The 72,089-nt window shown below is 34.9% G+C and overlaps 2 protein-coding genes across 2 annotated transcripts; both read left to right on the forward strand.

Moving 5' to 3' along the window:
• Positions 1–46,949: 46,949 nt before the first annotated feature.
• LOC133200556 (uncharacterized) lies at positions 46,950–48,868 on the forward strand. The gene is made up of 2 exons (XM_061336338.1): positions 46,950–48,088; positions 48,343–48,868. Exons 1-2 carry the CDS (start codon positions 46,950–46,952, stop codon positions 48,866–48,868), a joined length of 1,665 nt encoding a protein of 554 aa, XP_061192322.1.
• An 8,322-nt stretch (positions 48,869–57,190) lies between these two features.
• On the forward strand, positions 57,191–58,603 carry LOC133200557 (uncharacterized protein F54H12.2-like). Its single transcript, XM_061336339.1, has one exon. It carries the CDS (start codon positions 57,191–57,193, stop codon positions 58,601–58,603), a length of 1,413 nt encoding a protein of 470 aa, XP_061192323.1.
• The last annotated feature ends 13,486 nt before the right edge of the window (positions 58,604–72,089 follow it).

Here is a 72,089-nt window from a genome sequence, read left to right on the forward strand (position 1 = left end):
AATACATTGTTGGAAAGGTCTCGTAAAGATCTATTTGATGGTGTATAAAGTTCTAAAATCGGTCAAGAAATAAAAGAGTAATCCTTTTTAAAAGAAATCAAAGGATATCTGCCAAAGATCAAAGAGTACGGTCATACGCAAGTGTCCTTGACAATGATTTTGACATGTCCTGTCAAAGCAAAAGGCTAACTTACCTGAGCTCATATTTTCTTTATTAGTGCACTTACAATAAAACCAAATATACTGTTGGAAAGGTCTCGTAAAGATCTATTTGACGGTGTAAAAAGTTTTAAAATCGGTCAAGAAATAAAAGAGTAATGATTTTTTAAAGAAAAGTTCTTAAAGTACACTTGCACTCAAGTGACCTAACACACCTGAGCTTATATATTGTTTATTAATGTACTCACATGCAAAACAAATACATTTTTGGAAAGTTCTCGCCAAGATCTATTTGACAATATAAAAAATTTCAAAATTCGATTAAAAAATTTTTTTTGAAAAATTTAACTTTAAAATTTGAAAAATTTAAACATCTTCTTAAAATTTCAAAAGTCAGGTGCACATGTCAAGGTCACAATTCTATCATTCCTGAAAATTTCAAATTTCTATTTTGCGCAGTTTCTTTGGAGTAGGACAGACCGGAATTGCAGAAAAACGTCAAAAATACGTCATATTTCGCGACCGGAAGTGAAATCATCAAAAATGAAAAAAAACGTCCCGAGGGAACATCGTTCCCTATCATCTCCGAAAGTTTCATAAAAATCCACCGAACCGTTACTGAGATACCGGTGTAGGAAAAAAAATAATAATAATAACTAGATGCGATCTCGTTGCGAGCAACGAGTGGGTCTCCCGTCCGATTTTCGATAAGATGAGATAAGAATTTAATGGAGATTTTCGCTTTAAAATACTGATATAAATAAATTGTTAAGACGAACAATTTTGCTTCAGTAATTTGTAACAGAATACTGATCATTAAAAAGTTAAAGATTAAAGACTTTCCGCCGGTCTTGGCCCCTTATATGAGTGGTCAGCCTCTTTTTTCATATCATCTTAAAGCTTTCATGATTTTCAACACTTTTTCTACAACAACTATTCAGAAATTGGTGTTTGTTTCCAAGATATATGCAAAAGATAAATTAAGGGCCGGTCCTTCAAGTCCTAAATGGGGATATCTAGGAAAAAATTGAAAGATTGATTATTATTAAGAATATTATTTTGAACGTCTTTTGTTCAATAAGGTTTATCAAAATATACTTCCTTTTCAAGATATATTGCGCCAAAGATAATGCAATCTGACCCTTTATGACCCCATACAGTATACAATATGATGTAAACATCATGTTATATTGTTAAAGAGTGTGAAGATGAACTATTTTGCTTCAGTAATATATTACAAAATATTGATCATTCAAGAGTTATTGATTAAATACTTTCGGCCCCTCTCAGCCACTTTTTAAGAGATCAGACCCTTTTCCTTGATATCACCTTAAAGCTCTCATGATTTTAAATATTTTTTGTTCAACAACTATTCAAAAATTCTTTTTCGTTTCGGAGGTATATGCGAAAGATATATTTAGGGGTTTGACCTTCAACTCCTTAATGAGGACGTTTAGCAAAAAGCGAAAAGTTGCATATTGTTTAGAACATTATTTTAAACATCTTTTGTTCAGTATTGCTTATCAAAATAATTCCCATTTTTGAGATATAAAGCGTCAAAGATTTTGCATTCTGGCCCCTTACAGCCCCTAATTATGTAACATGTAATGTGAATATCACAATATATAGTTGAAAATTGTTAAGATAAACATTTTTGCTTCAGTAATGAATTACAAAATATTGATCGTTAAAGAGTTATGGATTAAAGACTTTCGGCCCCTTTTGGTGCCTATTTTGAGGGGCCAGCCCCTTTTTCTTCATACCACTTTAAAGATGTCATGCTTTTGAACAATTTTTGTTCAACAACTATTCAGAATTTTTTTTTTTTGTTTCCAGGATATTTGCATAAGAAATATTTAGGGGCTGTCCCTTCAACTCCTTAATGGGGACATTTAGCAAAAAATAAAAGATTGCATATTGTTTAGAACATTATTTTGAATATCTTTTGTTCAATATTGTTTATCAAAATATTTCCCATTTTTGAGATATAAAGCGTCAATCATTTTACATTCTGGCCCCTTATTATGTAACATATAATGTGTATATCATAATGTATAGTTGAAAATTGTTAAGATAAACATTTTTGCTTTAGTAATGAATTACAAAATATTGATTGTTAAAGAGTAATGGATTAAAGACTTTCGGCCCCTTTTGGTGCTTATTTCGAGGGGCCATCCCCTTTTTCTTCATACCACTTTAAAGATGTCATGCTTTTGAACAATTTTTGTTCAACAACTATTCAGATATTCTTTTTCGTTTCCGAGATACTTGCGAAAGAAATATTTAGGGGCAAACCCTTCAACTCCTTAATGAGGATGTTAAGCAAAAATTGAAAGGTTGCGTATTGTTTAGAACATTATTTTGAACATCTTTTGTTCAATATTACTTATCAAAATATATCCCACTTTCGAGATATAAAGTGTCAAAGATTTAGCATTCTGGCCCCTTGTGGCCCTGATGTATGTAACATATGACGTAAAAATCATATCATATAGTTGTAGTTTGTTAAGATAAACATTTCTGCTTCAGTAATGTATACCAAAATATTGATTGTTTAAGAGTTATCGATTAAAGACTATAGAGTGACAAAGATTTGGCCTTTTTGCTCCTTATGGCCCCTAATTATGTAACATGTGATGTGAATATCATAATATAATATATAGTTGAAATAGTTGAGATAAACGTTTTTGCTTCAGTAATGAATTACAAAATATTGATCGTTAATGTGTTATTGATTAAAGAATTTTGGCCCCTCTCAGCCCCTATTTTGAGGGGTCAGCCCCTTTTTCTTCCTAACACATTAAAGTTCTTATGATTTTAAAGACTTTTTGTTCAACAACTATTCAGAAATTCTTTTTCGTTTCTGAGATATTTGCAAAAGATATATTTAGGGGCCGGCCCTTCAACTCCTTAATGGGGACATTTAGCAAAAACTGAAAGGTTACATATTGTTTAAAACATTATTCTGAACATATTTTATTCAATATTGCCTATCAAAATATTTAAAACTTTCGAGATATAGAGTGCCAAAGATTTGGCATTCTGGCCTCTTATTATGTAACATACGACATAAATATTATAATATACAGTTGTAAATTGTTAAGACAAACATTTTTGCTTCAATAATATATACCAAAATATTGATCGTTAAAAAGTTATTGATTTAATATTTTCGGCCCTTCTTGGCCCCTATATGGCCCTTTATATATATTAAAGATCTTGTCATTCTGCACAAATATTGTTCAGTATGTTTTAACAAAATAATTATACTTTAAAAGATATGATACAAAATGTCTCAAAAATTCACTCATGATTCGTGTCCTAAATTTTGACCCCTACCGAGCTTCCTTACGAAGCACTTCCGGAAAATATCCAAACCCAGGTGCAAAATGGCAGCATGTCCTCTATCATCACTGAAAATTTCAGTGCTATAGCTTAAGCCGTTTTTGAGTTCCATTGCAGACAAGGAGGTCCTCTGAATTTTGTTAGAAGGGAGATAACTCCCGACCAGAAGTGATTTTCAAAAAAGTGAGAAAAACGTATATAAGCTTCAGATAAAGATACATCGTCCCTGAAAATTTCAAGTAAATCGATCGAGCCATCCCCGAGAAATCGTCTGCACAAAAATTGTAAAGAAAAAAAGAATAATAACGAGATATGTAGATTTGAAATATTTAGGGGCCGTCCCTTTAAGTCTTTATAGGGTCTGTTTAGGAAAAATTCAAAGAATGCACATTGTTGAGAACATCATTCTAAATAACTTTTGTTCAATATTGCTTTTCAAAATATTCCCTTCTTTCGAGATATAAAGCGTCAAAGATTTAGCAATCTGGCCCCTTATAGCCCCTAATTACGTAATATTTGAAGAAAACTTTAAGATATATAGTTGCAGATTGTGAAGATGAACATTTTTGCTTTAATAATTAAAATCAAACTATTTAACGTTAAGGAGTTAAAGATGAAAGACATTTGGCCCCTCTGAGCCCCTAATTTGAGGGGTCAGCCCCTTTTTCTTGATATCACATGAAAGGTCTTGTAATTCTGAAGACTTTTTGTTCAACAACTATTCAGAAGTTTCGTTTCGTTTTCGAGATATGTAGACTTCAAATATTTAGGGGCCGTCCCTTTAAGTCCTTATAAGGGCTGTTTAGGAAAAATTAAAAGGATGCACATTGTTGAGAACATCATTCTAAACAACTTTTGTTCAATATTGCTTTTCAAAATATTTCCCCTTTTCGAGATATAAAGCGTCAAAGATTTAGCATTCTGGCCCCTTATGGCCCCTAATTACGTAATATTTGATGAAAACTTTAAGATATATAGTTGCAGATTGTGAAGATGAACATTTTTGCTTCAATAATTAATATCAAAATATTTAACGTTAAGGAGTTATAGATGAAACACTTTTGGCCCCTCTGAGCCCCTAATTTGAGGGGTCAGCCCCTTTTTCTTGATATCACATGAAAGGTCTTGTAATTCTGAAGACTTTTTGTTCAACAACTATTCAGAAGTTTCGTTTCGTTTTCGAGATATGTAGATTTGAAATATTTAGGGGCAGTCCCTTAAAGTCCTTATAGGGGCTGTTTAGGAAAAATTAAAAGGATGCACATTGTTGAGAACATCATTCTAAACAACTTTTGTTCAATATTGCTTTTCAAAATATTTCCCCTTTTCGAGATATAAAGCGTCAAAAATTAAGCATTCTGGCCCCTTATAGCCCCTAATTACGTAATATTTGATGAAAATTTCAAGATATATAGTTGCAGATTGTGAAGATGAACATTTTTGCTTCAATAATTAATATCAAAATATTTAACGTTAAGGAGATATAGATGAAACACTTTTGGCCCCTCTGAGCCCCTAATTTGAGGGGTCAGCCCCTTTTTCTTGATATCACATGAAAGGTCTTGTAATTCTGAAGACTTTTTGTTCAACAACTATTCAGAAGTTTGGTTTCGTTTTCGAGATATGTAGACTTGAAATATTTAGGGGTCGTCCCTTTAAGTCCTTATAGGGGCTGCTTTGGAAAAATTAAAAGGATGCGCATTGTTGAGAACATTATTCTAAACAACTTTTGTTCAATATTGCTTTTCAAAATGTTTCCCCTTTTCGAGATATAAAGCGTCAAAGATTAAGCATTCTGGCCCCTTATGGCCCCTTATTATGTAACATATGACATAAATATTATAATATGTAGTTGTAAATTGTTATGCTAAACATTTTTCCTTCAGTAAATTATACCAAAATATTGATCGTTAAAGAGTTATTGATTTAATACTTTCGGCCCCTCTCGGCCCCTTATACGATAAGACAGCCCTTTTTTCTTGATATCATATTAAAGATCTTGTCATTCTGCACAAATATTGTTCAGTATGTTTTAGCAAAATAATTATACTTTAGAAGATATAATACAAAATGTCTCAAAAATTCACTCATGATTCGTGTCCTAAATTTCGATCCCTACCGACCTTCCATACTAGGCACTTCCGGAAAATATCTAAACCCAGGTGCATAATGGCAACATGTCCTCTATCATCACTAAAAATTTCAGAGCTTTAGCTTCAGCCGTTTTTGAGTTCCATCACAGACAAGGAGGTCCTCTAAATTTTGATAAAAGGGCGATAACTTCCAACCGGAAGTAAATATCCCTAAACGGAATTGCCGGAATTAACTTCAGATATCAACGCATCTTTCACGAAAATTTGAATAAAATCGAACGAGCCATCTCCGAGAAATCGTCTGCACAAATTTTGTAAGAAGAAAAAAGAATAAAAATAATAATAATAATAATAATAAAGGTAAAAAAGAAACCGAAGAATAATAGAAGGGTCTTCCGCTGAAGACGGAAGACCCTAATAAGAAAAAGAAACAATACAATAATAGAAGGGTCTTCCGCTGAAGACGGAAGACCCTAATAATAATAACTAGATGAGATCTCGTTGCGAGCAACGAGTGGGTCTTCCGTCCGATTTTTGATAAGATGAGATAAGAATTTGACTGAGATTTTCGTTCAAATATAATGAAATAAATAAATTGTTAAGACGAACAATTTTGCTTTAATAATGTTTAACAAAATATTGATCATTAAAGGGTTAGAGATTAAAGACTTTCGGCCCTTCTTGGCCCCTAATGTGAGAGGTCAGCCCCTTTTCTTGATATCATCTTAAAGCTCTCATGAATTTGAACACTTTTTGTTCAAAATCTATTCAGACATTCTTTTTTGTTTTCGGGATATATGCAAAAGAAATATTAAGGGCCGGCCCTTCAACACCTTAATGGGGACGTTTAGCAAAAATTGAAAGAGTGCATATTGTTCAGAATATTATTTTGAACGTCTTTTGTTCAATACTGTTTATCAAAATATTCTTCCTTTTCGAGACATATTGCAGCAAAGATTATGCAATCTGGCCCCCTAAAGACCTTTTATTGCGTAACATATGATATCAACATCATGTTATTTAGATAAAGTGTGTGAAGAAGAACTATTTTGCTTCAGTAATATATTACAAAATATTGATCATTAAAGAGTTATTGATTGTATACTTTCGGCCCCTTATTTACAGTGCAGGGAACTAATTTTGTTACATAAACCAGCATCAGCATAAGCATTAGTAGCATCAGGATCGAGCTAGCATCAGCATCAGCATTTAAAAAACAGCATTACCAGGATCAGCATCAGCAAGCAACGCAAAGGATAAAACCAGCATTGAACTACATAAAATCAGCATTATCCTACTAGCATCAGAAAATCAATGAGTTTTAATTCAGTAAAAAATTAAAAAAGAAAGAAAGAATATTGGTTAAAGTATTCACATTATTGATACATAGTGAGATATTATGATCAAATAATTGTAAAAGGCACTTTTATTGCTTTAAACGGCAATGCTGAAATTCATTATCTACTTCCGGTAGCATGATGCTACTTCCGGTAGCATTGACCTAATTATAAAACAGCATCAGGATAAGGATTACTAGCATTAAATCAGCAAGCAAAGGAAGCATTCAAATCAGCAAGAAAAGGAAGCATTCAAATCAGCATCGATGCTGTAACAAAATTAGTTTCCTGCACTGTAAGGGGTCAGACCCTTTTCCTTGATATCACCTTAAAGCACTCATGATTTTTTTTTTACACTATTTGTTCAACAACTAGTCAGAAATTATTTTTCGTTTCTGAGATATTCGAAAAAGGAGTATTTAGGGGCCAGCCCTTCAACTCCTTAATGGGGAAGTTTAGCAAAAAATGAAAGGTTGCATCTTGTTTAGAACATTATTTTGGACATCTTTGGTTCAATATTGCTTATCAAAATATTTCCCCTTTTCGAGATATAATGTGTCAAAGATTTAGCATTCTGGCCCCTTATGGCCCCTAATTATGTAACATGTGATGTGACTATCATAATATATAGTCGTAAATTGTTGAGATAAACATTTTCCTTCAGTAATGCATTACAAAATATTGATCGTTAAAGAGTTATTGTTCAAAGACTTTCGGCCCCTCTCAGCCCCTATTTTGAGGGTCCAGCCCCTTTTTCTTCATACCACTTTAAAGCTTTCATGATTTTGAACACTTTTTGTTCAACAACTATTCAGAAATTTCCTTTTGTTCAAGAAATATATAGAATACCAATATTTAGGGGCCAGCCCTCCAAGTCCTTAATGGGGATGTCTTGCAAAAATTGAAAGTGTGTGTATTGTTTAGAAGATTATTCTGAACATCTTTTGTTCAATAATACTTGTCAAAATATTTCCCCTTTTTGAGATATAATGTGTCAAAGATTTAGCATTCTGGCCCCTTATGGCACCTTCTTACGTAACATATGATCAAAATTTTTTAATATGTAGTTGCAGAATGTTAAGATGAACATTTTTGCTTCAATAACTTGTAACAAAATATTGATCATTAAAGAGTTATAGATGAAAGACTTTTGGCCCTTCTGAGCCCCTAATTTGAGGGGTCAGCCCCTTTTTCTTGATATCAAATGAAAGGTCTTGTGATTTTGAAGACTTTTTGTTCAACAACTATTCAGAAATTTCCTTTCATTTAAGAGATATATAGAATAACAATATTTAGGGGCCAGTCCTCCAAGTCCTTAATGGGGATGTCTTGCAAAAATTATAAGGGTGTATATTGTTTAGAACATTATTCTGAACATCTTTTGTTCAATAATACTTGTCAAAATATTTTCCCTTTTCGAGATATAATGTGTCAAAGATTTAGCATTCTGGCCCCTTATTACGTGACATATGATCATAATTTTATAATATATAGTTGCAGAATGTTAAGATAAACATTTTTGCCTTAATAACTTATAACAAAATATTCATCATTAAAGAGTTATAGATGAAAGACTTTTGGCCCTTTTGAGCCCCTAATTTTAGGGATCAGCCCCTTTTTCTTGATATCAAATGAAAGGTCTTGTGATTTGGAAGACTTTTTGTTCAACAACTATTCAGAAATTTTCTTTCGTTTAAGAGATATATAGAATAACAATATTTAGGGGCCAGCCCTCCAACTCCTTAATGGGGATGTCTTGCAAAAATTAAAAGGGTGTATATTGTTTAGAACATTATTCTGAACATCTTTTGTTCAATATTGCTTATCAAAATATTTCCCCTTTTCGAGATATAATATGTCAAAGATTTAGCATTCTGGCCCCTTATGGCCCCTTATTACGTAACATATGATCAACATTTTATAATATATAGTTGCAGAATGTTAAGATAAACATTTTTGCTTCAGTAAATTATAACAAAATATTCATCGTTAAAGAGTTATAGATGAAAGACTTTTGGCCCTTCTGAGCCCCTAATTTTAGGGATCAGCCCCTTTTTCTTGATATCAAATGAAAGGTCTTGTAATTTTGAAGACTTTCTGTTCAACAACTATTCAGAAATTTCGTTTCATTTTCGAGATATGTAGACTTGAAATATTAAGGGGCCGTCCCTTTAAGTCCTTATAGGGGCTGTTTAGGAAAAATTAAAAGGATGCACATTGTTGAGAACATCATTTTAAACAACTTTTGTTCAATATTGCTTTTCAAAATGTTTCCCTTTTTCGAGATATAAATCGTCAAAAATTGAGCATTCTGGCCCCTTATGGCCCCTAATTATGTAAAATATGACATAGATATTATAATATATAGTTGTAAATTGTTAAGATAAACATTTTTGCTTCAGTAATGTATACCAAAATATTGATCGTTAAAGAGTTATTGATTTAATACTTTCGGCCCCTCTCGGCCCCTAATATGATAAGACAGTCCTTTTTTCTTGATATCGTATTAAAGATCTTGTCATTTTGCACAAATATTGTTCAGTATGTTTTAGCAAAATAATTATACTTTGGAAGATATGATACAAAATGTCTCAAAAATTCACTCATGATTCGTGGCCTAAATTTCGACCCCTACCGAGCTTCCATACTAGGCACTTCCGGAAAATATGTAAACCCAGGTGCATAATGGCAACATGTCCTCTATCATCACTAAAAATTTCAGCGCTCTAGCTTAAGCCGTTTTTGAGTTCCATCACAGACAAGGAGGTCCTCTAAATTTTAATAAAAGGGCGATAACTTCCAATCGGAAGTAAATATCCCTAAACGGAATTGCCGGAATTAACTTCAGATATCAATGCATCTTTCAGGAAAATTTGAATAAAATCGAACGAGCCATCTCCGAGAAATCCTCTGCACAAATTATAGAATAAAAATAATAATAAAAAAAGAATAAAAATAATAATAATAACTAGATGAGATCTCGTTGCGAGCAACGAGTGGGTCTTCCGTCCGATTTTTGATAAGATGAGATAAGAATTTGACTGAGATTTTCGTTCGAATATAATGATATAAATATATTGTTAAGACGAACAATTTTGCTTTAATAATGTTTAACAAAATATTGATCATTAAAGAGTTATAGATTAAAGACTTTCGGTTCTTCTTGGCCCCTATTGTGAGAGGTCAGCCCCATTTTCTTGATATAATCTTAAAGCTCTCATGATTTCTAACACTTTTTGTTCAACAACTATTCAGAAATTCTTTTTTGTTTTCGGGATATATGCAAAAGAAATATAAAGGGCCGGCCCTTCAAGTCCTAAATGGGGACGTCTAACAAAAATTCAAAGAGTGCATATTGTTCAGAATATTATTTTGAACGTCTTTTGTTTAATACTGTTTATCAAAGTATTATTCCTTTTCGAGACATATTTCGCCAAAGATTATACAATCTGGCCCCCTAAGGACCCCTTATTGCATAATATATGATATCAACATCATGTTATTTAGATAAAGTGTGTGAAGAAGAACTATTTCGCCTTAGTAATATATTACAAAATATTGATCATTAAAGAGTTATTGATTGTATACTTTCGGCCCCTCTCGGCCCCTTATTAAAGGGATCAGACCCTTATCCTTTATATCACCTTAAAGCTCTCATGATTTTTTTTACACTTTTTGTTCAACAACTAGTCAGAAATACTTTTTCGTTTCTGAGATATTCGTGGCCCTTCAACTCCTTAATGGGGACGTTTAGCAAAAAAATGAAAGGTTGCATCTTGTTTAGAACATTATTCTGGACATCTTTTGTTCAATATTGCTTATCAAAATATTTCCCACTTCTGAGATATAAGGCGTCAAAGATTTAGCATTCTGACCCCTCATGACCCCTAATTATGTAACATATGATGTGGATATCATAATATATACTTGTGAATTGTTGAGATAAGCATTTTTGCTTCAGTAATCCATTACAAAATATTGATTGTTAAAGAGTTATTTTTCAAAGACTTTCGGCCCCTCTCAGCCCCTATTTTGAGGGTGCAGCCCCTTTTTCTTCATATCACTTTAAAGATCTCATGATTTTGAACACTTTTTGTTCAATAACTAGTCGGAAATTCTTTTTCGTTTCTGAGATATTTACAAAAGAAGTATTTAGGGGCCAGCCCTTCAACTCCTTAATAAGGACATTTAGCAAAAAATGATAGGTTGCATCTTGTTAAAAACATTATTATGGACATCTTTTGTTCAATATTGCTTAACAAAATATTTCCCACTTTTGACATATAAAGCATCAAAGATTTAGCATTCTGGCCCCTTATGGCCCCTAATTATGTAACAAATGATGTGAATATCATAATATATACTTGTAAATAGTTGAGATAAACATTTTTGCTTCAGTAATGCATTACAAAATATTGATCGTTAAAGAGTCATTGATTAAAGAATTTCGGCCCCTCTCAGCCCCTATTGTGAGGGTGCAGACCCTTTTTCTTCATTTCACTTTAAAGCTCTCATGATTTTGAACACTTTTTGTTCAACAACTAGTCAGAATTTCTTTTTCGTTTCTGAGATATTTACAAAAGAAGTATTTAGGGGCCAGCCCTTCAACTCCTTAATTAGGACGTTTAGCAAAAAATGAAAGGTTGCATCTTGTTTAAAACATTATTTTGGACATCTTTTGTTCAATATTGCTGATCAAAATATTTCCCACTTTTAAGATATAAAGCATCAAAGATTTAGCATTCTGGCCCCTTATGATCCCTAATTATGTAACAAATGATGTGAATATCATAATATATACTTGTAAATAGTTGAGATAAATATTTTTGCTTCAGTAATGCATTACAAAATATTGATCGTTAAAGAGTCATTGATTAAAGAATTTCGGCCCCTCTCAGCCCCTATTGTGAGGGTGCAGACCCTTTTTCTTCATTTCACTTTAAAGCTCTCATGATTTTGAACACTTTTTGTTCAACAACTAGTCAGAATTTCTTTTTCGTTTCTGAGATATTTACAAAAGAAGTATTTAGGGGCCAGCCCTTCAACTCCTTAATTAGGACGTTTAGCAAAAAATGAAAGGTTGCATCTTGTTTAAAACATTATTTTGGACATCTTTTGTTCAATATTGCTGATCAAAATATTTCCCACTTTTAAGATATAAAGCATCAAAGATTTAGCATTCTGGCCCCTTATGATCCCTAATTATGTAACAAATGATGTGAATATCATAATATATACTTGTAAATAGTTGAGATAAATATTTTTGCTTCAGTAATGCATTACAAAATATTGATCGTTAAAGAGTTATTGATTAAAGACTTTCGGCCCTTCTCAGCCCCTAATGTGATGAGTCAGCTCTTTTTCTTTGATATCATATAAAAGATCTTGTAATTCTACGCAATTTCTTTTCAATATTTTTTAACAAAATACTCATAGTTAAAAAATTATCGTAAGAAATGTCTCTAAAATTCACTCATGATTTGCTTCCTAAATTTTGACCCCTACCGAGCTCCCATAATAGGCACTTCCGGAAAATATCCAAACCCAGGTGCATAATGGCAACATGTCCTCTATCATCACTGAAAATTTCAGCGCCTTAGCTTAAGCCGTTTTTGAGTTCCATCACAGACAAGGAGGTCCTCTAAATTTTGATAAAAGGGCGATAACTTCCAACCGGAAGTAAATATCCCTAAACGGAATTGCCGGAATTAACTTCAGATATCAATGCATCTATGATGAAATTTTGAATAAAATCGAACGAGCCATCTCCGAGAAATCCTCTGCACAAATTTTGTAAGAAGAAAAAAGAATAAAAATAATAATAACTAGATGAGATCTCGTTGCGAGCAACGAGTGGGTCTTCCGTACGATTTTTGATAAGATGAGATAAGAATTTGACTGAGATTTTCGTTCGAATATAATGATATAAATAAATTGTTAAGACGAACAATATTGCTATAATAATGTTTAACAAAATATTGATCATTAAAGGGTTATAGATTAAAGACTTTCGGCTCTTCTTGGCCCCTAATGTGAGAGGTCAGCCCCTTTTTCTTGATATCATCTTAAAGCTCTCATGATTATGAACACTTTTTGTTCAACAACTATTCAGAAATTATTTTTTTGTTTTCGGGATATATGCAAAAGAAATATTAAGGGCCGGCCCTTCAAGTCCTAAATGGGGACGTCTAGCAAAAATTGAAAGAGTGCATATTGTTCAGAATATTATTTTGAACGTCTATTGTTCAATACTGTCTATCAAAATATTCTTCCTTTTCGAGACATATTGCGCCAATGATTTTGCAATCTGGCCCCTTAAAGACCCCTTATTGCGTAATATATGATATCAACATCATGTTATTTAGATAAAGTGTGTGAAGAAGAACTATTTCGCCTTAGTAATATATTACAAAATATTGATCATTAAAGAGTTATTGATTGTATACTTTCGGCCCCTCTCGGCCCCTTATTTAAGGGGTCAGACCCTTTTCCTTGATATCACCTTAAAGCTCTCATGATTTTTTTTTTTACACTTTTTGTTCATCAACTAGTCAGAAATACTTTTTCGTTTCTGAGATGTTCGCGGCCCTTTAACTCCTTAATGGGGACGATTAGCAAAAAATGAAAGGTTGCGTCCTGTTTAGAACATTATTTTGGACATCTTTTGTTCAATATTGCTTATCAAAATATTTCCCACTTTTGAGATATAAAGCGTCAAAGATTTAGCACTCTGGCCCCTTATGGCCCCTAAATATGTAACATATGATGTAAATATCATAATATATAGTTGTAAATTGTTGAGATAAACATTTTTGCTTCAGTAATGCATTTCAAAATATTGATCGTTAAAGAGTTATTGTTCAAAGACTCTCGGCCCCTCTCAGCCCCTATTGTGAGGGTCCAGCCCCTTTTTCTTTATACCACTTTAAAGCTCTTATGATTTTGAACACTTTTTGTTCAACAACTAGTCAGAAATTCTTTTTCATTTCTGAGATATTTGCAAAAGAAATATTTAGGGGCCGGCCCTTCAACTCCTTAATGGGGACGCTTAGCAAATATTGAAAGGTTAAATATTGTTTAGCATATTATTTTGAACATCTTTTGTTCAATATTGCTTATCAAAATATTTCCCACTTTCGAGATATAAAGCGTCAAAGATTTAGCATTCTGGCCCCTTATGGCCCCTAATTATGTAACATATGAAATTTTTATCATAATATATAGTTGTAGATTGTTCAGATAAACATTTTTGCTTCAGTAATGTATATCAAAATATTGATCGTTTAAGAGTTATGGATTTAGGACTTTTGGCCCCTCTTGGCCCCTAATGTGATGAGTCATCCCTTTTTTCTTGATATCATAAAAAAGATCTTATTATTCTACACAATTTCTGTTCAATATGTTTTAAGAAAATATTTATTGTTTTGAAGATATGATAAAAAATGTCTCGAAAATTCACTCCTGATTCATGTCCTAAATTTTGACCCCTACCGAGCTTCCATACTAGGCACTTCCGGAAAATTTGAAAACTGAGGTGCACAACTAGAACATGTCCTCTATTATCACTGAAAATTTCAGCACTCTAGCTTTTGTCATTTTTGAGTTTTTGTGTAGACAAAATGGTCACTAAAAATTCGATTAAAGGGCGATAACTTCCGACCGGAAGTGAATTTCTAAAAATTAAAGAAAATGTATTAGGTTTACATCATGATACATCATCTCTGAAAATTTCAAGTGAATCCATCCAACCATCTCTGAGAAATCGTCTGCACAAAATTTGGACAGAAAAAAATAATAATAACTAGATGCGAGAGAGACTTTCGGTCCGTTCTGGCCCCTATTTTGAGGGGCCAGTCCTTTTTTTTCTTGGTATCTTCTTAAAGCTCTCATGATTTTGAACATTTTTGTTCAACAACTATTCTGAAATTCTTTTTCGCTTCCGAGATATATGCAAAAGAATTATTTAGGGGCTGGCCCTTCAACTCCTTAATGGGGGCGTTTAGCAAAAATGAAAAGGTTACATATTGTTTAAAACCTTATTTTGAACATCTTTTATTCAACACTGCTTATCAAAATATTTCCCAATTTCGGGATATAGAGTGCCATAGATTTGTCATTCTGGCCCCGTGTGGCCCCTAATTATGTAACATAAGATGTGAATATTATAATATATAGTTGTAAATCGTTGAGATAAACATGTTTGCTTCAGTAATGAATTACAAAATATTGAGCATTAAAGAGTTATTCATGAAGGACTATCGGCCCCTCTCAGCCCCTATTTTGAGGGGCCAATCCGTTTTTCTTCATATCACTTTAAAGCTCTTATGATTTTGAACATTTTTTGTTCAACAACTATTCAGAAATTCTTTTTCGTTTCCCAGATATTTGCAAAAGAAGCATTTAGGGGTCGGCCCTTTAACTCCTTATTGGGGACGTTAAGCAAAAAATAAAAGGTTGCATATTGTTCAGAACATTATTTTGAACATCTTTTGTTCAGTATTGCATATCAAAATATTTCACACTTTTGAGATATATAGCGTTAAAGATTTTGCATTTTGGCCCCTTATTACCCCTAATTATGTAACATATAATGTGAATATCATAATATTTAGTTGTAAATCGTTAATATTAACATTTTTGCTTCAGTGATGTATTACAAAATATTGATCGTTAACGAGTTATTGATTAAAGACTTTCGGTCCCTCTCGACCCCTATTTTGAGGGGCCAGCCCATTTTTTCTTCATATCACTTTAAAGCTCTTATGATTTTGAACACTTTTTGTTCAACAACACTTCAGAAATTCTTTTTCGTTTCCGAGATATTAGCAAATGAAGTATTTAGGGGCTGGCCCTTTAACTCCTTAATGGGGACGTTAAGAGAAAAATGAACCGTTGCATATTGTTTAGAACATTATTTTGAACATCTTTTGTTCAATATTGCTTATCAAAATATATCCCACTTTTGAAATATAAAGCGTCAAAGATTTTGCATTCTGGCCCCTTATGGCCCCTAATTATGTAACATATGATGTGAATATTATAATATATAGTTGTTAATTGTTTAGAAAAACATTTTTGCTTCAGTAATGCATTACAAAATTTTGATCGTTAAAGAGCTATTGACTAAAGACTTTCGGCCCCTCTCGGCCCCTAATGTGGTGAGTCAGCCCTTTTTCTTTGATATCATATAAAAGACCTTGTAATTCTACACAATTTCTATTCAATATGTTTTTAGAAAATCTCCATAGTTTTAGAGATATGATAAAAAATGTCTCGAAAATTTACTCCTGATTCATGTCCTAAATTTCAACCCCTACCGAGCTCCCATACTAGGCACTTCCGGAAAATTTGAAAACCCAGGTGCAAAACTTCAACATGTCGTCTATAATCGCTGAAAATTTCAGCGCTCTAGCTTTTGCCGTTTTTTAGTTTTTGTGTCGACAAAATGGTTATCTGAAAATCGATTAAAGGGCGATAACTTCCGACCGGAAGTGAATTTTATGGATTTGAACAAAAAAGGATCATCTTCAGATCAAAAGGCATTATCCCTAAAAATTTCATGAAAATCGATCGAACCGTTTGGGAGATATCTTCTGCACAAAAATTGTAAAGAAAAAGTGGAATAATAATAATAATAATAAAAGTGAAAAAGAAACAATACAATAATAGAAGGGTCTTCCGTTGGAGACGGAAGACCCTAATAACTAGATGAGATCTCGTTGCGAGCAACGAGTGGGTCTTCCGTCCGATTTTTGATAAGATGAGATAAAAATTTGACTGAGATTTTCGTTCAGATAGATTGATATAAATAAATTGTTAAGACGAACAATTTTGCTTTAATAATGTTTAACAAAATATTGATCATAATAGATTAAAGACTTTCGGCCCTTCTTGGCACCTAATGTGAGAGGTCAGCCCCTTTTTCTTGATATTATCTTAAAACTCTCATGATTTTAAACACTTTTTGTTCAACAACTATTCAGAAATTCTTTTTTGTTTTCGGGATATATGCAAAAGAAATATTAAGGGCCGGCCCTTCAAATTCTAAATGGAGACGTCTAGCAAAAATTGAAAGAGTGCATATTGTTCAGAATATTATTTTGATCGTCTTTTGTTCAATACTGTTTATCAAAATATTCTTCCTTTTCGAGATATATTGCGCCAAAGATTATGCAATCTGGCCCCCTAAAGACCCCTTACTGCGTAATATATGATATCAACATCATGTTATTTAGATAGTGTGAAGATGTACTATTTCGCTTCAGTAATATATTACAAAATATTGATCATTAAAGAGTTATTGATTGTATACTTTCGGCCCCTCTCAGCCCCTTATTTAATGGGTCAGACCCTTTTTCTTCATATCACCTTAAAGCTCTCATGATTTTGAACACTTTTTGTTCAACAACTACTCAGAAATTCTTTTTCGTTTCCGAGATATATCCAAAGGATATATTTAGGGGCCGGCCCTTCAACTCCTTAATGGGGACGTTAAGCAAAAATCAAAAGGTTGCATATTGTTTAGAACATTATTTGGAACATCTTTTATTCAATATTGCTTATCAAAATATTTCCCACTTTTGAGATACAAAGCGTCAAAGATTTAGCATTCTGGCCCCTTATGGCCCCTAATTATGTAACATATGATGTGAATATCATAATATATATTTGTAAATTGTTGAGATGAACATTTTTGCTTCAGTAATGCATTACAAAATATTGATCGTTAAAGAGTTATTGTTCAAAGACTTTCGGCCCCTCTCAGCCCCTATTTTGAGGGGCCAGCCCCTTTTTCTTCATATCACTTTAAAGCTCTCATAATTTTGAACACTTTTTGTTCAACAACTACTCAGAAATTCTTTTTCGTTTCTGAGATATTTGCAAAGGAAGTATTTAGGGGCCGGCCCTTCAACTCCTTAATGGGGACGTTTAACAAAAAATGAAAGGTTGCATATTGTTTAGAACATTATTTGGAACATCTTGTATTCAATATTGCTTATCAAAATATTTCTCATTTTTGAGATATAAAGCGTCAAAGATTTAGCATTCTGGCCCCTTATGGCCCCTAATTATGTAATATATGATGTGAATATCATAATATATAGTTGCAAATTGTTAAGATGAACATTTTTGCTTCAGTAATGCATTACAAAATATTGATTGTTAAAGAGTTATTGTTCAAAGACTTTCGGCCCCTCTCCGCCCCTATTTTGAGGGGCCAGCCCCTTTTTCTTCATATCACTTTAAAGCTCTCATGATTTTGAACACTTTTTGTTCAACAACTACTCAGAAATTCTTTTTCGTTTCTGAGATATTTGCAAAGGAAGTATTTAGGGGCCGGCCCTTCAATTCCTTAATGGGGACGTTTAGCAAAAAATAAAAGGTTGCATATTGTTTAGAAATTATTTTGAACATCTTTTGTTCAATATTGAGATATAAAGCGTCAAAGATTTAGCATTCTGGCCCCTAATGGCCCCTAATTATGTAACATATGATGTGAATATTACAATATATAGTTGTAAATTATTGAGATAAACATTTTTGCTTCAGTAATGCATTACAAAATTTTGATCGTTAAAGAGCTATTGACTAAACACTTTTGGCCCCTCTCGGCCCCTTATGTGATGAGTCAGCCCTTTTTCTTTGATATCATATAAAAGATCTTGTAATTCTACACAATTTCTATTCAATATGTTTTTAGAAAATCTCCATAGTTTTAGAGTTATGATAAAAAATGTCTTGAAAATTCACTCCCGATTCATGTCCTAGATTTCGACCCCTACCGAGCTTCCATACTAGGTACTTCCGGAAAATTTGAAAACCCAGGTGCAAAACTTCAACATGTCGTCTATAATCGCTGAAAATTTCAGCGCTCTAGCTTTTGCCGTTTCTTAGTTTTTGTGTCGACAAAATGGTTATCTGAAAATCGATTAAAGGGCGATAACTTCCGACCGGAAGTGAATTTTAAGGATTTGAACAAAAAAGGATCATCTTCAGATCAAAAGGCATTACCCCTGAAAATTTCATGAAAATCGATCGAACCGTTTGCGAGATATCTTCTGCACAAAAATTGTAAAGAAAAAGTGGAATAATAATAATAAAAGTGGAAAAGAAACAATACAATAATAGAAGGGTCTTCCGTTGGAGACGGAAGACCCTAATAAAAAGCTTGAAAAAGAAACATAAGAATAATAGAAGGGTCTTCCGCTGAAGACGGAAGACCCTAACTAGTCAGAAATTCTTTTTTGTTTTCGGGATATATGCAAAAGAAATATTAAAGCCGGCCCTTCAAGTCCTAAATGGGGACGTCTTGCAAAAATTGAGAGTGTATATTGTTCAGAATATTATTTTGATCGTCTTTTGTTCAATACTGTTTATCAAAATATTCTTCCTTTTCGAGACATATTGCGCCATCGATTACGCAATCTGGCCCCCTAAAGACCCCTTACTGCGTAATATATGATACCAACATCATGTTATTTAGATAAAGTGTGTGAAGATGTACTATTTCGCTTCAGTAATATATTACAAAATATTGATCATTAAAGAGTTATTGATTGTATACTTTCAGCCCCTCTCAGCCCCTTATTTAATGGGTCAGACCCTTTTCCTTGATATCACCTTAAAGCTCTTATGATTTTGAACACTTTTTGTTCAACAACTACTCAGAAATTCTTTTTCGTTTCTGAGATATATCCAAAGGATATATTTAGGGGCCGGCCCCTCAACTCCTTAATGGGGACGTTTAGCAAAAATCAAAAGGTTGCATATTGTTTAGAACATTATTTTGATTAACTTTTGTTCAATATTGCTTATCAAAATATTTCCCACTTTTGAGATATAAAGCGTCAGAGATTTAGCATTCTGGCCCCTTACCCCCCCCCCCCCCCCCCAATTATGTAAATATGATGTGAATATCATAATATATAGTTGTAAATTGTTGAGAGAAACATTTTTGCTTCAGTAATGCATTACAAAATTTTGATCATTAAAGAATTATTGTTCAAAGACTTTCGGCCCCTCTCAGCCCCTATTTTGAGGGGCCAGCCCATTTTTCTTCATACGACTTTAAAGCTCTCATGATTTTGAACACTTTTTGTTCAGCAACTACTCAGAAATTCTTTTTCGTTTCTGAGATATTTGCAAAGGAAGTATTTACGGGCCGCCCCTTCAACTCCTTAATGGGGACGTTTAGCAGAATATGAAAGGTTGCATATTGTTTAGAACATTATTTTGAACATCTTTTGTTCAATATTGCTTATCAAAATATTTCCCACTTTTGAGATATAAAGCATCAAAGATTTAGCATTCTGGCCCCTTATGGCCCCTAATTATGTAACATATGATGTGAATATCATAATATAAAGTTGTAAATTGTTGCGATGAACATTTTTGCTTCAGTAATGCATTACAAAATATTAATCGTTCAAGAGTTATTTTTCAAAGACTTTCGGCCCCTCTCCGCCCCTATTTTGAGGGGCCAGCCCCTTTTTCTTCATATCACTTTAAAGCTCTCATGATTTTGAACAATTTTTGTTCAACAACTAGTCAGAAATTCTTTTTCGTTTCCAAGATATTTGCAAAAGAAGTATTTAGGGGCCGGCCCTTCAACTCCTTAATGGGGACGTTTAGCAAAAAATGAAAGGTTGCATATTGTTTAGAACATTATTTTGAACATCTTTTGTTCAATATTGCTTATCAAAATATTTCCCACTTTTGAGATATAAAGCGTCAAAGATTTAGCATTCTGGCCCCTTATGGCCCCTAATTATGTAACATATGACATAAATATTATAATATGAAGTTGTAAATTGTTAAGATAAACATTTTTGCTTCAGTAATGTATACAAAAATATTGATCGTTAAAGAGTTATAGATTTAATACGTTTGGCCCCTCTGGGCCCCTAATATGACAAGTCAGCCCTTAATTCTTGATATCATATTAAAGATCTTGTCATTCTGCACAAATATTGTTCAGTATGTTTTTACAAAATAATTATACTTTAAAAGATATGATACAAAATGTCTCAAAAATTCACTCATGATTTGTGTCCTAAATTTCGACCCCTACCGAGCTTCCATACTAGGCACTTCCGGAAAATATCCAAACCCAGGTGCAAAATTGCAACATGTCCTCTATCATCACTGAAAATTTCAGCGCTCTAGCTTAAGCCGTTTTTGAGTTCCATCGCAGACAAGGAGGTCCTCTGAATTTTGATAAAAGGGCGATAACTCTCGACCGGAAGTAAACATCCCTTAACAGACTTGCCGGAATTAACTTCAGATGTCAACGCATCTACCTTGAAAATTTGAATAAAATCGAACGAGCCATCTCCGAGAAATCGTCTGCACAAATTTTGTAAGGAGAAAAAAGAATAATAATAATAATAACTAGACTCTTGTTGCCATGGCAACAAAAAAGTCTTCCGTTCTTCTAAATCTGTAAGAATTTGCTTTTTTCTGTGTAAAAAACATACATATAATATTTACTGTGAAAGAAAAAAATAACTGGAAAAAAGTCCTTTAAGTACTTAAGGTACTTTGATTTTCATTATCAATCTTGTATAATACATTTGGCACCTATAAGAGATATACGTATATCATTAGCAATTTAAAAAAAAAATGTTTGCAATCATTTCTAAGACAAACAAACAGACGAACGAACATCGTACTATCATAAACTTCACTGTGTGTATGTTTTGGCATAATTGTGATGGTGTTATAAAAAAATATAATGAATTAATTTAGTATCACATTAAACGTAAAGTCACTGAGTTTTGTAAAGTTATAATATCAAGATTTGACAACATACCTATAAGACAAATTATTCAATTACAGTAATTCTTCAGCAATCGATTGATTGATTGATTGATTATACGTATGTTGTTTAACGTCCCTCTCCAGAATTTTTCAGAATTTTTCACTCACATGGAGACGCCACCACTCGCCGGTGGAGACTGTAAATTTTTGTCCTATACTTTGGCATTTATCGCAATTGAGCAGTGGGGAATCTTTTTTATGCCAGCATCTTCTGCGACAAGGGACCTCGATTTATACGATCTCATCCAAAGGACCGGTCTCCACGTCCCACAGTCGAAGTTCATAATACCGAGATATTTTATTTTTTATTTTATTCTATTTTTTTTCACAAGTTTGTTGCAGCAGATTTACTTAAAGATCATACTTCAAGATCATTTCGAACTCAGGCTACTTAATTGCAGTGCATACAGCGTCAAGTGATTTTGATTGACAGGTCAACACACGTGCACTTCGTGTGATACTTTTTAAGCTGAAAAATATACAGGATGTGACCATGACTGACTATGAAATCAGAAAACATCTAATAAAGAATGGGTGTGACCGATAAAGAACTAATTTTTGGTCTGGATCGGGATTAAGAGGGAATCTCCTCTCTCTCTCTCTCTCTCTCTCTCTCTCTCTCTCTCTCTCTCTCTCTCTCTCTCTCTCTCAGACATGTAAATTGAACATTTCATAATTATAAAATATGAAATTCTGTATACATGTAAATGGTTATGTTATTCACATGTTCCAGATTTAAATCTAAAACGAATATATAATTCAAATTCAAGACGGGGGGGGGGGGGGCTTCAAAGGAATTAGATAATTTTATGAATTACAAGGAAAAGTACGGACGTCAGTTGCATGTACATGATTATATATCATTGCATAAAATTGTGTTCATTCAGATATACTTATCCCACATATCAACAGACTTGTACAATTTTTTTATCATGTTTTTTTTCCCAAAAGAAACATATAGCGTACCATTATTTCACACACTCTTTAACTCTTTGAGTATTTCACAAGAATCCAAGAATCGCCTTTTCACATCTTTTATAATTCCTTGGGTATATAGAGTATAGATCATGTGTCATAAATAATTTAACCTTTTATCAAATATATATGTAATAACCAAATCTAATCTATAGATTGATTTTCTTTCTTTTCAGTGGCAGATATCAATTTATTTATAAAGGCTTTAAAACAGTACTGTATTACAATTTTCTATCGCTTAATTCCTTTTTTGAGTGTATGTAATATTTTTTTAAAATCGAAAGTAAAACTCGGAAATCGGGATAATTTCGCATTCAGATCATAAAGAATAATAAATCGTCTGCATTATAGAAGGCTTATAACTATCGTATTCTGAACTTAATATACGAAATAGATAAAACTGCATGCCTGTCCATCACTATAAATGTATATTCAGTGCTTATAATATATTTACTTGAATTAGCTACCTAGCATATATATATATTAATTTTTTTTTAGATATATTCATGTGTAAATTAACTAACTGTCAATACAGACTTACACTACACTGGCAACTTCAAACTTTACATGCACTGGAAACGGTAACCAACGTCCTCTTAAATTTTGAAGAGTGAATATAGAACGTCTAAATATTTTGATATGGAGAGTGTATATGTCTCTAACGTCATCGATACTATTTCCGCCTTTATCTCGAAAGTTCTATTCTCACTTACAAGTCAGAGTTATCTTTCTTTGCCCATTGTCTACACACTAGGTAAATAGGGAAAATGAGGGTACCGAAAATCTGCAAAATGTGGAATCTGATTTCAAAACAAATTATATATTTAGTATTTGTAGAATAACCTCTGTTATACATAATAATATCTTGAAAAAATATTAAAAAACAAAAAAGTTGAAAATTGACCAAACACAAGTTCACTTCCGGTTCGGACAGGAAGTACCGGAAACACACGAAAACAACTTCGAAACAAAGAGAATGTCATGATCTAATACCCCTGTAAATTTCACATCTTTACCTCAAACCGTTTCCGAGAAAAATTCCGGACAAAAGTCCATTTAAAAATTGGAAATTCGGCCGTAACTTCGGTCCGGAAGTGAATTTTTCAAAAAACGGAATTTTATATAAACTTCATATATCAGCCTACTATCATGTGAAAAATTGTGAAAATCTATCCAACCATCTCTGAGTAATCGCGCTCACAAAATTTGGGAGGAATAATAATAATAATAATAATAATAATAAAAAGAAACAATACAATCACTATAAGTCTTCCGTTGTGAACGGAAGACTTAATAATAATAATAAAGGTAAAAAAGAAACCTAAGAATAATAGAAGGGTCTTCCGCTGAAGACGGAAGACCCTAATAAAGGTAAAAAAGAAACCGAAGAATAATAGAAGGGTCTTCCGCTGAAGACGGAAGACCCTAATAATAATAAAAGTGAAAAAGAAACATAAGAATAATAGAAGGGTCTTCCGCTGAAGACGGAAGACCCTAATAAAGGTAAAAAAAGAAACCTAAGAATAATAGAAGGGTCTTCCGCTGAAGACGGAAGACCCTAATAATAATAAGAAAAGTGAAAAATCAACAATCGAATAATAGAAGGGTCTTCCGCAGAAGACGGAAGACCCTAATTAGTCAAATAATAAATAAATAGTTTTGATATATTCACAAATTTGTATATTAAGGGTCACTGCATATTGTGAGTGTAAGTCGATTGGCGCATTTGCTACTGGAATTGGAGGGCTCGGTTGTAACACGTGGCAACATTTCGTATGTATCGAAAGTTGGTCACATTAAGCTGCCGAAGATCTTTTCCAGATAGTAAATGAACAGAATTACGTCCAAGAAGAAAAAGAAATATTTCGTCATCTGTCATTGCACAAATTTCTGCAGAGAGGTGGACATCAAATATATTGGAAATGTCATCCCACCAGCAATTACGTAAATCCATTGTCAGCGAGCAAGAACAGGTGATGTGCATAAATATATCTAGAAAGATTTTGCCACAGAATCTGCAGATGTCTGGAATCTGTTCAGGAGGACCTGCTATGAGTTCACAAATAAATTTACATAACAGGATTTCATACGAATTCGAAGGAATTGACCATACGAAACAGGGGTTCTGATTTTGGGTTATAGATAGGAAACGGTGAAAATCACTGTCGTTTAACATTCTATTGTTTCGCTGTGTTTTATGTTGCTTAGACACTGAAGATCTCACAATCTTTTTCCAGAACTGTTTTGTTGGAAATAACCCATTTATAAGCCACTTTTGCAGGTATTCAGTAAGATTATATGTAGATAAAATTTTGATAGCATCAGGTGTGAATCCATGTTGTTTACTGGGAATGTCCTCCAAGAATGCATATAAACGTGTCAGAAAAATCTTCTTTGGGAGAGAGCGATGATCCATGCGACAAAGTCGCCCGAGAAAAAGCAGTTTACGGACGTCTATTTCCGATTTATAAGTAGAACGTTGAAAAGACTTTCACAGATATCGGATCTTGTCTTTGGAGGAAGATTCTGAGCATTTTTACAAATAAAATGTTGAAAAACATTCAGGCGTTGGTAATCAGTTGTAGAAAGGTTATTCCATAGTTCACAACCATAGAGGACTGTGGGCAGTACAACTGACTTATAAAGATGTGATAAGGTGAGCGGATTAAGGTAGGTCGATCCAATATCGTTAAGTGCATAATATGATTTTTGCCCTTTGCGACATGCTGACAGTATTCTATCCGAAAGGTTGAGTTTGTTATTGATAATTATCCCTAGGTGATTATATGATTTGGAGCAGGGGATTATGGTGTCACCTAGTTTCCAAACGCAATCATAGTCTATTTTGGAACCTTTGGAACGGATTTGGAGTATAGACGATTTTTGAGCATTGAAAGAAAAGCGCCATTTTCTAGAATATTCATATGAAATATTAAGCATATTTTGTAGGGCTGCTGGGGTTATCTCAATGCATGCAATATCATCTGCTGGTATGGGACAATTACTAGTTGTGCCAAATATCCCGGTATTTATGCTAGATTTTTCGAGATTGACAACAAGTTCATTAATGTACACAAGATATAAGAAGGATGACAAAACTCCACCTTGTCGTACTCCTTGTAGAACTGGAAACCAATTAGATTGTTTTTGATTAACAACGATTGAACTAGATGTATCTGTATGACAATCATTCATAATCGACCAAAGTTTACCCGAAATACCTAATTCATACAATTTAACAAGGAGACCATGTCTCCATACCGTGTCGAAAGCTTTCGAACTGTCTAAAAAGCTAATGTAGACATTGCTGCCTTGTTCAATGTTATGAAAAATGGTCTCATGTGTGTTGAACGAAGCGGTTAAACAACCCAGTTGTTTTTGAAAACCTTGCTGTTGTTTGCAGGGAAAATAGTCAGGATTAATAATAAAATCAGAAATTCTTGAATGTATGACATTTTCAAAAATTTTCAAGAAGCTTGATAGCAAGGCCACGGGCCTATAGCTAGCACATGATGTTTTCGGTTTGTCTCCACCTTTAAACAGAGGCACGATGTATCCTTGTTTCCAGAATTCCGGTATTTTTCCAAGGTGTATAAAAAAGTTAAAGAGTTTAACGATACATAAAATGACGTAGTCGCCTCCGAAAATTAGATGTTCGTAGGTAATAAGGTCTGGTCCGAGAGCTTTACGGCGTTTAAGATTGTTTAAGACTACTGATATGTCAGCTGTAGAAATTGGGCCACCTAAAAGGTCATCGCGTGATTGGAGACACTGTTTTTTGATGTTAGAGTATCTTGATTCCATATGAGAGTAAAAGCTGTCATCAAATGACGAGTCTTTGGATGGAGTATATATGTTTTCAAAGTAAGTGGCAAATGTATGTGCCACGCCTGATGGATCTCGATAAGACACTCCGTTTGAAATAATTTCTGGATATGTACGAGAGGTTCTAACTTTCTGTCTTTTAACTAGCTTCCAAAACAAGCATATATATCGCATTCTGTCGCTTCATCTAAATCTTTATAGACATTCCGCATATAATTTTCTTATTGAAAAGTGAGAGGGTCCGTAAATTTTCTTTTAGCACGTTAGTAATTTCGGTATGAGTCATAGAGCATGCCTCTTGGTCTTCCCTCAGGTATCCAGATGCGTCGGAGGTTCCGTTCGATCGAATGTAGTTGCTTAACCTCCTTCGTCCACCCTGGTCGAGCATGCGGATTATAACCTGCTTGAGGAATGCATTTATTAGAAGTGTTGACAGTAATGTTACAAGGTTCTTGATAAAAGCAATTCATATCGGCAACTGAGAATATTTCATATTTCAGTAAATTGTTAAGTTCCGGTTGCATGGATAATCTATAGCTATCTATATCGTCAGAGGATGCTCTGTGCCAAACTGGTAATTTTAAGTTAGAGGTTTGCAGGCAATGGCGAGGATATTCAAAATTAAATGAGGCTAATATAGGCAAATGATCAGATGTGTTACAAAATTCACCTTCTCGAAAAATTCGATATGAGAGAAGCGTATCTATAACATACATTTGTTAAACAATATATAGTCAAGCATAGTTCTTTTAAGGACAAAACTATACAATTCACCTGTCGTTTCAAAATCTCTACCAGGCATACAAAGTTCACATTTGTTTCCTGAGTCCAGCAACAATTTGGATTTTGTAGCATTTGTATTGAGATGACTTAAAATACTACTGTTTAGCTCACCAGCAATGATAACATTACCATAAGATCTATAATGACAGTATAAACTTTCAACACAATTAAGTTCTTAAATGTATGTTTCTATATTATTATCCGCTGGGAGATATACTCTAAAAACATACAATACATTTCCATTAGTATCAGTAAGTTCAACACCAATTATACGATTTGAGTTACAACAGGGTACCTCTTTGATGGAATAATCGAGTGATTTTTTGAATAAAATACCTACACCACCTTTTCCAACAAACTGTAAAGAAGTGTATAACTCAACATCAGTACCTACTTTACCAAAACTTGAATAGTCTCTATGTACAGAATTAAGGTAGTTTTTACAAGTACTGCTATCTTTGAGTTTATGTTCAGAAATAACGGCTAAATCACAACCTGAATCGTCTAAAAGTTTTGCAAAGATTGTCAAATCTTAGCACGCTTCTAGTTACGGTCTTAAATTTAAGACTGTACTTAAGTCCCATTTCAAGCATGTACATGTATGTCTTACATTGTCTTTTGTTACGTTTTATTTCTGTGTATATCTCACTTGATAATGCATTGACCAGTGCAATCGGCATCGAATATCTTCAGTAATTATTTTTCCTGACGTGTTAGAGGCATACAGAAGTCCATTTTGTCGCACCCATGTCTGTCATAATGACAATTAAAGACACGTCTGTTCAGGTAAACTCCGTGAAGCGAAATACATTGAACTGAACAAATCTGTGTTTTATATAGCGACTGTCGAATGACAATATTTACAAAACTAATATGTCGGAAAAAGATAACTCTCTTCCTTTTACGAAAAGCAAAAATCAGTTCAGTATTGAAAAGTTTACGGGGGTGGGGGGGGGGGGGTTGAATTTTAAACTATCTGATGATGCTTTCATATCAATATAACAAATGGCTTTGCTGTTCTTCAGCAGATTTTTTTCCATTTATTCATTTGTAAAAAATTGATCCCCATTGTGGCCCCACATTACCCCAGGGGGCCCTCATTTGAACAAATTTCATTCTACACTACCCAAGGATGCCTCCACATCAATTTGACTAATCATGGCTTTTCTGTTCTTGAGAAAAAGATTTTTTCCTATATATTCCTCTGTAAACTTTAATACCCATTGTGGCCCCACCCTACTTCCGGGGGTCATGAGTTGAACAAACTTGAATCTACACTACCTGAGGATGCTTCCATATAAATATGACCAATCATGGCTTTGCTGATCTTGAGAAGAAGATTTTTAAAGTTTTTTCTATATACTCTAATGAAAAAATTTGATCCTCCATTGTGGTCCAATCCTATCTTCGGGGAAGGGGGGGGGGGGAGGGGGTCATGATTTGAACAAACTTGAATCTACACTACCTGAGGATGCTTCCACATAAATATAACCAATCATGGCTTTGCTGTTCTTAAGGAGAAGATTTTTAAAAAATTTTCCTATATATTTTTATGTAAAACTTTGATCCCCCATTGTGCCCCCCTCTACCCCCGGGGGTCATGATTTGAACAAACTTGAATCTACACTACCTGAGGATCATTCCATATGAAAATGACCAATCATGGCTTTACTGTTCTAAAGAAGATTTTTAAAGATATTTTCCTAAATATTTCTATGTAAAACTTTGATCCCCCATTGTGGCCCCACCCTACCCCGGGGGGGGGGGGGGTCATGATTTGAACAAACTTGAATCTACACTACCTGAGGATCCTTCCATATAAAAATGACCAATCATGGCTTTACTGTTCTTTAGAAGATTTTTAAAGATATTTTCTTATGTATTTCTATGTAAATATTTGATCCCCCATTGTGGCCCCACGCTACCCCGGGGGTCATGATTTGAACAAACTTGAATCTCCACTACCTGAGGATGCTTCCATATAAATATGACCAATCATGACTTTGCTGTTCTTCAGAAGAAGATTTTTAAAGACTTTTTCCTATATATTTCTATGTAAAACTTTGATCCCCATTGTGGCCCCACCCTATCCCCGATGGTCGTAATTTGAGCAAACTTTAATCTACACTACCTGAGGATGTTTCCACATAAGTTTCATCTTTCCTGGCCAAGCGGTTCTTGAGAAGAAGATTTTTAAATGATGCCATTATTTTTTCACTAATTCCTAATTATCTCCCCTTGAAAGAGGGCGTGGCCCTTCATTTGAAGAAACTTGAATTCCCTTCACCCAAGGATACATTGTGCAAGTTTGGTTGAATTTGGCCCAGTGGTTCTTGAGATGAAGTCGAAAATGTGAAAAGTTTACAGACGGACAGACGGACGACGGACAAAATGTGAGCAGAAACGCTCACTTGAGCCTTCGGCTCAGGTGAGCTAAAAACTCAAAAGTTTAAAATACAAAAATCGTTTTTAGAAATTTGATTTTTGAATATTTAAGTAAAAATCTGAAGAAAAAAAATTTAAAATTTTAAAGCCTGTTTGGAAATTTGAAAATTTCGATTTTTGAACCAAAATATTAAATTTCAATAAACCAAATCAGTTTGAGTTTTTGAAATTTAGAAATTTGAACTACTGTGATACATGTATATCAAAATTCTAAAACTCTAAATCATTTTAGAAATTTGAATTGTTAAGTGTTACACGGACCTTCAAACGAAAGAAATGTTGGACTAAATAAAGCAATGCTGAATCTATTCAGAGTTGTCTTTCTTTCTCAAAAACGATATCGCAATCTTTGTGACAGGGGATATACAAGCGAATGAGGTCTGCATGTGTAACGAAAAAGAAAAGGTGTCCGACTCACGATCAGTTTACCTATATGTCATCTGTTTGAATATTGCAAAATTAACACACACATTTTGTGACAAATACACTTTGTTAGCAGGCCCTTAGCAACGGTTTGAAAAGTGGTGGGACCTCCCAAGCCCTGACAAGCCCCCCCCCAAAAAAAAAAAAATAAAAGAAGAAGAAAGAAATCTCAGCTGTCCAAAAAGTGGGGGAGGGTTTGGTAACTTCCCAAAATATCTGACCAAAAAACAAACAAAACACCCTTAATTGTCCAAATCATGGGATTTTCCTGTGCTCCATCTTAAGCAACAAAAAGTGAAGGAGGGGGGGGGGGGCAACGAGCATCTAAATGAATTATTACTGAAGCAAAATACTATACTCAGAAAAATTGTGCGACGCCCCCCCCCCTTCCCCGGGCCTGGTGAACAAGTGTTAAATGCGTGTACCTGCAAAAGGTCCATGGGTAAAAACGCTTACCTTTTCACCTTCGCCCTGCTGTACTTCAATTTTTTCCTCATTACTCATATGAAAGGTATTGACTCACTATTTGTTAACTTTACTAGCCTCAAATGGTTAATCTTAGGGATATAACAAACTTGAATCCACACATGAAGGAGTTAATGCAGTATTTGTATGACTTAAAGATTGTTCAATCGACGAAAAGAAAGTATAAAACCCAAACCGGATACGTGCTACATATATCTTGAAAGCTCCATAATCGAGATCAAGTGACTCTTGCTTAAAACAAAACGCCTCCAAAAAGTTAATTTTCTAAATTTCATTCTCAAATCTTTTTTATTAAAAAATGCAAATACCCTTTTCTAATACAGGCGAACTTTCTTTCTATTCATTTCTCTATTATTATAAAGTATATTGCTGATTAAATTAGACTTTATTCATGTTATTTTATAACTCATGCTTTCTTTAAATTATCTTAAATTATCTTAAATCATTTTTTTTTTTTACTTTTTTCTTTATTTTATTATTAAGTTAATAAAATCGTCAGATAACCAGTCAACTTTAATTTGTGGTGTTTATCAGCATTGATTCTTCATTTCAAAAGATAAAGTGGAATATCGTTTCCTGATTTTATGCCAATAAATCATATATCAAAATATCAAATAAGATAAAGTGTAAAAAGAGGCCCATGTACCACATCGCTAACCTGAGTACATTGGCTTAAAAAAAAACAAACCAGTTCAGTATTGAAAAATACGCAGGGGGTGGGGTGGGGGCTTAAATTCTAAACTACCTGAAGATGCTTCCAAATCAATATAACGAACGGTTTTGCTGTTCTTGAACAGAAGATTTTTAAAGATTTTTTCCTATATATATCTTTGTAAAACTTTGATCCCCCCATTGAGACCCCTCCCTACATCACGGGGTCATCATTTCAACAAAATTGAATCTACACTACAGTACCTGAGGATGTTTCCATATCGATATAACTAAACACAGCTTTTCTATTCCTGCGAAGATTTTTTACCTATATATTTCTGAGTAAAACTTTGATCCCCCATTCTGGTCCCACCCTACCCCCTGGGGGTCATTATTTGAACAAATATAAATCTACACTACCTGGGGATGCTCCCGTATCACAATGACATTATGCCTTTGTTGTTCTTGAGAAGACGATTTTTCATTTATTCAGGTATATTCCTATGTTAAAGTTGGATCCCCCATTGTGGCCCGATCCTACCCTGAGTGATCATAATGTATCTACACTACCTAAGGATATGACTAATTAAGGCTTTGCTGTTTTTGAGAAGAAGATTTTTAAAGATTATTTCCTATATATTGCCACCTACCCCCGAGCATCATCATTTGAACAGATCTAAATTTACACTACTTGATGAGGCTTCCATATCAAATTGACTAATTTTGGCTTTGCTGTTCATGAGCAGAGAATTTTTAAAGTTTGTTAAAATTTGATCCCCCATTATGGCCCCAGCTTACCCCCAGGGGTCACCAGGGCAACAGACAAAATGTGATCAGAAAAAAAGCTCACTTTCCAGTACTTAATTTTTACCAAAGACAGTGAATCTCTGTAGTGAATTCATTTTCGCAATGTTAATGGATACTCGCCAAACTTTCTGCACGTATATAAATGTATTCTCATATACAATACACAACAATCACTTAATTTGTGAGAAATTATGTTGAGAAATTATGTGGCTTATAAAAACCAATTAAACTATACAAGTGTCTCCAAAAAAAAAGCTGAGGGGAAATGCCAACATGTCGATGGATGAAAAAATTAATACATTTATTTCTCAAAAAAATCCACTTTTTCTTAAATTTAGGTAATGCACATGTATATTACCAATTGCATACAAAATTGACAATGTGTGAATACAAAGTGCAAAATTCATAATGATTTATGCTACAAAATGGCAACACGCTCAATTTTCACAAAAACCGACATAAATGTGATGAGAAGGTATATATATATTTTAAATAGAGTGGGTCATCGCTCCGTTTTTGACAACGATCGAATAATGAAAGACAATAGAAAGATGTTTCATTTAACACTTGTAAAAATTCGGTACGACGACCCACTCTACATAAAAAAAGAGGTTTACTAACTTAAATTTTAAACTTAAAAATTCCAAATACGCTTGCTAAATAGAAGAACTGCTTGCTGTTTAAATTGCCTTGTATATGTGAGTGCGTGTTGTACAGTGTAGTGGTCAGCGAGGAAGACTGGAGTGCGGGACGGTTCGCCCCGAAAGACCACTCGCGCTGAGACATTCCGCCCCAAGACGGTTCACGCTTAAGATCAATTAATTAATTATGCGGTAATTATCACTTGTTAACAGCAATTATTAACTTCTAAATAACTTTTGTGCTGTGTTATATTAATCCAATCCATTGGTTCAACCAATAAATCAAATTTATATGGGATATACTAAAGACGTGACACTCTGAAGACCTGATTGAGATAATTTTGCCTGTATGGGGGAAATATTAATAGCCTAGATGATGCATACCAAAATACACTTGTAGAGAATAAAAACTGAGAATCTATCTCTTTATCATGCTTTATACCCCCCCCCTCCCCACATTCATTATAACTAAAATTAAAAAAAGAAATTGTCAGACCTGTTTTTTATGAATTCCTCTAACTTTAAAAAAAAAGATATTTCTAAATTACCTGATATTTTTATATGATGTGAGAAAACAGCAACTCGTGATTATTTTAATGACATATGATGATTTTAAAAAAACTGATCTATTTTGATTTAACAGACATAGAAATAAATTAATTTGAGAAGTATATTTTTGATAAGTACTTACTGTAGATTCCCTATTTTACGCGAGTACTTAATATCGCGAAATGGCTCTTGGGCGTCAAATCGCGGAAACAATAATTCGCGAATAGTTGGCCAAAAGACTCTATATGGATTTAAGCTACATAAAAATAAAAACGAGTAATTTTATTTCGCGAGAGCTGCTTCTCGCGGAATTACGCGATAATTAATCCCTTGCGTATACTTAGGAATCTACAGTATATAGCATTACTCAAAATCGCAAAGAAAATTGGAGTCAGTGTGCATCCAACTGAGCAACGGTAAAATGAACTTGACATCCGTCTCATAATTTAATTCTCCTCTTTATCTTGACATGGAGAGTCTCCAGATTATAGTTATAACACTTCAAATTACAAAACTGAATCAGGCAATTATGATTGCTGAATAAACACAATTATATCTGCACATGGATAATTATTCATTTAATTTATTTTCTATTTATTTAATCTATTTTCAAAATTTTAAACGTGAAAGTTTTTTTTAGTAACTTTAGAACATTTTTTAAAAATATTAACCTTATATTTATCTTAAAACATCGTAATATATCGTTATAGACAATGTAGATTAAATTCGGCGCGAAATGTCTTCAGGGGCGAATTTCTTTTTTTTTTTTTTTTATTTGTTTAGTTTTACTTTATAATTAAGTTGAAATGTTGCTTTAGGAATGAAACATTTTCACAGCAAATAAAATTTATTTTAGTAATAATTTACTGTAAATTATTTACAATACTGGATAAAAAATTATACTTGATATTGGAATAAGTGCATTCCCGTTTTTATTTATTTTTACTACAAACGCTTCGAAACCAATTAAAAGATCACTACTATCATAATGTATAATATACATATGACTAATATCTACATAAAACATGTTAAAACTCAATATAGAGATTACAGAGTAGAAGGCACTATCTATGTTAGAAATTGTGTGTCAGAAAATGAAGGTCTCGTGTTTAGCTTGACAATGTATAGAATCAACGCATCATCATTTTTACAAGTACTACATACACATTTAAATGCCTAGGTAAATTCTTACAATTGAGATATTTCCGATAAAGCTACATGCATAGTCGCAAACGGGCATTGTCATCTGGCTCGTTTGATCCCCCAGATTCTTTGATGATGTACGGTATTTAAATACTTACTTCTCAATTCCTCTAGTCCTCGCATCATTAAATGTACCCCTAGTCTTTGCGGTATTAAAGGTAGCGACTCAAACTCACTCTCCTCTGACTCAGTAGTTATTACACTGACATTAGCATCTATGACACGTTCTCTCTCTTGTTGTTCACTGTTTACACCTGTTTCCTGTATATTAGCCGTTTCTGGAATTAAAAAAAAAGTCTTAAGCTTTTATTTTAATTAGACATATTTACATTGCATTAACATACATGTATGAAGCACCTTTATATCATCAAACGATGAATTAGACACGTATTTTTTTTTTTTTTTTTTTTTTTTTTTAGATTATCCAAAATTTGCATTACATTATATAATTTGATGCACATTTGTAGGATTTTTTGTTTTGTTTTGTTTTTTTTTTTTTTGTTGTTGCTTTTTTTTATGTACATTTAATACAAAATAAAAAGTTTATTTTCGTGAATTAAATTACCTTGGCTTTCTTCATTCCTTGTTGTCAACAATATTTCAATTTCATCTTAAAAAAAAGAGGGTTTTTCATAATGTCGTAAATATGCATTGAAACTTAAACTATGTGAAAATGGGGAAAAAACAAACCTACTTAATATTCATTAATGAGGTTACATTTTAATGATTGTTTTGATCAGTGCTTTTTTTATTTACCGCGGGTTATTTTCATCTCGGTATATCCATGAACAATTTAGCTTTTGATAAAAACACATAATTTATCTACCACTGAAAATCTCAACAGTAGCAACACAAAGAAAAGAAACTTAAAAGTTCATCACCTTTTTCAATCATTTTTTCTTTCTGTTTTCTTTTTTTCACAACCTTAGCTATTATCAGAATTAAAATAAGGGTTAACACAACGGCAACAAGACTTCCCACGATTGCACCAATTAATGCCGAGTTATCCTCTGGAATTGCGGTTGTTTGAATATTTAATGTTGTCGTGTTGTAAATTCCACGATCCATAGTATATCCTGATGTAAACGTTTGCGTTGTGTCTTTGGTTGTTTTATTCCAAGTGCTATATGTTAAAAGGAAAAGATGTGTTTATCTTCAAGCCAGACCTAGAAGATGTGCAATTCGATTTATCAGTAGACCATCTACTTACACATTTCCACATGATGGATGGGCAAGATAGCAATGATGTTCTGTACTAATTCTTAGACAGACTGGAACTAAATAAAAAAACATTGAATTAATAAATCTAAATACATAGAGAAATATTTTAATGAATTTGAGGATGTCTTTGAAATTATTAATCATAGATGAAGTTGTCCTTACATTTGTATATTTCGTCAATGTTGAAATCAATATCTGGACAGCCCATTAGAAAATCAGAGCAGTTACTTCTAGACAGTTGATTTCCAGTGGTTTCCAAACAATAACCTAAAACATTTTGAAATGGAGAATTAAAAAGCTCAAGATAACTTTATCCTCATACTTTCATTGGTCTAACGTGGAAAAAAATATACTAAACTTGTCCTCAGAATAAATTTTGACATAATTGTTATTCACAATAGTTGTTGGTTACCTCCTTTTTTTACATTCCTTGCATTGATTTTTGCTTCATGATACATAAAAATAAGCTCAAGATTGGCGCACAATATGATGGTCTTTTAATAGTTATTTGATAAGTATTTAGAAATATGAAAAAAAATTATTCCTGCACAATTTGAATTTTTATGCCCCCGGATCGAAGATTCTGGGGTATATAGTTTTGCCCTGTCCGTCTGTCTGTCATTCTGTTTGTCCGCAAAAACTTTAACCTTGTCCATAACTTTTGATTGGTTGGACTTATGACTTTCATAATTCACACGTGTATTTCTTGTGACAAGATCTTTCTTTGGGTACCATTATATTTGACCTTTTGAGCTTGACCTTGGAGTTTGACCCTTTTTTGCAAAATTTTCTGAGACTTTAACCTTGGCCATAACTTTCGAACAGTTGGTGCTAGGGCTTTGATATTTGATATGTCTATTCCTTGTGACAAGACCTTCCTTTGGATACCAAACACTTTGATCCTTTGACCTTGACCTAGGAGTTTGATCTACTTTTGAAAAACTATAACCTTGTCCATAACTTTTGAATGGTTGGTGTTAGGACTTTCATACTCCACATATGTAATCCTTGTGACAAGACTTTCCTTTGGATACCAACCATTTTGACCCTTTAACCTTGACTTAAGAGTTTGACCTACTTTCGAAAAACATTGACCTTGGCCATAACTTATGAATGGTTGAAGCTAGGGCTTTCATACTTCACATATCTAATCCTTATGACAAGACCTTCCTATGGATACCAACAACTTTGACCCTTTGACCTTGACCTTTGATTTTGACCTACTTTTGAAAAAAAACTTTAATCTTAGCCATACCTTTTAAATATATGACGCTACAGCTTTCATACTTCATATGTGCATTCCTTGGGACAAGACTTTCCTTTGGATACCAACAATTTTGGCATTGATCTTGACCTTTGAGTTTGATCTACTTTTAAAAAACTTTAACCTTGGTCGTAACATGTTAACATTTGGTTCTAGGGCTTTCACATTTCACGAACATGTGTATCACTTGTGACAAGCCCTTCCCTTGGGGCCCCATTTGACCTTGACCTTGATGTTTTACTCACTTTTAAAAAAAAATTTTGAACAAATGGCCCTATGGCTTTCAAATTTTACAAGTATATTCCTAGAGACAAGACCTTTTTTTGGGTACCAACATTTTTGATCTCTTGACCTGGAGCTTGACTTGCATTTGAGAAACTTTAACCTTCGCCATAAGCTGCCATACGGGGGCATCAGTGTTTCACAAACACATCTTGTTTTTTATAGTTATTCGGTTAGTACTAGGAGGTATGAATAATTTGTGCATTTTATACAAGCCTAGGGCTTTTTTTAAAATTTGTATTGCATTTGATTCTGTAAAACTATTTGGCCAAAGTATAGTCAGTTGGTTATTGTTTCTTAAATCATCGATATGGCCCCTGAGCCTTTCTTCTTCAACATAATAGGATAAGTAAAAGGAGGGAAAGTACATCAGTGTCATACCAGTTATTCAAATACATATATTTGGTTTGTTTGTTTCTTTGTCTGTTGCTTAGCGTCCCTCTCGAGAATTTTTCACTCATATGGAGACGCCACCACTTGCCGGTGGAGAGCTGCAAACTTTGACCTATACTCGGCACTCAATTCCATTTAGCAGTGAGGGCTTTTTTTCGTGCCAGCACCTACTGCGACACAGGACCTTGGTTTATACGGTCTCATCCGAAGGACCGGTCTCCACGTCCCACAGTGGGATTCGAACTCGCGACATCATATATTTGGAAAGGGATTGTTAAGAGATGGGCTGAGGGACCTTCTTCCTGTCCTCTCCTCGTCATCGATGAGGAAAGACCAATCTAACAGTTATTCGAAAGAAATATTTTAGAAATAAACAACGTTTTGATCCACTGATTGCGCGTCGACCCTTTATGACGTCACTGAGAAATTACGTCGAACGTTTATGACGCGAGGAACCCGTGTTTATACGGATATAGATACGCGTTGCTTTTAATAGTGTTATATAGAAGAAAACATTTGCAAATGTAAATATACAGAAAATATAACGTCACTGCGAGATTAAAACGACGTCACAATTTCTTTGACATTATTTTGCGGGATTTTTTCTGGTTTACGCTTAGTGCGCGTCAAATACAGGATTGCGTGTATTGAAATTTATTCAATTTTTACATCAAGAAAACTATGTGGTTTTAGAAATTCTTTATTTTTACATGTATATTTTGTCCAATTTTAATCATTCATTATTATGATATTTTAAAGAGATCGTCAATAAATACCAATGATCGATTATGAAGAATGAATTCATAAAACTCAGAAGCGAATTCAAATCAGATGAATAATCCTAAACATTATCGATAGTTTGTTAAATATTTTCTAAATAATTAAGTAAAAATATAGAATATAGATCAACATTAGTAATTTTCATTCTCTGTCTTATTCTTCATTTGCATTCAACTTTCGCTCAAAGTTCGAAACATGAAGCGTACCACGTTCTATTAATTTTGCCTCTGCAGCCCGCGTAGATTTTTCTATTCCTAAATTAAATAAAAAGCAAGCTATATTCTTTCAAGAATGGTTCTCACTTAGAAAAAAAAAATATCATAAAACAACTTTTACCCATGAATTTGAATTTAATTTATTAGAATTAATTCTATAGAAGTTGTATAAATATTTCATTTTGGCATTAATGTTGACTGAATGATTAAACACATATTATGCTAATTGATTTAATTTTTAATTAATAAACCAGCAATTAGGAAAAAAGATCTACCACTAAGCTGTTCAGTGTAATGCGCTTAAGCTTCTCTGTTAATTTGGCCAAAGGGCCGAGACAATACCTTCCGGTCTGATGTTTTAGATTGGCGGAAGTAAAAGTCTTTATGGCTAATTTTTGTGCGTAGCCCACTTCCTTGCCGATAAATGATATAGGAATTGGCTATAAAGTGTTGTTAATAAAAAAAAATCCTTGGTATAGGAAAAGTTATAAAATACAATCTTAAACTGATAAATATATAGATCAAACAAAAAATATAATTTGTATATATCAGAGGTAATTTTAAGCAACATTTATTTAATTCTGTAATTCCATACTTTATGGATGAGATCGATTAAAGGGAAAAAAAATATTTGCAGTTTATCGGAAGTAAACTTTGATAAACGAATTTAACTGCGTCAATATCGAATAAAATTCTGAAAAGAAAATAAATTAGGGTTGTATTCCATATTCTGTTGGATCGATCTGATATCGGGGTCATATAATTCCAACGATTTGTCGGACAAGTCGATACTGGCAATCGTGTTTTATACAAAATAGACATCAGGGAACTTAAAATTGCATTTTATACTAAAATTATGCTGTAAAGTTAAAATACATACGAACAATGTTTTTTATTTATTTTATGAAAGAAAGTGAAAGGATAATGAGAAGAGAATTCAAAATTTAATTCAAACCAATACAATCATACTATTAGAATGTCAGAAAAAAAATTGCTCCGTATTCACATCTTAGTATCCAGCTGTATTGTTCATGTAAGATGAGATTTAGATGTAATGTTCACCATGATATATGGGATATTCTATAAACTAGCAAGAAGGGTGTTTTGTAAAGGAAGACTTCGGTTGGCAAGGGCATTGTTTTCTTTTTCACTAAAAAAAAAATTTGCTTTTGCTTTTACCATTGGGTAATAAATCCATTTTTTTTTTAGAATTACAAGCATAATGAATAAACATACACTTGACAAAGATTAAACGGGGTTTGGAAACAAGTTAGAAACATTTTTATCCGTCTCCTTAATTACTAAGTATTTGTTTTTGTAAATAACACATCCTTTTTTTGTTGTTCAGAACAAGGTTGAAACTATAAATATAAGTTATTATCTTATAGGCCTATGTAAGATTTTTTTTTTGGGGGGGGGGGATTTCAAGGGGAAAGGATACGATAGATAACTGTTTATGAATATCTGGATTTTTGGGGAAGTGGGTGGGGGGTGAGGGGGTTACGAATTAAGATATTAAAAGATAAATACACTCAGTATAAACTATTTTTTATAATACAGGATGAAGAGTATATCCCAAAATGGGTCCCAAAAGGTTGTGTCTGTTTGTAAACAAGGTGTTAATAGTTTGTCTGTAGGCTAATCTTGTGACTAAAATTTGAGAATGAATGTCAAAATCATGAACACCTATATTTAGAACACGAGAGGACAGCACACACGACTATTTATCCGATTAAATGCAAACCGTGCCCCTCCCCTTCTTACATATCTGCTTTTTGCATTTGTAATCTACGTGCAATTTTTGGGGGGTGAAATATCAATGGCTTACTGACAACGGGAGAGCGAGGGGATTACAAAATTATTACACACTTATTTGGTTATTATCTATTTATTTTTAAAATGAAATTTTCACTCTTTCATTTTCAACAATCCTGACTGTGTTCCTTTAAAATCGGGGTTAATTGTAATAGTGTTTTGGTGGGGAAATGAATTCCTTAGGTTTTGAAAGCGAAGACGTTAAAGATTTCTTCAAATTTTTTTTTAGGTAATGTTAATAGAGGATTTTTGTATCATTTAGACTCTGCTCAAAACAGTTTTCTATGCGGCTTTTTTGGCAGTCACATACACTACAGTACGATGTCACTTCGACTCTTAAAGGCCAAAATTATCCAATATATATTTGAGCTCGATGACATTTACATATAATTCCACAACAGAGTATTTTTGCATTCATGTATTTACATGTGTTTGTAAAGTCTTTAAACATGATACCACGACAAAAAGTAAATAAGTAGCTCTCATTCTTCATAATTTATAGATTTCATGTAAGCTCAGATGGTTAATTATAGAAAATCCAAGTCTTTACATGCCAAAAAAAAAAAACCCCAAAAAACTAGCATTTTAAATCCAACCATATTTTATCAGTACATGTATATACAGAACTTGTAAAATCTCTTGCTAAATGTAATCTTTGAAAATGTATTATTTATGTACATGTACACTGTACATGTAAAGTTCAGTAATGGACGTGTGCGTTGGGTCATACCCAGCGGTCCCGCGAGGTACTGGTTAATATATGTTGCGATATCATTGCCATAGAGAAACAAAGAGAGAATATGAAACCTGCCTCTGGTCTTAACACCTTATAAATGTAATATACAGCATGCACGGATGGATGGGTGGGGTGGGGGGTCGGACCCCAACTCACCCCACCCCACCCCTGGAATTTGCGGGATCTTGGATACGCAGCTGTGCAGGTGTCCTTAAAAAGCCAGAGATTCATGCCTGTAAGATTTCTTAATTTAAAGTGTACTAAAATAATCTGTGTTTAATATCTGACAATATATGGTTCCTCGAATAGGGTTTGGGGTCGTGTTGCGAAGATAGAACTTGTTCTACACATCAATCTATCAAGAAAATATAATAGGATCAGGTATGTGATAATTCGACGGGGGAGGGGGAGGGGGTTCGACATAATGTGGGTAAACGTGTGGGTATGTCGGGGAAATGGTTTGATAGTGTGCGGATAATAAAAATAATTCACACACCCTACATTTGTCTATATTGAAGGCAAACTTCATCTTTGCTTTTGGATTCAAATCAAAATCAGAGTCAAATTTGGAAGCAGAATTCTTTTTTGTTTTCCAATGTCAGACTGATTAAGTAATAATGAAAGTAATAAACAAATGACAAAATTTTGTAATTTTTTAAAAAAAGAAAATTATATCACTAAAAGATAACGCTATTTTCTCTCTGAATGTGGGGAGTGGGGTGTGTTTCTTTCATTTGATCTGTATAGGAATGTAATAAAAATATTTTATTAGTATAACTTGAAATATATTTTATAATAGACGTTTACGTATGTAAATATACGTAATATGAAAACGTATTTTGATCGCGCATTTAAGAATTAATCACATGCATGGAAAAAAGTACATGTGCACATGTATTATGTACATGTACATAATATAAGGATTAAATAAATGTGTTAATGCCTTATTTAACTTACATTTAAATGCAAATGCTTTTAAATTATTCAATCTTTTTATCAAAAAATGCTGTGAAAATTTATTAATACTGAAGAAAATCTCAATAAAAATAGAGAGAAATCACGCAACATTTATGACGTCGCCAGGGACATATATGTCCCTCCCGCAGCGAACGGTAAAAGGACATATATGTCCTTCCCGCAGCCAGAGGGTTAATAAACTAAAGTAAAGTAATAATAATTTATCCACTTTATCTCCAATAAATCATATACAATATAATTATATGGTATTTGCTTATTAAACAAAGTTATCTGGATACGAACTGTGCCGTCTTCAAATATTCTTAATTTTTTTGTTTGATGCTATAGTGACGCGCCATGACGTCATCGTCATCGAAACTCTCTGAGGAAAATTAAAAATAACAATATTATGAAAAAAGAGAATGTTTTTACATTAATTTTATAATAAGAATGTTTTTCTTATGTTTCTAAAGTTCTTAAATTCTTTTTAAATCGTTCTTGAAATAGATACACTATTACAGAAATTCCGCTTTGTCTGAATGTAAAAAACCCTAGCGTGAAGAGTTATCTTTCTTTGCAACAATATGCGTAAAAATGAACAAATAAATTAAAGATATAGAGCTCTGTTTAATTTGTAGAAAGTTTTATTTTACAATTAAACACAATGACTGAAAGTATCATTTTTTTTAAATTAAAAATTCCGCAATCACCAATCTTAATCATTTTAGATTTCTTTTTTTCCCAGAGGATTTCATCAAAAACTAAATTTTATTCCTTTTGCACAACGTTCCATATATATATATATATATATATATATATATATATATATATATATATATATATATATATATATATATATATATGCAACTTGGTGAGTGCAGGTTCATAATGGGAGAAAATAGAGAATATGCAAATATAACAAAATACTGTCTACTACTAAAATCTAAGTCCAGAAATTTTGTGTTATTTATATTTTTTCAAAGTGCGTAATGTGGCTCCGTGGTAAAAAAAAAAAAAATGATGTACACTCTCAACGCACTTTGAAAAAAAAAATTTGTCCCAAATTTTACACACTAGTAGTATAAGCAGCCTGGATGGGGGGGGGTCAACTGAGTGCACTTTTGTCCCCCCCCCCCAGATCCTGGATAGGGGGGTCAACTGAGTACACTTTTTTTTGGCCCCAGATGACCGGTTCAATCTAGTATACATCCTGGAAAAACCCAAGTAAAAAGGGGGGTCTACGTTTAATCTACGTATTGTGCTGAGTCAGGCCTAGGCAATACACAATCTTGGCATAGATTCAAGTATACCATTGTGACGTCATGTGTGTCATTCACACAGAGCTCTATTTTCTGAAAACGGAAAAAACAATAACACAGTCAAAAGTGTGTAAGATGATTTATTCAAGTAATGTACATAATATTTACTTTTTCTTCTGGAGTTTCAGGGTCTTCTCCGTCTGGGTAGTAGGAACTTTCCTCTTGTTGTTAGCCTGCTTTTGATCCTGACTAGTCTCTATTTTCTTTTCTAGATTTCCAATCTCATTCATTATCACTCCTCTAAACACACGAATCTCAGTAATCATGTCTTCTTTAAACTCACAAATAGTCTGTTGAAGTATCTCCATTACATTGGTCATTTGATCTAAGATATCACATATCAAACTTCTTTCATTTCCTTCAATACTATCCTGTGTCTCTGGTATGAGTGCAGGTGAATTCATGGACTTTTCCTCTGCCATATTTTTACGTCTGTCTAGTAACAAATGCCCACTAAGACTGATCCTAAAATATCCACCTCTGCTTTATATACCCTTTTGTACGTACTGTGTACGTCTCAATACTTAGTCTTGGATCAGCGAGCTACCTAGGCATTGTGACGTCATACACTCTATAAATACAGCTTTTCTCCGACTTTCAGCTCATTTTGTTGTCAGATCTATCAAGATGAATTTTGATAGTGCCTTGAAACAATTGTTACATGCACAACAACTTATGAGATGGAAAAAACGAGAGAAAGAATTAGAAAGAATTATTTCTCGACAGAGAACCAGAGAATTAGTTCTCAGGAAAAAAAATGCGAGATTAATGGAAAGATTAAAGAGAGCCAAAGCCAACCGAGCTCAACACCGTCAAGTTTTAAGGAATGTACCTGAAGAAGAAGAACCATCCCCATCACCACCTCATTCACCACCACCACCACCGAAACCAAAGGCCATTTCCCAGTATTACCAAGTGAGACTCAATCAGGCCCGGCATTCCAGAAAATTTAAAGCTGAAGAAGATGTCTACAGTGTGAATTTTAAAGAATTTCCAGAGGAGGAAAACAGAGGCTTTGTTCGGCGATTATTTAGGGACATGCTACAAAATGTCAAATATCAAATGCAGTGTAACCCTAACGATTATGTACGCCTGAACATTCACCACCCTTCTCTGGATTCCGACATTTGGTACGAGTTTACGCAATGTAAACATTTGAACGAGGACGTCATTTTAAACAAAATAGAAGCCGTGCAACAATCTAAGAAAGATTTTAAACTGGGAGACGGGTCTATGGAATTCGACATGTTTCATGTCAAATATCCAGAAGGCAGTGGTGGACAGAATACTAAACACCTGATAAGGAGAGTTTTAAAAAGAATAAACGATGCATCGTTCAGATCGACAATCCTTGGGATAAATTTTGTCTAGCACGAGCCATTGTAGTCACCCGGTTACACAGTGAAAAACCGGAAAATCCAGAGAGTTTAGTTGAATGGGAAAAACAATGGCTACGTATGCGGAAGGGTGATTACAAATATTTAGACCAGAAAAATGAAGCTATAGCTCTCATGGAACAAGCCGGCTGTGATATTCATCAGCCTTGTGGACCCGAAGAATGGGGAAAATTACAACAGGTGTTAGCCCCTCGCTATCGACTGAAAATATTTCAGTTCAAGTCCACCTCCTCTAAACTCAGTTTAGAGCCCCTGTACAAAGGCTGCGGAGATGGAACTTGTTTAAACATTCTGTTAGACGATCATCATTACGATGCTATTTTGTCTATGCCAGCTGTGACGGGTAATCAATACTATTGTGATCATTGCGATGTGGGGTACAAGAACATCACAGAGCATCGTACCAATTGTCCTTACCGCTGTTCATTTTGTTTAACGGACACGCCCTGCCCTCCAGACGGGAGCCACATTCAATGTAGCCAGTGCCAGGGATTTTTTCAGAGCAGAACTTGCTACGAAAACCATTTACGGCCTCACAGTAAGAATACGGCCACAACGGTATGCAGTTTAATGGGACGATGCGAGCATTGTGAGAAATGGATGCCTAAAAAATTACTCCCTCATCATCATTGCGGAGGACAGAAACAATGTAAGATCTGTAAGAAAACTGTAGACACGGATCATCAGTGCTACGTTCAACTGAAGCCTGAGAAAAAGAAAAAGAAAGGCAAAGAAACATTACAGTTTTATATTTATTTCGATTTCGAATGTACACAGGAAAACGGCATCCACGTCCCTAATTTATGTGTGGCACACCGCGTATGTCAGCATTGCGGGCACTTACCCATAGAAGATCGCTGTCCTCACTGTCGACATATGGGACCCCATCAACACGTGTTTAAAGGACCAGATACCTTAAAACACTTCATGGACTGGTTATTACAGCCCGACACAGGGAATAAGAATTCTGCCTTATTACACGACGAGGCCATCATCATTGCCCACAATTTCAAAGGATATGACGGACAGTTCATTTTAAATTACCTAGTGCATTCCGCCTGCATGAAACCTACGGTAATCATGAACGGCAGTAAAATTTTATCCATGCAAATCTGCGGATTAAAATTCATCGACTCTTATAATTTTTTACCTTTTGCTCTGTCTAAAATGCCCTCTGCTTTCGGATTCACCGAACTGAAAAAAGGGTATTTCCCTCACTTTTTTAACACTGAACAGAACCAGAATTATGTGGGGCCTTATCCACCGGCAGCATTCTACAATCCGGACGACATGTCTATAAGTGGACGACAGGCTTTTTATCAATGGTACGAACAACAAGCCGGAAAAGTGTTTGATTTCCAGAAGGAATTTTTAGACTATTGTATTTCAGACGTCGATATTTTACGACGATGCTGTGCTCAGTTTCGAGCCACTCTCAAGACCTTGGTCCATGTAGACCCCTTCCAGGAATCCATCACTTTTGCCAGTGCGGCCAATTCAGCTTACCGTCGAGGATTCATGCCCGAAGATACCACTGCCATCATTCCCAACATGGGGTATCAGCCTGCGAGTCAATATTCCGCCAAAGCCTGTCGGTGGCTAACCTGGATGAGTCAACAGAGCGGATCTCACATACGACATGCTAGAAACGGAGGAGAAGTCAAGATCGGAACTTATACTGTAGATGGATACCAAGAAGCTACTCGTACCATCTACGAATTTTACGGATGCTATTGGCACGGATGCCCTACTTGCTATCCGAATTTACAGACCGAAACTCATCCTCACCGGACACAATTTACTTACCAGGAATTACACGAGGAAACTTTAGGGAGGAATACGGTCTTAGAGGAAATGGGGTATTCCGTACATAGTATCTGGGAACACGATTTCGATCAACAAGTACAAAGAGAGGTGACATTACAGAATTATGTACGAGACCTGGACATTCCAGATCCTTTGAACCCCCGAGAAGCTCTGTACGGAGGCCGGACCAATGCTACAAGATTGTATTGTTAGGAGGGGGACATGAGATACGTGGACGTCTGTTCCTTATACCCTTACGTATTAAAACACAGACTTTTTCCCCTAGGCCATCCTCAGATCATAACAGACCAATTCCAGGACGTGAGAACTTATTTCGGCCTCATTCATTGTCGGGTCTTACCACCCCGAGGGCTTTATCACCCCGTTTTACCTTATCGCACGGGAGACAAGTTATTATTTCCATTATGTCGAACCTGTGCGGAACGACAGGTCTCTACTTCTAAACATCGATGTCAACACACAGACCAGGAACGCAGTCTTACAGGTACTTGGGTGATTACAGAATTACATAAAGCCCTAGACATGGGATATACTTTAGAGCGGATTTACGAGGTTTGGCATTTTCCAGAAAGCAGTCAAGATTTATTCAGATCTTACATCGATACCTTCTTAAAGATCAAACAGGAAGCGTCTGGATTCCCACCTGATTGTCAGACAGAGGAACAGAAACTAGATTACATTCGTAAAGTAATAGACAGAGAAGGCATTAGAATGGACCTATTAAGTATAGAAAAAAATCCGGTGCGAAGAACGATAGCCAAACTCTTTTTAAATTGCTTGTGGGGAAAATTCGCTCAACGCCTCTTATTACCTAAAACTCGATACTTGACCGAAGAAGAGGAATTACAGCAACTCTTACAAGATTCGACCATTGACATCAAAGGGATAGAACTCTTAGAAAATAAAGAGCAGCCCGAATCGGACATGATGCTGGTGAATTATCAAGAGAAACAGGAATTTGTAGAAGAGTGTCCCTTCGGAAACGTGGTACTGGCCTGTTTCACTACCGCTCATGCCCGATTACACCTCTACGAGACTTTACAACCTTTAGGAGATCGGGTCCTTTATTTCGATACGGACAGTATCATATACCAACATAAGGAGAGACAATTTAATCCTACCCTTGGCCATAGTTTAGGAGAATGGACCGATGAATTAGACGGGGACCACATTATCAAATTCATGTCAGGAGGCCCTAAAAATTATGCTTACCTCACCGCCAAGGGAAATTCCGTGTGTAAAGTCAAAGGATTGACTCTTAATTATCGGGCTTCCTATATCGTATCACCAGAGACATTAGAAAAAATGCTCAAGAAAGAAATGGATGAAATCCAAGTCTCGTATCCTTACAAAATACAGAGGACTCGCCAACATGAAGTCAAGACAGTACCTTTAGAAAAACAATATAGAATTGTCTATGATAAGAGACAATTAATGAATGATTATAATACTTTACCTTATGGTTATTAAAAACATACTGTATTTCAAAATGTGTTTTTATTATTGGGGAAACCCCCCCCCCAAAAAAAATGAAGGGGGTTATAAAAAGGGGGCAAAAATATTTGAACACTTCAGTCATGGCTGATCATTCTAGGGAGCCAGAGGGGCTTCCTGTTTACCCTAACTATGCTCTGCTCTTAAAGAGAGAAGCTACCTTTAAAGAGGGATGGCCCGAGTCTTTAAAAGGATTATTACCCAACCTAGCCAAAGCCGGATTTTATTACAGGGGAGTGAGTGATAAGACCATCTGTTTTCATTGTGGTATGACTTTAAACTGCTGGAAACCTACAGACGATCCTTATGTAGAACATGCTTATTGGAACCCTAATTGTCCTTACATCAATACCTATAAAGGACGTGAGTGGGTGATGATCATATTCATTAACCATTTACTCCGGGTGGGATACAAAGTTTCACCTGAAATTAAACCTCTACTAGAGCAAACCTCTACAGAGATTCAGGCCACAGGAAAATGTCACATTTGTTTAGAGGGAGAATTACAAATGGCTTTACTCCCTTGTGGACACGTATGTTGCTGTTCATTATGTGCTCCCACCTTCCGGTATTGCCCCATTTGTCGATCCGATGTGAAGAGAACCCAACGTATATTTCTGTGTTGAATAAAAAGGATTGAAACCCTATTTTTCTCTTCATTTATCATCATGCAACCTGACGAGACACTCCCGTCTTTTCAATTAAAACACGAATTTACCATGGTGGTAGCAGGACCATCTAAATCGGGGAAAACGGAATTTGTTAAAAAATTAGTGGAAAATTTACATTGGATTACCCCCATGCCACAAAAAATAGTCTGGTGTTATCGGGAATGGCAACCTGCTTACACTTCTTTAACAGATCAGGTCTCCTTCATTCGAAATATTCCAGAAGACGATGAGAAATTAATAGCCAATTTAACTATTCCTCACTTACTCATTTTTGACGACATGATGGGAGGAAAAGCCATCGAATCGATCGTGGATTGGTTTACCCGTAAAGCGCATCATCGGAATACCAGTGTGATTTACATCACTCAGAATTTATTTGATCGGGCACCACAGCATCGCACCATTAGTTTGAATGCTCATTATTTAGTGTTGTTTAAAAATCCCAGAGACAAATCTCAAATCAGTGTCTTGAGTCGACAGTTAGCCTTACCTCATTTGATGTCGGCCTATCAAGAAGCCACCAGTGTTCCTCACGGGTATCTCCTGGTTGACTTGAATCCACAGACCCCAGACGAATACAGATTGAGAAGTCGATTGTTTGAATTGTTAACTATACACATGCCACAAGAGTATAAATAAAAATGTACCAACATTAAACTTGTCATTTATCATTATACAGTCGTCATGGGTCCACCTCTCTCAGCCAAGAGTAAATTAGTGAAAACGTTACGACGTTTACAGCGGGAGCGAGATCCTGCCAAGCGAGCCCATTTAATCGAATTAGGGCGTAAAGCCTTATTGAATTGGTTTGCTATGGGAGCTCGAAATTTGATACGTGGAGTCTTACCTATCAATAAACAGACTCAAAAGTTTATTAATAATCATCGTCAAGATTTAAGTATCATAGCCGATAAGTCGGCGAGTGATCAAGACAGAAAAAATGCCATTTTAAAACGCGGAGGAGCCGGATTTCTAGGCGGAGTCATTATTCGTCATTTATTTAAATGGAATGCACCTAAGAAACGACGTGTTCGTCGTTTAAAAAGTGTGGTAGTCAGAGTCAATAATAAGAAACAAAGAGTGTTTCCAGATTGGATGGTCCGAGTAGGAGGAGCAGCTCAAAAGACCAGAAAGAAGAGAAAACCTCAAAAGAGAAAACCTGCTACTCAAAGAACAGCCCCTGGTGGTAGAAAGAAAAAAACGACTCCCAAAACTCCAGCTCAACGAAAAGCCATGCCTGAAAGTTTAAAAAACGAAATCAATCAGTATTATAAAGAACAAAGACAAAAAACTATTGGGGAGTTATTAAAAAAACAAGCTGAAATGAGAATGGATCGTCCTATGGGACCCATAGGCAGTCAAAGAGCTCCCGATTTAGAAATGTTTCCTCAAGTCAATGTGGGAATTCACACTCCTAGAATTAAAGTACCCATTCACACTCCTAAAATAGCACGCTTTCAACCGCTGATCGCTTCTACACCTCAACTTCCTAAAGGAATGAGATATAAATGCCGATATTGTTCTAAATTCTACGTCACCCAGAAAAATAGAGACAAACACGAGAAGGCCAAACACGACATGTATGCTCCTCCTTGAGAGTATAAAAAGGGGAGAAACCTAGGACATATCCTCATTTTAACCCCAGGATGGCTAAGAAGAAGAAGAAAAGATGCTGTTCTACACGATCAAAACCTCACTGGCCTCTTTTAAGAGTGTTATCGGGCCCTCACTATTCCTCTCCATTAAAGACGGGTATTTTAAAACATTGTTCTGGAGATTGTATTCTCAAAATCTGCGAGATCGTGTACAACCTATTAAAAGGAGTGTTACCTCTCAGTTCGGCTCATAAACGAAAACTAGCTCCTAAGAAACACATCTTCAGGAGACTGGTCAAACCTCAATCTGTTCAGAAACGACGAGCTTTATTACTTCAACAAAAAGGAGGAAACATTTTACCCCTTTTAATCTCAGCAGCACCTTTATTGTTAGGTGCCGGTCAATCCGTCTATAAAGTCCTCAAGAAGAAGAAGAAAAAAATATGAGTCGTAAAATGGTGTTAGTTCCTGAAGTCTTATTAAATGATCTCAAGGCCAAATTACCCAAACCTCCGGAATTTCAATCCACCATCAGTTTAGGTCAGGAATTGGACGAGATTACAAGACGTGAAGATTTAACCCCAGAAGAAAAAGTCGCTTTATATGGCCAGGAACTTCATCGATATAGGAATTATTTACAACAAGCTAGACAGGAGCCTATTTCTAAACTGAAAATTCCAGCAGCAGCTCCAGCCCCAGCAGCAGCTCCAGCCCCAGCAGCCGCAGCAGCAGCAGAATTACCAGCAGCTGAAATTGACGATGAAATCCTTGAAACAGTGAATAAAAACATGAAGAGAAAAGCTGGATTATTATTAAATCATTTAAAGAAAAACCCTAAAGTGTTAACTTGGAATAAAGAAGGTGAAATTAGTTATCGAGGTCAAAAAATTCCCGATTCTAACATTGTGGATTTAATGGCTGATACCAGTAGTATGAGATCTTATTTTCGTAAAACTCATCCGGTTCCTACAGGATTAGAACAATTTGCTCAAGCTTTAAAAGAGACGCGTACTCCTCTGGAATACGTGAGCAATGGAAACCTTATAAAAGCCATGCAGAGACCTGGAAAAATCAGTACTCCTAAAAGTCACGAAATAGACGATAGTGGATTTTCTTCCTTTTTTGACACTCCAGTGAGTAGACCTATAGAAGATCGAGGAACCGTCATTAAAAAACCCATTTCAACCCCTGGAGGGACAAGGGTAGGATACAAATATAGTCCCTTTAGAGCTCGAAAGGAATTAAAAGCCAAACTCGAAGAAGAAAAGAAATTAGGACATGTCGATGAAAATTGGCTTTCATTGCCTAAAATATGAAAAAGAAACAAGTAGAAGATATTTTAAAAGAGATTTATTATGATCCTAAAAGAGGATACGGAGGAATACAAGCTTTGTATCGTCAGGTCAAACCTTTAGGAATTTCCCTGAAAAAGATTCGAGAATGGTTAAAAGAGCAAGATACTTATACCTTACATAAACCCATTCAAAGAAAATTCCGGAGACAACAGACTAGAGTGACCGATATAGATGAACAATGGCAATTAGATTTAGCATATGTATCCAGTTTAAAGAAACATAATGATGGATATACTTTTTTATTATGTGCCATTGACGTCTTATCTAAATATGCCTGGGTAGTGCCTTTAAAACAGAAAACAGGAAAAGAAATGATTCGAGGATTACAAGAGATTTTTCAACAAGACGGTCGACGTCCGTCCGCATTCAATCGGATCAAGGAAAAGAATTTACCAATCGAGAATTCTTACAAGCTTTTAAATCCGTTCATTTTTTTACCACTCGTAATACGGACACTAAAGCCAGTGTCGTGGAACGATTTCAGCGTACACTCAAAGCACGCATGTGGCGTTATTTTACTCGTCATAAAACCAGACGGTATTTAGAAGTTTTACCCGATTTAGTGTATGCTTACAATCATACCTATCATCGGAGTATCAAAAGAGCCCCAGTTCAAGTGAATGCTTCTAATGTGTTAAAAGTCTGGAAAACTTTATATGGGACATCTAATCAGAAACAGTTTCTTAAACCTCAGTTTAAAGAAGGAGATCAGGTCCGCATCAGTAAAGCCAAACGCACATTTGAAAAGGATATTTACCTAACTGGACCACAGAACTGTTTACCATTTCTAAAAGAGTTCCTGGAAGGTATCCTTACGTGTATAGAGTGCAAGATTATAACGGAGAGGAATTAGAAGGGACTTTTTACGAAAAAGAATTACACAAGATCATTAAAAAAGACGACGTGTACGAAGTGGAGGAAATCTTGGGGTATAAAAAGCAACGCGTCGGGAAAAAAAATCATTCAAGAAGTCAAAGTTCGGTGGAAAGGATATCCCCCTAGTTTCGATTCATGGATTTCCCAAACGGATCTCATCAAATAACTCCTCATTGGAAATTTTGTGGAGAGAATATTCCTCGAGAAGAAATCGTTTATTTCGCCCAATTATTTATCTGTGTATCTCTTATCATTACCAGTGTGGTCATGTTAGCTTTACATGATCCTAATCGAGAATATTGGATGGTATGTGTCAGTTCTTCAGTAGGTTATATCATGCCTAGTCCTACGATGATCCATCATACCCCTAAGAAGACCACGAATGCACAGGGTTAATGTCTAAAAATAGATACACCACAGAGTATATATAAAATGGGGAAACAACAAAGATTCATTTCTGATCTGACTGAGGATAGAGTAACATGGATTTTTTAAGCTCAGAGTATCGTTGGAAAATGCAAGAGCATACAGGTTCCACTAAAAAAGGAGAATGGATGAAAAATAAAGATGAATGTATCCAAGATTTCATGGATAAGAATCCGGGAGAAACAGGAGTCAATGATGTGTACCTGTATAAGAGAATCAAATTACCGGACCATCAATGTGGACAACTTATAAAAGTAATATTAGGGCCATGCCAACCCCAGTATCAGGAATTCAAATGGAAAGTAAAATACGTTTTCGCTCACAAACCAGAGGGACCAGAAAGGACCTGGATTCAAGGGAAATGGATGGAAGAAATCCGTGATTGTATCAAAGATTATGTAAATAAAGTGCTCAAAGAAGGATACGACATCATGGACTGTGCTTGTGAAACAGAATATTTGTACATGAGGAGAACTTTTCCTATTCAAAAAGAACTATGTCAAAGTGTTCCATGTTTGTTACTTTAATGTTATTGTGAATTAAAAACCTAGAAAAAAAATGTCTTATTTTTTTTCTCTTTCTTCAACTATAACATTTTTGTGACACATGACGTCACAATGCATAGCTAGCTGTGACTTGAATCTCTGCCAAGATTTTGTGTGTATTGCTTATGCCTGACTCAGCATAACGTAAATCAAACGTACACAGTAGTATCTCAATAAAAACGTAGGTCTAACACATTTTTTTTGCACACCACCCTTATAAATAAAAGGTATATAAAGCTTAGCTTTGAGTACACTGCGCTCAATCATGATTTTTTCGTGGAGACTGATTTATTTGATTGACGTAGAAAAGTATTACTGTCATTACTGTGATAGGAAAATGAACCAATGGCGTACATTTACGGTGTATGATTATCCCGGATGGCATCACAGAACTTATCGAATTTGCGAGCATTGTGAAATGCCTTTTCCTCACTGGTTTGTGGATGATCCCCCTTCTATGGAGACCTGTGGATGTAACTGGTGTGTGAAATATTTCACATGGAAGTACGGGGCAGAGAATATGGTGCTCTTATGGGTCAAAGTAACGAGAAAGAGAGCTTTAAAGAAATGCCTGACCTGCTGGGAGGAAAATACGGAGGGGAGATGGAAGTGTCAACAATGTAGACAGTATCCTTGCTGTGGGAAATGTGTTGAGAACTTTGTCAAGACTTGCTACAGACTTTGTCCCTTATGTAGATATGAAGGAAATAAATCATAAAAAATAAATGTTGTTGGGTTGTTTTTTTTTTTTTGAGATACTAAAAATAGATTGGATAAGGTTATATATAAAGAGGTATGACCCAAAAATTATTCATTCTGAAAAAGTCAAGTCTCAAAGTCAGACGCCAAAAAAAAAAAAATATGCAGTATCGTTGGTATTGTGAGACTTTATTTGGATGTATTTACATGCAGGGACCCTGGATGAAAACTAAAATAGGAGCCATCCTAGATTATTTTGAAAATCATCCAGGAACATCGACTTAAGATGTGTGGTTGGAAAAAAGACAGAAATTCTTGCATCCTAAAGGATCTAAGGTGAGGGTAAAAATATACCATCATTATCAGCAGTACAAATGGTTGATCCTAGGTCGTTGTAAATTCCAGACTCGTGTGGTTCTGGCTGAAGGTGAATGGTGTTGGAATATAGAACACTGTCTTCGTGATTTGTTCTGGAACCAGCAAAAAGATGGACTGATAATTCCTAGCTATTACTGTCCTACAGAGTACCTGTATTGTCGTATTCCTTTTTCCCAGATTAAAGATAGCTTGGAAAACGAAGAGGGCCAATGTTTTGAGACCGTGATTCCTTACAGATCCGAAGAAGAAGAAGAAGTGTAATAATATGTCCAATAAAATTTTAAAACAAAACAAAAAAAAATTGTTATAAATAGAAGGGTCCAAAGTTATTTTGTCTCAGTATCTCACTGAACATGGCCGAGAGCAGTAGTTTTTACATGACTTTACCCAGTGATGGGTCCATGCAATCTTTTCCGAGTAATACGACTGCTCAATTTAAAATCTTATTACCACAAACAGTAGATTTAACAGATGGACAATGGGAAGTGGCTTTAACAGAATTGATGTATCCCATTGCATTGAAAAACATCACAGAAGAGGAAGCTTATTTTGACATCCTGCTTCCTCAGTTTTATAATCGAAAAGTCGAAGAACCTAATGTTTTTAAATGGGGCAGATTTAAAATGAAAACCAAAAAGGCGATGCCATTAAGCCAATGTCCTGTACTGTTAGATTGGGACCATACTGAATTTGGTGATCTCATAAGCAAAGATTGGAAAGACCAAAAGATGGAAATTAGGCGAATTCACTTTAGACCGGGGCCTTAAATTCATCCCATGGCTTTAACAAGTGAAATCAGTCTTGGACTGGAAAGAACTTTGAAAAAATTGTGGAAGTTTTGGGGTGATTCTAAAAAAGAGAATGTCATGAAATTAACCTATCATGACAAACATGATAAAGTGATGTATCAGTTTATCGGGAGAGAACTTAGAAAATATCCCTTATGCATTCGTTTCCCCATAGCTTTAGCTTATAAGTTAGGAATAGAAAGTAAGAAGGTGATGCCTCAGAACGATACAAAAAACATGACCAAATGGATCAACGTGAGTTACATGGGCAACAATACCGTAGATTTATATGAAAATCTGAAATCCATGTACGTGTATTGTGACTTGGTTGAACCCCAGACGGTAGGATCCAATGCCTTGAAATTATTAAGAGTGGTTCCTTGTACACTCAATCTGGAAGATAAAAAACAAGCTAGATGGGAACCCGTTAGAGCGGAATATTTGAAACTGAGTAAAAAACATTTCGATAGCATTGAGATTCATATCATGACTCCTTTAGGGACTCCCATGCCTTTTTTAAATGGAAAATCAGTCGTGAAACTTCATTTCAGAAAAGTGTACTGAGATGAGTGTACATCTTTTTTGTTACATCTTATTGGGAGTGACGACTTGTCTGGTATGCTGTCTGTATTGTATTCAACCTTAAGACAGGGAGGTATAAAAGGAGTCACTTGAGTGCATTTAGGTCAGTCTGACACGAGTCATGAAACATGCAGTATCATCCCGGATTATTGAGACAAAGAGGACACGGACAATTTGTCTGTCATAAAGGTTTATTACGTCAAAAAGGACACGGTGTTGTAGGTGGAATTATCTCTGGATTGGCTGGAGCCCTTACCCCTAATCCTATTGGATTACCATTACTAAATCTTATTCCACGCAGTTTGCTTCCACCGTTATTACGCGAGGGTTTAAAAAAAATCTCAAAGAGGAGGAAATTATATAGAATTCCTGTCGGGAATGATACCGAACTTACCTATAATATCCCCGGGTTTTAAAAAATCTCAAAGAGGAGGAAATTTTATAGACTTTCTTTCGGGAATGGTACCGAACTTACCTATAGGGATGACTTTAAAAGAAGCTGTCCAATTAGGCTCAGGCCGGCGGCGACAAAGAGGTCGAGGATTACTTAAAGATCTAGTCAAAATGGGTCGTAATCAAGCCTTGATTGCCGGAGCTAAAGTAGGAGCAGATGTGATTAAAAAAAGGAAAAATATCAAAAATGCTCTTTTAACTCATGGACTCAATGCCGTTAAAAATACAGGCTTATTTGCTCTCAATAGAGGAGGAAGTTTAGCTTTTAAAAAGATGAATAAGAAAAGTCAAAAAGGTAAAGGGAGAAGAAAAAGAAGAGGAAGACGGCAGAGAGGTAGAGGAGTTGTGAGAAATTTACTGATAACGGGAGCTAAACATGCCTTGACTGCTGCTGCTAGAACGGGGTTAGATGTGTTAGAAAATAAGAGATCTTTAAAAGACGCTGTTAAAACTCTCGGAGTACAAGCCCTGAAACAAAGATTGAATCTAGGTAAGAAAAGAAGAAAAAAGACACCTGTGTTAGCCTGAGGAGTGAGATTGACCTTCATTTGTGAAAAATCAATCCTAGTAGACAGACATCATGTTGCAACCAGATTCCTGTGCGTGTGGGATGAACAATTTAGAATTGTTCCAAGTCCCCCCGACTAATATTGCTTTAGAAGACTCCAAATGGGAAGAATATTACCCCATTTCCAGTACTTTAGATTCGGATACGGCTCCTATTGAATTTGAAATTAATGGACAAGGAGATCAATATCTGGATTTATCTCAAACGTATGTTCAAATAGTGTGTAAATTTACCAAAGAGGATGGTACTAATCTGACTGGAGCTGGCAGTACTTGCGCCCCGGTGAATAATATCTTCCATTCCTTGTTTACGGAAATCGATCTCAGTGTCAATGGAAAAATAGTGACTCCTGGAACCGATACTTATCCTTACAAAGCTTATCTGGAGAAATTACTTTCTTACAAACCCAGAACTTTAATGACCCAGATGAGAGCTTGTAGTCTGTGGGAAAAAGATACAGCAGGACACATGGACGAAGTAGGAGTAGCAGACCTTGGAGTGGCTGAAAATAAGACATTTGATGTAACCAAGGGTTTACTGGGTGCTGCTGATACTGTGACCATTAACCAACCTATCGTCCCAGAGTTACCGGCCAATTCTAAAAACGAAGGATTTAGAAAACGTCACCAGGCTATAAATAATAGTAAGAAAATAACCTTGTATGATCGTTTACATCTGGATTTATTTCAACAAGACCGATTTCTACCCAATGGAGTAGATATCCGTTTGAGATTTAAACCTCAGTTCTATATGATGATCAAAGATGGAAGTACGGGAAAAGTCAAAATATTGAGCATGATCTTGTGGGTGAGAAAAGTCAAACCCACGGCCGTCATGATGAATGGTATTAATCAAAGTTTGAACACTCACAGAGCTAAATATCCATTGAGAAGAGTCGAAGTGAAAACCTTTACCATACTCACAGGAACTCAATCTAAAATCACGGATCATCTGTTTCAAGGCCAGATGCCTAAACGCATCACTTTAGGTTTTGTGGACAATGCGGCATTTAACAGAGATAAAACTAAAAATCCGTTTCATTTTCAAAACGTGGGAATTAAGAAATTAGATGTCAGTATTAACGGAGAGACCATGAGTACTCGTTGTTTCGAACCTAATTTCAATGAAGATTTATATCTGAGATCTTATCTGAGTTTATATCAAGCACTGGGAAAATTAGGAGAAGATTGGGCCCCGGACATCACCCTAGAAGAGTATAAGAACGGGTACACTTTATGGGGCTGGGATTTCACGAAAGATCAAGAAGCGCAATCGGATAAATTCCACATCATAGAAACCGGAAATCTGAGAGTAGAAGTCCAAATTACGAACAATACGGTGAACACCTTAAATTGTGTGGTATATGCAGAATTCGATAATCTGTTAGAAATTAACAAACAGAGAGAAGTCAGTATTGATTATTAATGGATACAGGACAGTTAAAAGAAGTCTTATCCAGAGAATTAAAGAGTTCTTTTGGTGGAGTGTACCCTTTAGATTTATTACCGGATCAATTAAGACCTCAAGAAAAAGCCATTGTGGTGAATACGGATCCTCAAGATAAACCTGGAGAACATTGGGTATGTTTGTATTTATCCAGTCCAGTCATCGAATATTTTGATTCTTATGGATTTCCTCCCTTACAAAAAGAAATTCAAGATTTTATCCATCGCCATGCTCAACAATGGATTTATAATCCGTACCGATATCAACCTTGGAATACAGATGTATGTGGACAATATTGCGTGTATTATTTACATCAAAGACACAAGAAGAGAAAAACCGCAGATGAGTGGTTATTCCCCTTGGACCATAGTACAGCATTACAAAGAGATCATTATGTAGCTGAATGGTTTAAAGACACTTATCATAAAAGACCTACGGGTCATGGACAAACTTGTCAATGTTTCTATCAAAATGTATTGTAATTGTTGTTGTTATTGTTATCAATAAAGAATTGAAAAAAAAAAATCTATTCTTTTTTTTTTTTTTTTTTTTTTTTTTTTTTTTTTTGATAAAAAGGGGTTTCCCCATGATACTAAATAGAAAAAAAAAGGTATAAATACAAGGTGTAAAATGAAAAATATATCAGTTATTGATTTGTCTTAATCATGGGTAACACGTCTAGTCAAGAAAAGAGTAAAATTCAATTTGGAAAGAGAGTTCTGAGAGAGGAAGATGTGGATAAAGGTATACCAATTCAAATACAGGAGGATGGGACTATTGAGATCCTTTCTCATGAAAAATATAATCAATTATGTCCAGAAAATGATAATGATGGGAGAGATTACATTGAAAGACCCTTGACTACAGAAGAAGAAGAAGAATATACCCATTTATTACCAAAAAAAGATTATCCTGAAAGACCTTTGACTGTAAAAGAAGCTGTGTCCAAAAAAAGTATTTTGAGAAAAAGAAAAAGATTGACACAGGATTGTAAGAGAAAGAATCATTGTAGAATCTGAATAAAAATTAAAATTATCTTTGAATTGTTATCTATATAAAAAGAAGTGTCACCCCCAAAAAAATTTCATTGTTTCAAACATGAGTCTGACTGAAGGATGTATCATCAGAACTCAATTGTTGAAAGACATTAAAACTCATTATGAGAACCAACATAAAGAAGATCCAGGCAATCATTATATTGCTAAATTTAAAAAGGAGAGATTTAGAAGAGCTGCTAATTGGATATTTAATTTAACTGGAGGTCACCAGGAAGATATAGATCAAATCATTAGAAGTGATTATCAATACTTGATCTTACAAAAAGAAATGCATCCAGAAACAGAAAACTTCATCATGTGAGAGGATTCCTTCAAATGAAACACTGGACCCATGAGAGAGACATGTACAAAATCATTCATGGGTTAACCTGTTTTGATATGTCTCACAGCACACCAGAATTAGAAAGAACATTTTATAGACAAGGTGACAACTATGAAGAATATGGGACTTTAAAACCTGAAATGAGAAACAAAGAATTAATTCTAAGAGATTGTAGATTTACTTGAATAAATAACATGGAGCTTGTGTGTGTGTGGTTTTTTTCCCCTAGACTGTGAATCAGTATGACGTCATAATATAAGGTTTTGTGTAGTGACTCAGCATAACGTAAACAAAACGTACACAGTAGTATCTCACTAAAAAAAACGTAGGTCCAACATTTATTTTTGCAGCCCTGAGGGTATAAATACAAAGGTGTGTAGATGATCATGATCAGTTGACCCTAACCATGAGTCAAAGTCAGTTTGGAAAAAAAAAAACTATGGATATAGAGGAGGAGAAACAACAGTTATTAGAAAAAATAGAGAGTATGAATATAGAGGAGGAAAAACAACAGTTATTAGAGAAAAGATTGATCATGCCTATGGAAGAAGAACATTCCAGTCCTCAAAGAAGAATGGAAGTGAAAACTCTGGAGGAGGAAGAACCCTGTAATGTTTACTTGCCAGCAAATGAGAATATCCATGACCCAAAGGACCCATACAGAAGTTACAGAGTAGCCACTAACTGGACATTTGTTTTAAATCAAGTGAAAGAAGAAATAGAAGATATAGACATTTTTCTGAACCTTGAAGATGAAATTCAATACTTGATCCTAAAAAAGGAAATTCATCCCTGGACAGGAAAAGTGCATCAAATCAGGGGATTCATTCAAATGAAAGAACCTGTAGGAGGACTGGATGTGCATAAAGTTAATCTTACAGCAAGATTTGATATGTCCCACAGTACACCAGAATTAGAAAGAATGTTTTACAGGCAAGGTGGCAACTATGAAGAATATGGAATTCTGAAACCTGAGAAGAGAAACAAAGAATTACTACAGAAATGGGAAACAGCAAAATTGTGCCTGGAGAAATTTTCAATGTAAAAAAGAGAGATGATTGAGTATCTGGAAAATTCAAATTAAAATTTGTTAACAGTTATTGTTGTTGTTATTTTGTTCAGGTTATATATAAAAAGGTGTGACAATGAAAAAAAATTATTCCTAAACATGAGTTTACAGGAGATACCAGGAGATTTATTAAACTTTCCTGTAGAAGCTATTGTACATCAATGTAATTGTTTGACTGTAAAAGCTCATGGATTGAGTCAAAGTATAGCTATGAAATACCCAAGAGCTAATCTCTATGCGACCCGCAGACCTTTAAGGTCTAGAAATTTAGCCCTAGAAGAAGATAGAGGAATTCCAGGCACCCTTCAAGTGTTTTCTTTACAAAAACCTGTAGTCATTTGTCTGTTAGCTCAATGGGATTATGGAACAGGACATTATAATCGCCTACCTTATTATCAAGATACACCAGAAAATAGAGAAAAATGGTTTCAAGCTTGTTTACAAGAATTGGGCACTTTACCTTACCAGACTTATGGCTTTCCTTATAAAATAGGATGTGGTTTAGCAGGAGGAAATTGGACACATTATAGACAATATATTGAACAATTTGTACACACTTATCAAAAACAAGTGTACATTCTTCATAAACATTGACTGTGTGTGTGTGTGTGTTATAAAGATTGTGTTATAAAATAAAAATTAAAAATTAAAAATGTGTTTATGTTATTTCATTTTTAAAAAAAGAAAAAAAAAAAAAAAAGAAAAAAGTAGTGACCTGGTGTTGATACGTTTCTATAACCTTGAATGTTTTAGAGGTATCTATTCAAATCATTAAAGTGGCCCTTAAAAGGGCCGTTGATACGTTTCTATAACCTTGAATGTTTTAGAGGTATCTTTTCGAATCATTGGAGTGGCCCTTAAAAGGGCCGTTGGTTGATTTTTTTTATCAAGGGTTTACTCCCTGAGAGGCCTGCCTCTACCTCTGCCTCTGCCGCCGAACTCTGTTCGGTCTGAGAGGGGAGGTCGTTGGTTACCGGTCAACGGCTCCATAAAGTCTGGTCTTCCGGGTGGGGGTGGAGATGGCTGTCTTGGAGGAGGGGGTCTCAATCCTCGCCCGCGAGCTGCATATCTCGAAAGCCTGCGTCTACACAGAGGGCAACATTGGTTCATCTGTACCAGCACAGCTGAACACTCGAGACAAGCCGGTCGACGGCGACACTGGCAGCAGATGAAATTGGACATGCGATCCTCCTCCAAGCAAACTACACAGGAATCCAGCCTGGCTGCTGCAACTTGAATCCCCCATCTAGGAATTGGCCCCGTAGTACTCACACCTGGTGACATCTCCGGGGTCGGGGGTGGTGGTCTAGCCAGTTCCGGGGAAGGTGGTGGTGGTCTAGCCAGTTCCGGGGAAGGTGCCCAGTCATCGTTGACGGGAGGGGACCAATCCGAATCAACGGATGAAGAAGCCCCCTGTCCAGCCCAATCGTTGTTAACGGGAGGGGTCCAATCCAAATCTACGGAGGAATCCCACTGTCCAGCAGCTGCTCCCGGGGGATGACTGGGTGACCAGGTAGGAGTTGGTGGTCTTCTTGGAGGGGACGGGCTTCTGGGGTGGTCCTTGAGTAGTTCCGGACTACTCAGAGGGGCCGAATAAGAAGCAGCAGGTGTTGAATCTGTCCTCCTCCTCCTCCTTGGCTGGTCATCATCTTCTCTGGTAGACGGCGATCTTCTTCTTCTTCTTCTTTGTCGTCGCCGTCTTCTTCTTCTCATCCCGTTCAACAGGTCACTGGCTAGGCCCAGAGTAGCTATCGGCCAGCGAGCTAACTCCGTCCCGGTGTTGATGTCCCGCACAATCCAGACATTTACGACCTCAACGCCATCAACCAAAAAGTAGTTAGGAACGTCTTCCTCAGCCATACTGATACGGTGCCAGCAGAACTGATACTAACAGAATGACACCGAGCTCTGGCAAGCTGCCGTATTTATGCGCACAGCACGAGCGTAAAAGAGAGCACCCCTAAACCGAGAGCTAAAAAAATCATGGCGACGTCAAATTGTGTTATTTTGTGCTTCATAATCTATACATTGGAGTGAATAACTTATTATGGGATTAGAAATACATGGTAACATCTTACCCATCAGATGAAGGTAAGTTTCAGGCATGATTTCATAGTATTTTTGATGCATGACATTTATCTGTCGTCTAGAAAAGAAGCATTGATGTTGAACCGAAGGGCTAAAATCGGGTCACCTGAATACATCAAATAAGTATTTTAACCTTTTTTAAAGTGTGATACAAGGAAAACTTAATCTATACAATGAGATTAAACCTAGAGAAAAGTGTTGATACTGTTTTTAAATCAAAGGAATGGTTTCAAGTGTAAAAATATAGCCAGAGTCGGTTTAGGTATAGACACAAGAAGGCGAAGGTCGGCCATTTTTTGTAGAAAATCACTGTATAGACTTGTATAGAGAATATAGGATTTTTTTAAATCGTGACCTTTTCTGACTGGAATTTTTAAATAAATCAAATCAGTTTAGTTAAAAAACAATTTGAATCCACTTTATTTCCAGTGGGAAGGTCTAGATGTTTTATAAATAACAATATTGATAAAACACAGCGTCTTATTACAAGGCACAGCATTCTATACACATAAGCATGATTTTTTTAGGAATCAAAGATTTTGAGATAAAACAAATTAGTTTTAAAATCAATCTATATCTACTTTAATGGAAATGGGAATAGATTTTTTTTCTTACTAAACAAAAAAAAAAAATCTCAGCGTCTAAAAAATCTCAGCGTCTAAACGAGGGCACAAGATGGCGTCATATTTGTATAGAAATAATAACAAAAGACTTATTATGGTTTACATCCTTTTATTTTTTCTTTAATAATTGTTCAAACTGTCGAATTTTCCTCTGAAATCGTAATCGATCTGCTACTATAGCCATCCATGGACTTTTTCGATCTTCGGGTGGTAAATGATAAATTTCATTCAGGCTGGTATCAAAAGTTACACATTTCTTAACATGTCTGAAATTTCTACATATTTCATCCCGTATTGGATGCATATTTTCTCTACCGCTTCTATTTCCTTCCAGAGTAGACATACTTTGCTCCCTTCGGGATGACATAGGAAACTGTAAGGTTTTCCTAAATAGTCGCTCATTTTCATCCCGTACATTTTTTCCGGTAGAGTCTTTTTGATCCGTTGACAAAGGAAATGTATAATGGCTAGTCTCCCCAGTGTCGGATGATGTAATAAAGCCAGGCATTGTAACCACAAGTCCTGAGTATTTTCTATGATGGTCGTCGCTCTCTGGAACACTGGTTCCGCCTCCGGGGGTAAAGCTTCTTGATTTTTCTCGATACATCGCATTAAAAAATCATACCCTTCCAACACTAAAGAGTGAGTGTGTTTATGTGTTGACATGATAGTCAATTGTGAAGAAATGACCAGAAATGTTTTCTTATTTATACCCCTGTTATCTATACAAGACGTACACAGAACGTAAATGTACTGACTCAGCAAAACGTAAGTAAAACGAGAGAGGGTGCTAAGCGCGAGGGTACAAAACGTAAGTCAAACCTATTTTTGCACACGAAATTCAAAAGGGTATATAAACCAGAACTGGAAATTTAGGATCATTCTTATTGGGCACTTGGTACTTGACAGACGTAGAAATATGGCACAAGCAATGATGAATTCCGTGGAAAATCGTAATTATATTCCAGCTACCAATGAAGGGTTAGGATATGCTCTACCGACAATGCCTGACACGCAGGATCCCATCGGATTTGATCTGGGACTTTATAATATGCCTGAACCCATGACAAAGGAAGATATGGGCATCTTAACCACCACTCTGGATGGCATTGTCAACATGCTGACTCAACTGAAAGAGTACAACACTAGTGAATTTTGTTTGATTCGTGGGAAATTGTCCCGATTAGAAGTTAAAGTCGCTAGAATGGAAGAAAAAATGAGAGGATACCAGAAAAATGAAAACACAGGAGCTGCCAAGAAAAATGAAGATACAGGAGCTGCCAAGAAAAGTAAACAGACAGACCCATGTTTCATATGTAAAGAATTAGGACATTGGGCTCCGGACTGTCCCAGAAAAAAACAGAACTTATGCTACAAGTGTGGAAATTTTGGACATTGGGCTCATCAGTGTACAGATGACAGTATGGATTTTGTTAAAGAAGTGAAAAAACTGGAGAAAAAGGCACAAGAAAACAAGACCACCCAACATAAGACCAGTCAACAGGATCAAAAGCAGGCTAACAACAAGAGGAAACTTCCTACTACCCAGACGGAGAAGACCCTGAAACTCCAGAAGAAAAAGTAAATATTATGTACATTACTTGAATAAATCATCTTACACACTTTTGACTGTGTTATTGTTTTTTTTCGTTTTCAGAAAATAGAGCTCTGTGTGAATGACACACATGACGTCACAATGGTATACTTGAATCGATGCCAAGATTGTGTATTGCCTAGGCCTGACTCAGCACAATACGTAGATTAAACGTAGACCCCCCTTTTTTACTTGGGTTTTTCCAGGGTGTATCCTAGATTGAACCGGTCATCTGGGGCCAAAAAAAGTGTACTCAGTTGACCCCCCTTTCCAGGATCTGGGGGGGGGGGGGACAAAAGTGCACTCAGTTGACCCCCCATCCAGGCTGCTTATACTACTCACACTTTGAAGTTTTTTAAGTGCGTTTTGTCCCAATTTTATTTTTTTTCAAAATGCGTAATTTTTTCAAAGTACGTTGCCACACATTTCACAATTTTGAAAAATGCACCCTTGCTCATCATAAATGTTTGATTAATACCAAGGAACAGATTTCAAGAATTAATTCATTTTCAGTATATAATTATTAGAGACCCCCCATACACCACAATCCCTGACCCAGGGGCCTTGAAATTCACATTTCTGGAAGAAGGATCCTTGCTCATCATAACTATGTACATGGTTCATTGGTTTAATACCCAGGAGCAGAGGAGAAGATTTTCAAAGAATTCATTCATTTTCACTATTTAGTCAAAAGAGCCCCGTCCTAACACCAGAACCAGAACCCCTGACCCTGGGGCCATGAAATTCACAATTTTGGAAGAGGCATCCTTCCTCATCATAACTATGTACATAGTTCATTGGTTTAATACCCAGGAGCAGGGGAGAAAATTTTCAAAGAATTCATGCGTTTTCACCATATGATCAACAGAGCCTCACCCTAACTCCAGAACCCCTGACCCTGGGGCCATGATTTCAAAATTTTGGTAAAGGGCTCAATGCTTATTACAATCATGCCAACAGTTTGACGGCTTGATTTCCAGGAGTGAAGAAGATTTTGAAAGATAGCACTAATTTTGATGGTTTCGGGTGAATCAGGTGACCTTAAAATTATTTCTTTTTTTAGAAATTCTACCACTTTCTTTTTAAAAAAGTATGAATAACTTTAAAAATAATAATAACTTTAAAAATTTCTGCATTTTTTTCATCAGAGATTGAATCAACACCCAATATGTACCATAGCATCAAATGCACATCTGTAATGTTCAAATTGTTCAATGATATCAAGTTACTCATCACAGAAGATCTTGCTGTTACATATTTTTAATAAATCCAGTCACTTGGTCCAGTCTGACGTTAATGAACCCTCTTTTAATGATTTCGCCATGATTTACTTATTTTTTCTACAAAATGGGAACAGTGGACTGTTTCAATTATGTAGAAAAAAATAAGTAAATGATATGGCGTAATCATGAAAGTAGCTTCATAGACGTCAGACTGGGCCATGTGGCTGGATTTAAAAGTTGTACCGATTACCTTCATAAAATTCACGTATTGTGTATGGTTTTGATTATTTTTTTAAAATTTATTTATTCATAGTTTATATTGAAATATTTTACACAAATTTGGAAGTGTATTCTTTATGAAGAAAGACAAATATTTTTCCTCGAAATGGACAGCCCTCGTACTTTATTATTTGTATGAAATAACACGTACCTCTTTCCAATATTCCCATGATTCCATTGTGACAGAATTCTACCAGACCAGTCTTCTCTTTATTAGGGACACATAAGTACTGATCATTACCATACTTGTCCCGACCACAGCCAAGTCTTGCACGTGCCTTCAATGTATCCTCAAGGTTCTCAGGGCAGGAGTCGACTACACCATCCATTTCTGTACAGAAAGAATCTCATATACTGATGTGGGAAATTAAACACGCATTCATCAAGTGAAGAAAAAAAGAATGTATTTCAGTTCTCAAAAATTCTTCGGCAATGTTTAGGACGAAATAAAACCGTTATCGTAATACAGATCTGAAATTTATGTCATAATAGCAATAAATAAATAAATAAAATATTTCTTTTATGAAATGTTATATTATAAGACATTTATATACGTTCTCTGTCTCAGTATCTCCACATAGAAACAAATGACTTCAAAAGAATTTTATCATACTTATTTCTCTTCCAGTAGTTGTCCCAGTTTAAGGAGCACTATTTTTAAGATATCTTTTTTTGGCCGTGTTTTAGTGTTAATATTCTACGATTGTTATCTAATGCCAGTGAAAAAAAGTATTATATGAAAATTGGCCATAAATCTGTAAATCGTTGCTAGTCTTTGACTATTGTTTAATATACTGTAGTATCATTTAAAGCATGTCTGGTATATCGTGATTTCGTAATAAAACATCTTCTATATAAATATTGCAAGTAGTTGAGTGTAACATTGAAATTTTTCACCCCAAGAAAACCATTGTCAACCGAGGCGCAGTTTTCGAGGGGTGAAAATTTTCAATGTTACACTCTACTACATGCAATATTGATTATATAACACTGAATGTTTTATACAAATACATATAACAGTGAACCTTGCGCAATTCTGCGCAGTCAGTATTTTTTTGAGTAACACCCGGTCGTCAATCAATGTTAACTGTTGCTATGCTGGAGGGCGTGGTTTCATTATTCAGCTGGTAATAGTGTTTTTAACAAATGTTCCTCGACGAATCAGATTCAACTAATTTACATGAAAGTATCAAATCATAAAATACTACATGTGCTAGCAGTTTGATTAATTTTTGACTAGATCTGAGGAGAAGACTCCAGGGTTAATAATAACACTTAAGCCTGATCTGGTAGAGAGGTCAGAAAGAACTCAAAATATTTTAATCAAAGTTCAAAAATTTAATAATTAAAGCGACACCGTGACGCACAAACGGGAAAATTGACAAACAAAGAATTTTTGCTTGACCCGTGCAAATTTGTTCAATTCCTGAAAGTATTAGGTTTCAGAAAATTACAGGTATAAGGTCACGTTAATAAAATTTATCAAAATATTAAATGTGTTTGTTTATGTAATTTCAATGTTTACCTGGCCATGTGGTTGTGTTGTGTTGTGTTTTGTCCAGTTTGGTAGTGTCATGTGATGCATTAATTATAATAATTGAGGTCTTGCCCTGTCCTGCTGTTGGTTAGGTAATTTTTGGTTTGTTCCCGTTTTGCACACATTTGAATTTCAGATGTTGAAAAAATTTGTGCAAAACGGGAATTTGTCCAGGTAAGATAATTACTTAATTATATAGTCTATATCATAGTAAGTTGTGAATTAGAAAAAGAAATCTATGACAAGAATACTAAGATAAATGATTAATTTTGCATTTTTTTTTCTATTTTGATATATTTCTGTAATTTCATAATAAGCAAAAAAAACTATTTCAAAACATAAAAGAATATCATGAATAATAATCAAAACTATAATTATAATGTACATTCATACGATACTAACTTGGCAAGTTAATTGTTTGTTTTTTTTTATTAAGATTGCATTCATTAACTCATTCATATTATCTTCATGAAATTAAAAATAAAGGGGGGGGGCTGCGATAACGATAGTTGTCTGATTTATCAACTTCAGTTGGATGAAACAAGTTAAATTTTCAAACTTTATTCATTTAAATATATATTATGATGCATTGGTGAAATACATATGTAGTTCATGCTTTTCACTTTCTAGCCAGACCTTGGTCCTGATATATACATGTCCCCCGGACCCCCACCAGGGCCTTGCGCTAGACCCACTGGGGGCTTCAGTGCATCCCTCCAGACCCCCTGCCTTCTACTGCCCCCACCCCCCGTTACGAAATTCCTGATGTTATCACCAATTAACGCATTGGTCACAATAACCGTGTGATTTCTGGATTTCTGAAAGTTTTAATTTGATAAAATTCAATAGTTTAAAGTTTACATGTTATCTCGTGTCTCTTATATTCTAAACATGCACTTAACTTAAAACGAAACTAGATTTTTAAATATCAAAGGTCTATCTTTTAGATAAAATATTATCAAATATATCTCTTAAATGTGCTACCTCAAGTCATTATCTCTCTAATTCTCTAAAACCAGGTACTTTTATTATCCATCATCTGATTAACAATTAAAGCTTCCTATTCCTATGGCGTCGTTTGGTGACCTTCACCTTGTTTTTTTAAATACCTTTTACCTGTAGGCCTAGCGAAAAATGAGTTAGTGTGTGATAGTGTGACTTTAATTCCTACTACTAATAGCTTTTTGGAGAGGGGGGGGGGTCATTTTCCATAATGAATGTACTTTAAGTAACAAGCGTTTCTAAAGCAAGTATACATCGCATTAATTATTGCTTATGATAAGGGAAATCTTTGGCGTGAGCTTTATTTATAGAAGTAATAGTAAAGAGTTGGCCAGTCGAATTGCAGCTTTAATGGCTTTCGGAAAACTGCTTTCATTATTTATAAATATAACTTTGCATGCCTTTCGGTTTTAGAAATTCAAATGATATTTATTAAAACTACTGGCCGTAACAACTACACTGTTTGTTTTGATAGAGTTTTTCAATTCTCTTAAAATTAATATGGAGCAATGCAAGTATATATGTCGCATCCATTGAATTTTCTAAATTTGATAGACTAGCTGAGATGTTGATTCTGCGTGTGCTTGCTAGAGGCTATTCCAAATTTTTATGCATCAAGCACTTGTTTGCTAAATACCTAGGGGCAGAGAAATTTTTTAAAGTTTTTATGCATTTTACTACATTATCAATAGAGCACTTCCCTTACACCAGAACCAATGGCTCAGGGGCCATGAATATTAAAATTTTAAAGACATAACCTTGCTCAGCACTTTATTTGCTTGATACCAAGGAGGAGAATTTCAGAGAAATTATGCATTTTCATGTGATAAATAAAAACCCCACCCTAACTGACCATGGGCCATTTCATAATGTTTGAAGAGTCATCCATGCTCACCATTAACATGCACTTTACTTGCTTAATACCCAGGAGCTGAGAAGATTTTCAAAGAAATAATACATTTTTACTATATGGTCAAAAGGCCCACCCTTATTCCAGAATCGCTGACCAAGAGGCCATGAATTTAATAATTTTGGTCAAAGGCTCAGTGCTTGGTATTATCATTAAAAAGTTAAACTGCTTGATGTCCAGGCCCTGCGATCATGAACCATCTATGTCTAAATTTTTACACGCCGTAGAAGTCGATCAAGCAGACCAAAATTATTTTTCAACATCGATACAAAAAAGTGCAGTTATCTGCAAATTACGTCATTAATTCAATAATTAGCATACATTTTCTAGTTGACTGAAAATCTGACTTAAGTCCAAGTCTATTTCATGATTAGAAAAGAAGATTTTTAAAGACTGCATTAATTTTGATGCTTTTTGCCAAACCCCTCAGGTCCCAGGAGATGGAGACCGTGAAATTCTCATTTGTTTTTTTTTCTTCACCCATGCATGCATAGATGCCATTTGCCAAAATTATATAAAACTAGTTCAGCAATTCCAAAGAAAAAACTGAAAATGTTTAGAAAATGCTCAAATGTTGAGGCAACACCAACACAATGATGGACAAAAACAGGTAGCAATGTTACCAGAGTGACTAGGGTGATGTAAAAATAGAAAATTGAGTTATTCCTCGTCTTTATTTGTACAGACAAATATTTGCAATTAACATCCATGTTTATTTTGTAATGGAAATTCAAATAAATATGAGACCCATCTAAACAAAAATAATAAAGATGCTGAAAGGACGTCATATGATCAAGATCTACAATATACATGTAATGTTTTAAAAAGACAGACTGTACAATGATAAATCTACCAAAAAACATACAGAGCTTCAAATGCCTAGTTCTTTATCACAGTCACACCTACAACATTTTTTACAGTCAAATAAAGTTACATAAAGAGATTATATTACTAAAATCATTACAGTGGAAATGCACTTATACATGTACACATCCATGGGACGGATGAGGAGATTGAATGCCCTCCAATTGTTTCAGAGGTATATGTATACTATTAATTCATTTTTACTTTTGTCATTTTTACTTACAAAACTACAATGCAGTTTCATCTGTAATACATGCACATGTATTATCATGTAAACTACTTCTAACCATATTTGCCTCTGTCACTTTCATTTCATATTTTTAAGATAGAACATTCTTTACAATAAAACAACTTAAAATTACATACAGATTTTTACAATTATATTTTCTGAAGGACACATTTTAAGGCAGAACATTCTCCAAGACAATAATTCCAATTCCTTTCTTTTAAAGACACTATCTCACACCAAGTTGTTGAAGTCTCTCCTCATACAAAATGTTCTTTTCAAGAGCCTGCTTGTAGTTGTATTTTAAATCTTCTATTTCCTCAAAGAAATCTGGACCAAAGTTAGATAACTCTTTCTTTAACTGAAAAATAAAAGGAATACAGATATACTACATGTACTTAAAATTGTGAATGAAAACTAAAACCTTAAAGAGGGACAACGTTCTACTTGACCTTTAGAGACATTTAGCCTTAGCCGATTTCTGGATGGTATCTTGTCAGTGTTTCCAAAAAATTAGGATAAACATTCTTATTTTGCATACTTGAAGTTATGTTATCCTTGTTTTAAAGGATATTGAAATGAAAACGTATTGTGTGGTTCACTGTTTAATGGAGACTCCATGGTCATCAGTAGTCAGATATTAATACACTCAAGCATCACATGGTAAAAG

Source organism: Saccostrea echinata, unplaced genomic scaffold (assembly GCF_033153115.1).
Source record: "Saccostrea echinata isolate AGI-Se365-2 ecotype Australia unplaced genomic scaffold, CSIRO_AGI_Sech_v1 ptg000040l, whole genome shotgun sequence".
Taxonomy (NCBI): Eukaryota; Metazoa; Mollusca; class Bivalvia; order Ostreida; family Ostreidae; genus Saccostrea; species Saccostrea echinata.

Bases quoted from the DNA above. Each gene is read 5' to 3' on its own strand.
- LOC133200557 (XM_061336339.1), top strand. From the start codon at position 57,191: ATGTTGCAACCAGATTCCTGTGCGTGTGGGATGAACAATTTAGAATTG.
- LOC133200556 (XM_061336338.1), top strand. From the start codon at position 46,950: ATGAGATACGTGGACGTCTGTTCCTTATACCCTTACGTATTAAAACAC. The intron at 48,089-48,342 runs GTATCCTTACAA...TGATCATTCTAG, and splicing joins ATGGATGAAATCCAAGTCTC to GGAGCCAGAGGGGCTTCCTG.